This window comes from Natator depressus, chromosome 7, assembly GCF_965152275.1.
Source record: "Natator depressus isolate rNatDep1 chromosome 7, rNatDep2.hap1, whole genome shotgun sequence".
NCBI classification, from domain to species: domain Eukaryota; kingdom Metazoa; phylum Chordata; order Testudines; family Cheloniidae; genus Natator; species Natator depressus.
In genome coordinates, this window is record NC_134240.1 from 59,744,799 (window position 1) to 59,816,009 (window position 71,211).

The 71,211-nt window shown below is 48.5% G+C and overlaps 1 protein-coding gene and 3 long non-coding RNA genes across 4 annotated transcripts; all 4 read left to right on the forward strand.

Annotated features, from left to right (window-relative positions):
* The first annotated feature begins 3,965 nt into the window (after positions 1 to 3,965).
* LOC141991327 (maestro heat-like repeat-containing protein family member 7) lies at positions 3,966 to 8,146 on the forward strand. Its single transcript, XM_074959631.1, has 7 exons — positions 3,966 to 4,090; positions 4,503 to 4,608; positions 4,819 to 4,914; positions 5,612 to 5,716; positions 6,268 to 6,403; positions 6,658 to 6,743; positions 8,054 to 8,146. Exons 2-7 carry the CDS (start codon positions 4,507 to 4,509, stop codon positions 8,144 to 8,146), a joined length of 618 nt encoding a protein of 205 aa, XP_074815732.1. The 5' UTR covers positions 3,966 to 4,090; positions 4,503 to 4,506.
* Positions 8,147 to 8,611: 465 nt separating this feature from the next.
* Positions 8,612 to 12,801, forward strand: LOC141991583 (uncharacterized). The gene is made up of 3 exons (XR_012640390.1): positions 8,612 to 8,758; positions 8,903 to 10,162; positions 12,741 to 12,801. It is a non-coding gene; the product is annotated as an uncharacterized LOC141991583 (long non-coding RNA).
* A 621-nt stretch (positions 12,802 to 13,422) lies between these two features.
* On the forward strand, positions 13,423 to 20,365 carry LOC141991584 (uncharacterized). The gene is made up of 5 exons (XR_012640391.1): positions 13,423 to 13,497; positions 13,891 to 14,048; positions 15,667 to 15,932; positions 16,208 to 16,315; positions 18,551 to 20,365. It is a non-coding gene; the product is annotated as an uncharacterized LOC141991584 (long non-coding RNA).
* An 8,672-nt stretch (positions 20,366 to 29,037) lies between these two features.
* LOC141991585 (uncharacterized) lies at positions 29,038 to 35,171 on the forward strand. The gene is made up of 3 exons (XR_012640392.1): positions 29,038 to 29,644; positions 31,662 to 31,792; positions 32,889 to 35,171. It is a non-coding gene; the product is annotated as an uncharacterized LOC141991585 (long non-coding RNA).
* Positions 35,172 to 71,211: the final 36,040 nt, after the last annotated feature.

Below are 71,211 nucleotides of genomic sequence, written 5' to 3' on the forward strand. Positions count from 1 at the left end.
TTGCGAGCCAATCATGCAATGAACTCCTGCCAGTGTGTGTAGATTGCACTCCCTGCACCCCTGTGTGGGGGAGGAGGAGCTGCTCTGGCTGGGGTAGGGATGGGGAGGGACCAGAAAGGCTGGTTAGTGAGAGGCTGCCTTGACCCCAGACTCACGCCTGCTCCCCGCTTGGTTCCAGGATGGCCAGGCTCCTGAGGATGTTCAGGAAGAAGGCTCTGCAGGTGGTCCCAGAGCCTGAGGGGAAGCAGCTGCCATCTTATCCAGGAGCAGAGCTGTCCCTCCATCCCTGCTGGCGGGGAAGGAGCTCCCGGCCGGGCCAGAAGGTGGAAGCGCCCAGCCTTCTAGCAGAGGAAACCCGCTTCTGGCGCAGGTGCCGAGGTGGGAGAGGCACCAACCAGGCCGAAATGGAGCTGGCCCAGGATGTGGCTGGGCAGGCAGGACCCAGCCCAGGAGAGAAGCCGGGCAGGGTGGCTCTGGGGCTTGTTGTGTGGGAAGCACCGGCCCCAGGAGCCCAGCCCTGATTCCCTGCAGGAGGCATCGCCCTGCCCAGTCACCGAGGACCTTCCAGCCTCCCTAGGGCCGGAGGTGGAGGATCCCTGTCCCAGCACCAGCAGCTCGGCCCGATCCCCGTGGGACAGCAGCAGCACCTGGGACTCGGACAGCAGCAAGGCCGATGGGTGCTGCTGCTTTGTTCCAGGTGAGGAGCCAGGCTGGGCTCAGGGAGGGGTGAGGAGGGGGCTGTGAACACCCTGGGGCCAGGCCCTCGATCAGTGCTGTGGGGCGGGTCCCCAGCCCAGGTGTCTGGCCTGAGCCACATGAACCCCACTTACACTAGATGCTGCCACTTTGGTCCTTGATGCTCCAGTTGAGGGGAGAGGGGGGCAGGTACCTCCGAGGAAGTCCAGGCCAGTGGGGGGGCAGGCGTCTCCTTGCTATGGGCTCCTGAAGGAGTTGGGGGCTGAAGGCATCATTGAGAGGGGGGAGTGTGGGGCCCGATCTGCCCTGGGTCCTGGAGGTGGGAAGGGGGCACGTTGCCCCACCATGCCACTGTCCTTCCCCAGAGTGGCAGCAGGCGTCACCCTGTCCCCTTCTCTCCCTGGTGCAGGGACGCCCAGGGACTCAGAGGAGGAGGAATGTGGGGACGTGGCAACAGAGGAGGTTGTTCTCAAGAACATCCAAGAGCAGCTCCAGGGCCGAGAAAAGGTACAAATGTTCCCCAACTGTGCTGGAACCGAGATTGTCCTGCTCCTTCCCAGCATCCTGACCCCCTGCAGAGGGTCTTGTCTCTGATGATCCACCAGCCCTAATGGGGACCTTTCTCCTCCATGATCTGGGACCCCCAAGATGGGGGAGTTTGTCGCACACCAGCCGGGTTCTCCTTCCCCCACAGGCACTGTCCCAGTTCCTCACCCTGCTTGTGTAGGAGTCGTGGGTGATTTGGACAATGGGCCCCCATTCAGGCCTGAGTCCTGCAGCTGGTGTGTGTGGGGCAGGGAGGTCCCTGGCTAACTGGCTGTCTCTCCCCTAGCTCCACTCCTGGTGGGTGCAGAATGAGGCCCAGCAGCTCATGTTCCTGCACGCCATCCACCCCACGTGTCTCGCTGCACAGCAGAGGGCAGGACACCTTGGAGCCGCACTGCTGCAAGGCGGCTGTGGTGGAGAAGATTGTGGTGAGTGAGACAGGGTGCCCAGCAGCTGGAGGGAGGACAGAGACGGGGGAGGGGCAGGGGTCTCCCCGGGCCAATGGATGGGGGATGGCTGGTGCTGGAGGGGAAGCTGAGGACAGGGATTGTTGGGGCTGAAGATTGGGGAGAAGAGACAGGAGAAATTCTGAGATTGGTCACTAGTGGGCAAGAATCAGAGGAGCGGGAGGCAGGTGGGGTGGCTGTGTAATCTCCTCACTGGGAAGTAAAAAGAAAAGGAGTACTTGTGGCACCTTAGAGACTAACCAATTTATTTGAGCATAAGCTTTCGTGAGCTACAGCTCACTTCATCGGATGCATACTGTGGAAAGTACAGAAGATCTTTTTATACACACAAACCATGAAAAAATGGGTGTTTACCACTACAAAAGGTTTTCTCTCCCCCCCCCCACCCCACTCTCCTGCTGGTAATAGCTTATCTAAAGTGATCACTCTCCTTACATTGTGTATGATAATCAAGTTGGGCCATTTCCAGCACAAATCCAGGGTTTAACAAGAACGTCTTGGGGGGGGGGGGGGTAGGAAAAAACAAGGGGAAATAGGTTACCTTGCATAATGACTTAGCCACTCCCAGTCTCTATTCAAGCCTAAGTTAATTGTATCCAATTTGCAAATGAATTCCAATTCAACAGTCTCTCGCTGGAGTCTGGATTTGAAGTTTTTCTGTTGTAGTATCGCAACTTTCATGTCTGTAATCGCGTGACCAGAGTATGGCCCCACAGTATGCCAACATTTTTATGGCTGACTTAGAACAACGCTTCCTCAGCTCTTGTCCCCTAACGCCCCTACTCTACTTGCGCTATATTGATGACATCTTCATCATCTGGACCCATGGAAAAGAAGCACTTGAGGAATTCCACCATGATTTCAACAGTTTCCATCCCACCATCAACCTCAGCCTGGTCCAGTCCACACAAGAGATCCGCTTCCTGGACACTACAGTGCTAATAAACGATGGTCACATAAACACCACCCTATACCGGAAACCTACTGACCGCTATTCCTACCTACATGCCTCCAGCTTTCACCCTGACCACACCACACGATCCATCGTCTACAGCCAAGCTCTGCGATACAACCGCATTTGCTCCAACCCCTCAGACAGAGACAAACACCTACAAGATCTCTATCAAGCATTCTTACAATTACAATACCCAACTGCGGAAGTGAAGAAACACATTGATAGAGCCAGAAGAGTTCCCACAAGTCACCTACTACAGGACAGGCCTAACAAAGAAAATAACAGAACGCCACTAGCCGTCACCTTCAGCCCCCAACTAAAACCCCTCCAACGCATTATTAAGGATCTACAGCCTATCCTGAAGGATGACCCAACACTCTCACAAATCTTGGGAGTCAGGCCAGTCCTTGCCTACAGACAGCCCCCCGACCTGAAGCAAATACTCACCAGCAACCACATACCACACAACAGAACCACTAACCCAGGAACCTATCCTTGCAACAAAGCCCGTTGCCAACTGTGCCCACATATCTATTCAGGGGACACCATCACAGGGCCTAATAACATCAGCCACACTATCAGAGGCTCATTCACCTGCACATCCACCAATGTGATCTATACCATCATGTGCCAGCAATGCCCCTCTGCCATGTACATTGGTCAAACTGGACAGTCTCTACGTAAAAGAATAAATGGACACACATCAGATGTCAAGAATTATAACATTCATAAACCAGTCGGAGAACACTTCAATCTCTCTGGTCACGCGATTACAGACATGAAAGTTGCGATATTACAACAGAAAAACTTCAAATCCAGACTCCAGCGAGAGACTGTTGAATTGGAATTCATTTGCAAATTGGATACAATTAACTTAGGCTTGAATAGAGACTGGGAGTGGCTAAGTCATTATGCAAGGTAACCTATTTCCCCTTGTTTTTTCCTACCCCCCCCCCCAGACGTTCTTGTTAAACCCTGGATTTGTGCTGGAAATGGCCCACCTTGATTATCATACACATTGTAAGGAGAGTGATCACTTTAGACAAGCTATTACCAGCAGGAGAGTGGGGTGGGGGGAGAGAAAACCTTTTGTAGTGGTAAACACCCATTTTTTCATGGTTTGTGGGTATAAAAAGATCTTCTGTACTTTCCACAGTATGTATCCGACGAAGTGAGCTGTAGCTCACGAAAGCTTATGCTCAAATAAATTGGTTAGTCTCTAAGGTGCCACAAGTACTCCTTTTCTTTTTGCGAATACAGACTAACACGGCTGTTACTCTGAAACCTGTCACTGGGAAGTGAGGCCCGAATCTCTCACGCTCCTTTGTCTCCTTTGGGTCTCACAGGAGCTCATTGAGGAGCTTCCTGATAACTCTCCACCCGGCACCATCCTCGCTAACTCCCTGATTGCTGTGGGCAACCTCAGGTACCGAGACCCTCCCGCCCGGTTCCTCTAACCCCGGTGCTGCTCAGGCCCAGGGCTGGGAGTCACTGCCCCTCCCACTCCCAGGTCACCTCCCAAGGGTGGCTCCTCTGGCAGAGGTCGCAGGAAGGTTCACTCTCTTCTGGCTGGGCTGTTCTTTTCACCCCAGTAACATTGCAATGGCTTTGGGGAGAGGCTCGCTCCCAGGATCAAATACAGCAGGGTCCAGGGAACAGGCGCTATTGCTGCCCTGCCACTGTCTGGAAAACTTTGGCCTTGTCATTCCCTGGCTCGGTGCCTCAGTTTCCATTCTTGCCAGCCTGCACCTATTTCCCTGCAGTTTCGCATCCATGTTGGTGCCAGTCCCACCCCCGCATTGCACAGTCTAATACCGGCTCCTCTCTATTATTGCCAGCACCATGACACCTGCCCTGGAGCCAGAGCTGCAGACCCACCTCCTTCAAGCTGCCCTGCATGCCGTCTTCACCCTGGGAACAGAGAAGGACACCACCCAAGTCCAGGTAGATCATGCTAAAGTCATGGATTGAAGAGCCAGCTGTCATCCTGCCATGACTCCTTGCTAATTGCCTGCAGTGGGATGTGAATGAGAGAGGCCAGGATATGTGTTTGGGGGTCTCACCAGTGCTTCCCAGAGACCCCTCTTCCCATCCTGTGGCAGGTGTAGCCCAAGTTTCCCTAACTGTGACCCATGGCTCTCCCTTGCTGTGCAGGATCTGCATAGGGTCTTGCCAGACCTCCTGGATTCCATGCTGGGGAACCTGCTGGCAGAGTCCCCAGACACCGACAGTCTCAACTACATCTTGGAGGTGAGGCCGATGAGAGGGCTGGGGGCAATTTTACCTGAACTCTTAGATCCATTTTCCGGTCTGTCCTCCTAGCTGGGCCCCCAGTGGGCCATCCTTGGTCAGGGCAGTCAGTGCAATGCAGAGTCAGCCCCTTCCTCCTTGACGGACAGAGGAAGGAGCTGAGACTTCAAGCCAGAGCAATGCCTGGGTCTGCTGAGCACTAACCACAGGGCCCCTGGCTGGCTTGGGGAGTGAGAGTCTGAACCCCTCCTGTGAGATCCAGAAGATGGTCCTCAGAGAAGAGTCACAGGCTCCTTCCTAGAGAAACAGGAGGACCCCAGAGAATCAGCCCTTCTCTCCAACGGGCCCTGAGATTCCTGAGGGGATTGTGCTCACACTCAGTCCCTTCACCCAACCAAGGACTTGAGAGCCGGGGGGAGGGGTCTCTCTCCTTCCTGGTGAGCTGTTCAGGAATCAGGAGTTCAGGGAGGACGGGACCAGCCCGATACCGAACATTGTTCCAATCTAGAGAGACAATGACAAGTTGTGAGGTGCAGGATACAAGCATCGTCCTGGGGGCAACAATCCTCCTTCTAAAGCTCTGCAGTCAGTGAATTAAATATTCCACCCTGCTCACAGCCCCCTGGGTATGGGGGGGGTCTCATTTGCCAACATGTGCACCTGCCCATTGATCCTGAGATGCCTCCTTTCCCCACAGCACATTAACTACTGGATCGTGTCCAGGGTGTCTCAGGAGAGAGCCAGGGCCATTAGGAGCAGCACGGCCCTGCTCAGATTCACCATCACCCTCCCTGAGTTTGATGTAAGTGACCTCTGACCCCAGCTTCCTGACTCCAGGCGTAGGTGGGCTTGCTCCAGCTGGCTGTAGGATCTGCTGCTGCAGGGGCTGTGGGTTAGGAGTGTTCCTCTTGGGTAGGCAGAGTCAGAGCAGAGAATGAGCTTGGCTTGAGTCAAGTTCTTCCTGTCCTGGTCAAGTGGCGACTCTCTGGGCTTTTAAGGGGACCACGCTCCAGTTCATGTCTCCCTGTCATCCTGGAGCAGCTGTGGAAGCAAGTCCTCAAGGAGGGCCCTGCCCACATCCCTGTGCTCCAGGCTCCCTTGGGGGCAGAGGAAATTAAGGGTCTATCTCTAGCTCCTATCCTCTAGTACAGTGGTCCCCAATGCGGTGCCCGTGGACGCCATGGTGCCACCAGTGGCATTTCAGCGGCAGGGTGTCCAGCACAGAAAGGTTGGGGACCACTGCTCTGGCATCTCCTGCAGAGGGGCTGAGGGGAAGGAGTCCTGGCCCAGCAGGGGACTGGGAGCTGACAGGAAAATGCTGATGGAGTCCCCTCTCCCTCTCCCTTCCATTAGAACTCAGCAGAATTCCCCAGGATGGGTCACCATGTGGCACAGCTGGCTCTGTTCATCAGTGACCCAGACAAGGACATCAGCCAGCAGGCCAGGGAGGGGGTTTACCGGCTCTACCAGCTGCTGCTACCCCAGAGGGGTAAGGAACCCAGCTGGGAAATGGCACCCGAGAGAAGAGTGAGACTGGGACTCCAGCCAATTTCTCTCAGACTGACCCCGGCTAGAGGATGAGTCTCTCTCTATCTCTTTCTTTGTTCTACACCACACCCTGCAATTCTGTTGGGCCAGGCACGCCACGAGGACTCTGCCCACTGTGCAGCCACCAATGGGATTGGAAGGACACAAGCACTGCAACCAGAATGCCAAATGTGTGTGTGTGTCTCTCTTTCCCAGGGCTGACCATCCATGAGGCGGAAGACCTGTGGTGTTGGGACTGGCACCAAGACAACAGGCTCCTGGGCTACAGGAACACAGCCAGGGTAGGGGAGGTACAGACACTCTGCCAGGGCATGAGACAACTCAGGGAGTGGGGGTGGCTGGGTCCCCTGCAGTGGCTGCCTCCTGGGGCCACTAGATGGAGATGCCGTTCTAGCCCCAGGATTTGGCACCTGGCTCTGGGCAATCTGCTAATGCCTCACATCTTGTTGGTTTTAGGTCTTTGGAAATTTCTTCAGAGGGGCAGAGAAGATTCTTCGTCTGCACGGCAGTGCTGGCCATCCATGACCCCCTGCTGCGTGTCAGCCAGGCTGGGCTGCTCCTCGCCTACTCCCTCCTGGGGGAAGCCCAGCAGCTGACGGGGGACACGGTAAGCAGCTGCATTAGACTCAGGAGATTGGGGCTGGGCCCAGGCCTCGTTCCCATCCTATCACCATTCGCTGGCCTGGCAGCAAGGAGCCTGGTGGGGAATGAGAGTGAAAGCAGGTGCTACTGGGAAGGGAGATGAATTCACCTCCATGAGCAGGAGGGAACCAGCTTGTCCCCGGAGCAGCTCCAACCCCGCTCTTTAGCAAGGCTAATTAATGACAAGCATTACCTCATCACGGACTTATGTTCTTAGGACATGGTGCTATCGCTCTTGGGAAGGGCAGAAAAGTCCCCTAAGTGCCCTCTGTGAGTCTCTACTGTCCCACAGGGCCGCACCCAGTTCACAGTGGCCTAGCGTCCGTGTCACCCGAGCCACTACCCAGAGTTGCTCCCATCACTGGCAGCCTGGGAGGCCAAGGACTGACTGGTGATGGTGACTGAGCAGGCAGGGCTGAGGCACATGGCGGGGGAAGCTTGTCCTGCTGCTGACAGGGCTGGACCCACTCTAGAGAGAACGGGAGGATTCAGTCAGCAGGGGCTGCTGATCTGCCCCATTCACCAGGGCTGCCATCTTGCGGCTTCAGCGTTAGTGGCTGGGATGACTTGGGGAAAGGTCTCAACCTCCAAGCATCCCACTTCACTGCTGCCAGAATCCCTCCTGCCCCCCATGCTAGAGCCCCATCCCTGCCCAGCCTGGGTGGGGGTGGAGAAGAGGGTTCTGAGAATTTGAGCTGTGGATTGGAGTTGGAACAGCTGTCAGGGGCACTGACGGGGAGGTGGCCGGAGTTCACCCTACAAGGAGGGGGGTTGGCACTGGAGGTCATTAGAAAGGACAACACAACTCCATTCTGGGGGTCAGGAGGATGAATCCATCCCTCAGAGGTGGGCAGGTGCTGCGTGGAAATGCTACTGCTTCCAGGTGCCCTTAATCCCCCCTGATTCCTCGGGGGGCGTCCGAGTCTGACAGGTGCTCGTTTCCTTGCAGCAGGAGGACATCTCGGCCAAAGTGATGAGCCAGCTGCACATCATCCGGCACTTGCGCCAGGTGCCTGAGGGACTGCAGGGGCTGTGCCTCTGAGGCCACCAGCAACTCCCGCTCCCTGCTGCAGGTACTGCTCTGGCTCCCTGTAAATGGAGAGCTAGTGGAAGGGGAAATGGAGCCCCCTGGCACTCACAAAAACTCTCTTCCCCCTCTGTGGAGCAGGGTCCTTCCCTCTGCCCCCCCAAATTCCTTCATCTAGGGCAGGAGCTCTTTCCCTCACACCCATTTCCCTCCCCTGTTTCCTTGGTCTACCTCCATCCCATTCCTCCTGCTCCCAGGCAGAGCTCTCCCTGCCCCATATGGTGCAGAAGGGCCATTGTGTCAGGGCCACAGCCCTTAGCCCCACTGAAGCTTGGAAAGCTCCACTTTTGAGGAGGTGGGGGTGGGACAGAGGCTCAGGCCTAGCTTCACCTCCTGCCCTTTAGTCTCCCCTTGGCTCTTCTACGGGGTCTCTGGGTGTGAAATGAATAGGAGCCTCCTTCCCAGCTTCTCTTCCAGGCCCTGGGATCTGTCACAGCCTCCCAGACAGGCACAGGCTGCAGCTGAGCCACCTCCGGGAGCAGTAGGGACAGGTCACCTCGTCCCGTCAAAGCAAGCAATTCTGGGTCTCCAAGAGGCTTAGATGGAAGACCCCACTCCCCCATGGAGGTAAGAGCCATTTAGTCCTTAGGGCACGTGGGTCTCTTGGGAGAGAAATGGGATCCCCAATGCATAGCCTGGCTGGGAGCTTCCCCGTCCCTGGCTCCTAGCTCTGGCACAGAGACGTCTCCATCACCCTGGTTTTGTTCCTAGGAAGGGGCTCCCCAGAGACGTCCTCTAACCTGGACTCCTGAGAGCATTTCCGGTAGAAGGCCTCAGTCCCTCGGGCATGAAGAGAGCATCGGGTAGTCTCATTCACGTGGCATCTCTGGTCTCCAGCTCCACTTCCCGCAGCAGGGCAAACAAACCCATCAGCTCCCAGAATCCCAACTCTTTGACCTCCTTCTGCTCAACAGTGGGGTTTCTCCAGTTCCCTCACCACACCTGTCAGCCTCTGAATGATGAAAGGCCTGAATGTCAGTGTCACCAGAACAAGCAAACTCCAGTTCCAGGCAGTGGGGCCTGTGGGTACTCCGCCCCTCTGGAAACCAGGTCTGAAATGGGGAGCAAGGACCCCAGCCCAGTAACAGTAGGAGTGGACAGAGCAGGCCTGTAACAGGGTGCTTTCCCCTGGGCTGCACAGCCTGGGGCTTAGCCTAGCAGATTACAGAATGAGCCCTAACTGAGAGGCATCATGTACCTCCCCCTAAAGAGCCAGCTCAGAGCAGCAAGGAAAGCCTAGAGGGGAACTTGAGAAGAGAGGTAGGAAGTGCCCAGGGAAAACTGCAGCAAACAGAAAGGAGCAGACCTAGCTGTTGGGTACGGGGCCCTGGGCTGCTACCAGTGTCAGGGTGGGAGTGGGTTCCCCTACTGGCCCCAAAGAAGGGGGAATACACGCACCCGGAGAGTGTTACCAAGCCCAGCAAGGGGGCTGCAGGCTGAGCAAAAGCCCCAGCGATGGCAGAAGGACTTTATTTCTTTGGAAAGATCTCTTTTTGGACTTTTAGTGTGAGACAAGCTGGGCCCCAAAAGGGTGGACTAAAGGTGGTGACCTGGCCAGAGGGCTGAGTTACCAGGCAGAGAAACTGCCATGGTGCTGGAGCGACCATCGATGGGGGACGCTAGCCAACTGAGAGGGCTGTGATGCCATGCCTGGCTGCCGGGGGGCACGTAACAATGAGTAATTGGTTTATGATGGGCATAGTCAGGAGGATTGACTTCCCCTTGTGATCCGTGAGGGCTGATGGAAATCTTGGTTGCTGAAGGAAGGTCTGTCCTCCCAAGCGGGTGTCTCGAGGGACCGGTTTCCCTGACGGAAAAGGTTTTGGCGTATGCAGCGGCAGTAGCAAAAAGGCTACAGAAGAAGCTAAAGGCTTCAGAACTGGCTCTGCAAACAGCTGTGAAGGAGAATGAGTGGCTGCAGGAAGAGCACTGGGATACTGTAGCAGAGAAGGAATATGCCTCTTAATTCTGGTGAGTGAGCTGGCAGTGGAGCTGGAGACACTGTGCGCGCAGGCCGTACACGCGCGCAGCCGGTGACAGTGATGAGAGGATGAGGGATGAAGCTTCGACAAGAATAGAACTTGCCCCCCTTCTAAGGAGGAGGGTATATAACAGGGGGGCTTGGCCTGTGGGCTATACAGCCTGGAGCTAGGCCAAATGGATTACAGAGTGAGCTCCACCTGAGGAGAAAACCAGGGAAAACCACAGCAAAGGTACAGAAGCAGGCCTAGCTGTTCGGTACAGGGCCTTGGGGCAGAACCTAGAATCCAGGGTAGGACTGGTTCTCCCATGGCCTCTAAGGAAGGGGACGTACAAGGCCATAGAAAGGGCTACCAAGGCCAACAAGGGCAGGCCGAGCCAAAGTCAGGATTAGGAAGAACTCCCAAAGGGACAGAAGACCTTGTTTCTCTTAAAGACATTTTTGGACTTTTAGTTTGGGATGAACGCCACCCAGGAAGGAGTGGACTAAAAGATGATCACCTGGCTAAAGGGCTGAGTTCCCAGCCAAAAAACTGCCAGAGTGCCCTAGTGACTATCGGCGAGGGTGCTAGCCCAGCAGGAAAGCTGACACGAGGCCTTCCCAGAAAGGGGCACCTATCGGTGAGTGAACTCTGTTACAAGCCTGCTTCCATTATGGAAACAGCCTAGTATTGGAGAGTGGTGGGGATGGCCTATGGGAGAGGATGGCTGGAGGGGTCATATAGGAGGGGCAGCAGGGTCCAGAGAGCAGGGAATGGGTTGTACTGCAGCCCTGCCACTGAGTGGTAACGTGATCCTGGCCAGGTCACTCTCCCACCTGGTGCCTCACTTTCTCGATCTTTGAAATGGGGATCGTCCTCACCCACATTAAGAAAGTGTTTGATCCTCTGCTCTTGCTTCCCAAATCCCTGCCCTCCTTGCCCCACACAGGCCTCTGCCCTGTTCCTCAAACTTCCATGCCCAAGTTAGTGCCTGTGTCACTCCCCAACTGCAAGGTCGCGTGTACAGTCTCCTGCCAGCAAACTGAAGCCGCCCCTAGATCCAGAACAGGAATTGCAGTTCCTGTGCGCTGCCCTGAATGGAGTATAGAGCATGGGCATGGGGAAGGCCAACACTCACATCCAGGTAGATCATCAATCTACTCCTCTGTCCCAGGAGCAGGAAGGCCTCTGGTTCTTGCTCTCTTTGGTAGCTGGAGCTGCTGAGTTGGGGTTGTGGTGGGCAGAGATGGGAACAGGCCATAGGATTCACCAAGTGTCAGGGGGAGACTCCCCCTCTGTGGGAGATTGTTGGCCCTCTGTGGGGAATCCCTTCCTGGCAGATGCTGTGCTTTGGTTCCTGGACTCTGCCAGGAAGCCCAGCTCCCATCCCTAGCAGCTTGGCTGTTCCCTATTCTGCTGTGCACCAGGCCCTCTGCAGAGAACTGCTCTGGGCAAGATCTGCAGACACAGCTGTCATCCTGGTAGGTGTAGCCCCAGGTTCCATCACCCTGACCCATGGTCTCTCTCCGCTGATAGGCTCTGAAGAAGGCCTGCCCAGAGACATGGATGTCATGCTGAAGAGCTTGCTGACGGCAAACTCCAGCACATCTTGGAGGTGATCATTATGGGCAGGGGCAGGAGGAATTTTACTGTAGAGACTGGAAATGAGACTGGATGATCCACATTTCCATTGTGTCCTGCTACCTGAGAGCCACTGGGCTACCTGTGGTCAGGGCAGTCAGTGCAGAGCCGTGTTGGGGCCCTTCCTCCTTCAGGGACAGAGGGAAGGTGCTAGTGCTCGACAACAGGGCTCTGCCTGGTTCTGTTGAGCGCTAACTCCAAGGCCCCAGGCAGGCTTGCGGAGTGAGAGCATCAGACCCCTGTGAGGTCCAGGAGAAGGCCCTCAGAGAAGAGCACTGGCTCCTTTCTAGGAAGCTGCTGAGATTCTCAAGGAGGGATTCATCCCTTCTCTCCCATGGACACAGAGGATTGTAAGGAGCAGGGTGTTGTCCTTTGTCCAACAGAGACCTGTCCTAGGTCTCACCCACAAACCTGGGAACTTGACGGGGTCCTACCCCAGCACTTGCCCTGAACACTCTCGTCTCCCCTCCCCTCTTGCCTATTTAGCAATGGCTCTATGAACATGAAACAAACAGGAACTTCTTCTCCATCTCTAAGCCAAACTGGTTTATCAAGTCTGACCCCTCAACACATTTTAGGGGGTGTATTTCCAGTACATGTACAGAACTCATTACCCAAGACCTACTCAGACCTACATCACACAAGAATATTCATGACCAGAGTGTTGTCCGCTTTCCAAAAATAAGAATGGCCATAATGGGTCAGACCCAAGGTCCATCTAGCCCCTTATCCTGTCTTCCAACCGTGGCCAATGCCAGGTGCTCCAGAGGAAATGAACAGAACAGGTAATGATCAAGTGGTCCATCCCCAGTCACCCATTCCCAGCTTCTGTCAAACAGAGGCTAGGGATAGCATTCTTACCCACCCTGGCCAAGGGCCATTGATGGACCTATCCTCTGTTCTCCCCCTGGGATGACAGAACTCTGATTATCACATCTGTCTTCCAGGCTCTATCCCAGTCTCTCACACAGATGTATCCTGTAACCAGCCCAGCTTAGGGAGCAGTGGAGACAGGTGATCTCATCCTCTCAAAACCAAGGAACGTGGGTCTCATTGAGGCTCAGATGGAAGGTCCCATGCATCTCCTGGAGGTAAGAACCATTCACTCTTCCTGCCACTTGGGGCTCTTACAACAAACTGGGGGCTCCTGCTACATATCCTGGTTGGGAGCTTTCCCTATCCCTGGATCCCAGCCCTGGTACCTATTTCTCATCATGACCTATTTCTCATCATGATATCCTCATTTTATTCTCAGAGGATGTGTCCAGGATCCTGGATAATGTTTTCTGCAGGAGGTTTGAGCGGGGAGAGATCATTCACTGTCACGACCGAGGGGTCTTCAACCCAGGTCTGTAGGGTTCATGGGAGCAGCCACACTCCAACCCTCCACCTGGAAGCCTGTTGAACATTGCTTACCTAGGACCCATGAAGTTCAGCCCCAGTTTGAGGCTCCACTCCTGAGGTCCTATTGGAGGAGTCCCAGAGAAGCTAATTGGCCCCCTGGCCCTGCTTAAGGCAGCAGCAGGAACAGGAAGCTGACTGAACACCGGGGCTGCTCCCTGTTCTGGACTGTGTGCTGCCTGTTTCTGCTGCTGATCCCCTGGCTTGATTTCCTGGCATCTGATTTGTGGTTGTGATTGCAAGATTGTCTTTTGCTTCTGATCTTCCAGTCTCCTGACCCAGCTGGCTCTCGACTCCTGTCATGTGAGTGTGGACTCTGGCTCTGACCAGTAGGTCTGGCTGCCCTTGACCCAGCCGTGACATTGACTTTCGTACAATTTCTCCAATGCCCTTTTTTTTGCTGTCCAGCAAGATACAGCAGTACCTTGGCTCCTAAAGTCTAGTTGCCTGCTATTCAAGGGCTGAGGAGTAGTGCTTGTATTTCCCCCACCCCAGCTGCTTTTCCTATGGGAGTCTCCCTAGAGCAGAGGAGAAATCTGCTCTTCTCTTAGGATCAGTCACAGCAGTAATTCCATCCACCCTGGGATCAGGGACCACTTTTGAAGCCCTTAGCATGTGGGGTAGGTGGGGGCAGAGGCTGAGGCTCCAGCAGTTTCCACCGGAGGACCCCACCCTGTCTTTCTATGGTCTGACTAGGGCTCACCATCCATCCTGGAACTGAACACCAGATGTGAGGTGATAGATTGTCCTTGGTGGGCCATGTTCTTGTGTGTGATGGAGCTGTGTGCCAGAGAGGACCAGGAGCAGATGCATCACACGTGGCCAGGAATGGGCTAAACAGCCTGTAATACTAGGTGAGTACAACCATGGCCACATACAGACACCATGGGCATCCATGGGGACTGAATCTGGCCCTTTGCTACCAAGAGCACAACTCACTCCAACTTGAGTCATTATGGTAGTGACCCCTGACAGCCCCTCTGAGGGGGGTAAGTATTAGCTGGGGCACAGGGATGGAAAGTAATTGGCTGCGAGGTCAGACACAACATCACTGACAGAGGCAGGACTGAAGCACTGTACTGATACCAGTCCAGCTCCAACCACTAGACTCCACCCACTTCCAAAGCCAGAGACCCCAGGAGCCCTGACTCTGACAGCTAGGCCTTAAATGACCAGACCAAATTCCCTCCCACTCAAGAAGCCATAGAAGGGACCCAGGTGTGGTGCATCATAGCTAATGATGAATACAGCGGGCTTTGTTGTGTGTGGTGAAGGGTTTAAAATGGGTCTCTTTACTATCACACTAAACTTTAAAATAGCTGGGTATGATGAAAGGGCAGGTCTATAAAGGTAAGAGATCACTCTTGAAGTCTGAGATTCTGTTGCTATTGCATGCTTCTACCAGCTGATCTCAACCCAACAAATCCCTCAGCTGGTAACTGAGCTCTTGTCCTCTTTTTCTGGACCAGCCACCAGAAATACATACATGTACAATATATGTGGCCAAGGAAATACAGAGGCATGGGGGTCACTTGCAGAGTTGCCTGTTAATGCGACTCTTGTGGGGGAGCACGGCAGGGTACTGTGCACTAGGCAGGAGACACATGTCTCCAAGCCTGCACATCCTGAGGATCCAGAGTCCTCTCTCCAGATCCCAGAGTCCTAAGGAGCCAGATGGAATCTGGCCTCTCTCCCCTCGCCTCAGCAGTCCAGAAGAAGCTGTTTGCAGACATGTCACGTGTTCTCTCCTGCCACACTCACCTGTTGGTGACTAATGCAGTCACAGAGTCCAGTCTGGGTGTCCTGTATTCCTCTGGGCTGTGGGAAGCAGGAGGACTTGAGCTGCAATGGAGCCTCCTGTGCATGGGCTGAGTGGACAACCTCTCTATTGCCCTATCTGGCTTCCAGCAGCCGGGGGCTGAGGAGGAGGTGAAGGACTTACCCCAACACACTGCCTCTACCTATGCAGCAGCTCTAACATCACGGGTCCCTGTACCCACTCCAGCTCCTCACAGAGCAGCAGCCCCGCAGTGCATGCCCAGATCACTGGCTGTAGCATATCGCCCCGGCTTAAGTCGCTTTGTAGAGCTAACCTTAATTCCAAGTAGCTTGTAAAATATTGTGAAGTGTTAGTGGGTGCTGGACACTTGCTGAGCTCAAACGCAATCCGGTGATTTCAGTTTGGGCTGGACCAGTACAATGTTTTGAGCCTCAGGCGTGTGCCAAACAATGTTGTAAGAACTAGGAAACTTCACTCCAGTCCTCTTCTTGGGAATCCCTTGACCAAATAACCCCAATGTTGCACCATTAACTCTGCCTTGAACCGAGATGAGCTACAGCAATTTTCTAGATAATCTGTGTCAGCTTGTAGATTTTAGAGCACTAAGGAAATTTAGCTATTAATAAGCTCCTCTCAGCTTTAGCCACAGTGCTTTTGCTGCCCGATTGTAATGGCACTGAACTGGGCCTTAGGTGATGGATCTCTTGGCCACTTCAGCTGGGCTGTACGACCAGTTCAGTGCTGTCCAAGGCAGGCTGCTGCCTTGTCAGCCTGCGACACTTCCCATTGGAGGAATGCACCAGCCAGAGGAGTGAAGAGCGTAGCAGGGATGTGCTTGCAGTGACCAGTCCCTCCGAAGGCCCAGCAGGAATCTGCCCATGACCGCATGGTTGAAAGACTGTATCTTTCCTCATAACCCTATGGACGGGCTAGTTTCATTGGCTCTGACGAGGGGTTGGTGAGTACAAATCCATCACATTCATCACAGATCATGCAGAGGAGGGCAGAGTGGGGCCTCTCCCCCATCCAGCTTAATGCCATCTCCTGGCTGAGTTGGCATGAGAGATGCGACATTATTAATTATTATTATTATTGGAGACAAGGTGGGTGAGGTAATATCTTTTCCTGGGCCAACTTCTGTTGGTGGAAGAGACAAGCTTTTGAGCTTACACAGAGCTCTTCTTCATATTATTATTTATTATTATTATAACCTGTATTATCATGTATCCTCAGAGCTCTGAGTCATGGATCAAGGCCCTGTGTGCTGCACAAACACAGCACCAAAACCAGCCCTGCCCCAAGGAGCTGAAATCAAAGTGCCCCGAGACTGGATCACTGTTGGTACGTAAGTATACAGAGGGCTCCAAGACATGGCTCCTCCGAAGAGCTTGTGTAACCCACACACCTCCTCAGTGTGGTGTTCTGTCCCATTTAGTGGCACTACGACCACTTAGAGAGAGAGATTAATGAGTTTGCTCTACAACCTTACCTAACAGCCAGCTGCCTTTCACTTATGCAGTAGAGGCTCCTGCATCTAGCTCCAGAGGTCCCAGTTCAATCCCGCCCGCTGATGACCGGGGTCTGTCAGTGTTACACTTGGACTCCAAATGCCTAGCTCCCTCCTTGCTTTCTCAACCACAGCTCCACTCTGAGCAAAGTCTCCATTGCGCCGTCTGTCATGGTGATGCCCAGCTCCCTTCCCTGAGCTGATGCAGGGAAGTGCACAAGCAGTTCAAACTCTTCCCACCTCGGCAGGGCTCAGCTAAACCCCCAAAGCTTCCCCTCTCCAGGCCTGGGAGGACTGGGGTAGCTGGCAGGCTCAGAGGATGGGGTCTTTTGTCCTTACAAGGCAGCCACAGGGAGGTGGAGAGCAGACACAAGCCGTGTGCACTCAGGAGGCCACCGTGCTGCAAAGGGAGGACAAGAGTAGGGGCAGGAGTGGGAACGGCTGAGCAGCTGATCCCTGCAGCTGGGGTCCCTCTCAGGCCAGTGGCATTTACAAAGCACCAGGTGCATCCATGTGTTCCTGATGTGCTGGGCAGCCCTGCCAGCCCATTATGGCTTTCAGAGACCATGTCGGGGGGAGGGGGAGGCCAGTCAATGGCAACATGGCTGCCTTTGTAGCCATGCTCCCATTGCTATGGGAATCAGCCGAGGAGGCAGCAGTCCAGGAGAATTTGAGGTGGAGGTGGAATGCACTGCTATGGGGGAAGGTGTGAACTCATCGCACTCTGGCTAGGCTGGTGTGACCTCGGGCAACACTTCTAGTCTGGGGTAAGAGAACCCTTGTGCAGTTTAGCTTGTGTCACTTTGGAAACAGTTTAAGCTAAGCTGGAAAAAGCCTCTCTTATTTCACATGGAGAGTGTCCATACAGGGAGTTCTAGGGCACAGTACAAGTGGGGCAGTGACAATACAGATATCCCAGTATGCAGCCCAGTTGCAGGCCCCAATCCTGCTGCTCCTATGCAAATTGGTGGCAACCTCCCGCGTGGTGTAGAACCAGGTTGTTTGGCTCCAGTATTGTCCTCTCAGCTTGGTGCGTCCCAAGGAGCCGACAAATGGGCTTGGGGACAGATTGCTCCTGTAATCAGGTAATCAAATGACAAGCAGCGGCTCATCCCAGACTGTCAGCTCCAGGCGTCACCTGTCTGTGAGTTGCATTTGCAGGAGATAAAGCAGCAGCCTGCTTAGCTACACAGCTGTGGAATCCTCCACCCCAGAGCCAGCATGGGCGGCAGGACCAGCCGATAACGTCTCATGCTCAGTCCAGCTCAGCTCTTTCAAAACGCAATAAACAAACTTGGAATCCACAATCCTGAGTTCACAAAGCAGCGCTTCACGCTGGGCAGAGCTCTGGGGGCGCTGTTCAAAGTGCCTGGTGGATTAAAAACCTCTCAGTGCTCGGGCCAGAGCCTTTACTTCGAAACGTAAGATAAGGAGGAAACTCAAAACATGCCTGTGGGCTGGTGGCTGTATTTGATCCATGTTAAAATTATTTTGCTCATTTTGATCAGCCTTAAGCTGTGGGAAAAGCGATGAAGGGCATCGCATGCCTGTGGTGAGAGTTATCTTGATGAAGCCTGCACTTTGCAAGATTATATGTAATGAAACCAAAATGAAATTCCTTCTTTTATCTGAAGGTTGCAAAGAAGCATGTCTGGGCGTGCGGTACCTGGGCACCTGTTCCTCATTAAAGAGGGCCGGACGTCTGTGGCCTGCAAAGAGCAGAAAGCATATCCAAGACCTGCAGGCAGGGCAAGCAGGGTCTGACCCCAGCCTCTGTTCTCGTCTAACATGCACGCCGATACCTGGGCTCAGTAGGCTTCCCTGAGTCTGGCGCCAGAGCTGAGAAAATGCCTTTTATACCCTGCCAAGACATGGCCAGCCAAAGCTTGCTTTTTTTTTTTTAAGAGACAGGCTTCTTTTTGGTGGGTGTTTGAAAGCTGGTGTTTAAAGCACTAGGAAAAAGGTGGGAGGATTTAGTTAAATGTTTTTTGAACGTGTCCTCCTTTTATTTGAGTCTGTGAATTGATAAGCTGATACCATGGTTGCCCTACATTATGTGGTTCTCACAGTTCAGGGAGAAGATGGCACAGAGTCACGCTGCAACTGTTACTCGACTGCAAAATGAGATCTGAGCAGGAACAGCCCACGCCAGTTATTGGAGCAGACGTTACACATCTCAAGTACTGCCAGGTGAAAGGGCATTGATTAAGACCAGCTTCTTGCCAGGCCGAGTGTTCTGGTAATGAGCATGGGCTTGCTCTGAGGACTCTGCAGTAACGACCACAGTGACAACTGTTGATGCAACACCATTAACCTGGGCCATGGAACTGCAAAGAACTCCTGAGAATCGCTGCCTTCATTTGGAATATTTCTCATCCGAAGCTCTGGCTGGCAAGGGATGCCTCACAGCCCCACATGCTCTTCCAACACTACTGATATGCAAATTTCAAAGGCTGTCCTGAAGGCATTGACTTCAACCAGCACTGGCCCTCTGTGGTTGCCATGAGAGAAACAATTCTTCTCAATGGTGCTGAAAAGCCCCAGGAATTAGGAATTTCAAAATAAGATTGAAACTGCAGGCAAGGACCTTATGGTTCAGGCCCCAGCCTGACACTTACAAGATCTGGGTTTAGTTCCCTGCTCAGCCAGACTCCCTGAGTGACCTGGGACAAGGCTTTTAATTTTCCTGTGCCCCACTTTCCTAGCTGTGAAATAGACACTATACAGTATCTTGCTTTCTCTCATGCTTTGTCTACTTAGAATTGAAGTTCTTCAGGACAAAGTCTGTTAGACCCAGGCAAATGCTTTCCCATTGAAAAATGGGGTTTTGTTGGGGGGAAAAAAATTCACAGAAAATTCGTTTTCAATTAAAATATTCAGGTTTTTGCTGAAAACTTGAAAAATCATCAATCACCTTTGCATCCTCCGTGCCTGTGAGTGGGTGGGTGCAGATACCTGTTCTGTGGGCAGCTGTGCCAGCCGCAGCTTGTGGCCTCCTTTAAGAGGAAGCACCCATTTATATCCCAGTGTATTTCTCTGGTTCCCCTCCTCAGAGGAAACAGCCGATTCTGCATGCAGAGGCAGAGATTTTCAGCCATTGAAGGGATTTAGAGACAAAGACTATAGCAGAATTGGAACATCCAGCCTCCATAAGCAGCTCTGGAAATCTCAGCCAAAGGCAGGAGGCAAACTCACCCATAGGTGGTGCCGTTGGGACTGAAGTGTGAGGCATAAGTATGGAAATTTCCGAGAAAGGAATTCTGGGAGGTACTTTCATGTCTCCATGGCCCATTCCAAACACCATGTATTGCTTATCACATCTCTCCATAGCACTAATGGGTAGGGTACTGGAGGAGTTTTGCATCAGTTTAAACCAAATAACTGAAACCAGCTCACTCACCATAACAGAGTTTTAATATTAAACTCAACTGTTACTGGCCCAGTGTTACCCAGCTTCTCACTGCTTCTACAATGAGTGCAGGAACATAGGTAGCCATGTATTTAAATATAAGTGGGGCTGTGGTGCTGCTTGGGTAATCGATGGCCTGTTGTTATATTATTGCACCCAGTAAATTATGCATTAAATCAAGTTGTTTGAGCAAATAAGCTCTAATATACCTGTTGTGTACATAATTTCTAGTAAGCATTAGTCATTGACATTAATGCTAAGTCCACAGGGTTGTCGAGACTAAGGGCTGTTCCGGGACATGCCCATTAATGTCAAGGGGTGGCTCTGCTTTCTCTCAGAGCAGAGTTTAGCCTGTACGTGCTGCGCCACCCGATTTTCATAGATTCACAGATTCCAAGGCCAGAAGGGACCATTTTGATAATTTATTCTGACCTCCTGCATAACACAGGCCACAGAACTGCCCCAAAATAATTCCCAGAGCAGATCTTGTAGAAAAACATCCAATCTTGATTTAAAAGTTGCCACTGATGGAGAATCCACCATGGCTCTTGCTAAATTGTTCTAATTATTCTCACAGTTAAAAATGTGTGCCTTATTTCCAGTCTGTCTGTCTATTTTCCAGTCTATTTGTCTAACTTCAACCTCCAGCCATTGGATTGTGTTTGACCTTTCTCTGGTAAGAAGAGCCCCTTCCCAATGTAGACAAATATAAACTGTAATCAGGTTACCTCTTAACCTTCTCTTTGTAGAGCTCTTTGAGTCAACCACTATAAGGCATGCTTTCTAACCCTTTAATCATTCTCAGGGCTCTTCTCTGAATCCTCCCCAATTTATCAACATCGTTCTTGAATTGTGGGCACCGAACTGGACACCGTATTCCAGCAGTGGTCACACCTGTGTCAAATACAGAGGTAAGAATCACCTCTCTACTCTTACTCTAGATTCCTGTTAATGCATCCCAGAATCCCATTAGCCCTTTTGTCCACAGCATCACACTGGGAGCTCATGATCAGCTGATTCCACACCATGATCCCCAAATCTTTTTCAGAATCACTGCTTCCTAGGACAGAGTCTCCCATCCTGTAAATATGGCCTACTGTGACACAGTATATAAACCCCACACTGAGCAAACAGGAGTTAACCAATCACTTTTGGCCAAAGAGGCCATGCCCCCTTGCCCCTGCTATGCATGCTTCCCATGAGGGGAACAGATAAAAGGCAACTGGTCATCTCAGTCTGGGGTGGCTGAGGAGGAGGAAGGACATGTGTTGTGGGCTCCTGCAGAAGAACCACTGACTCTTCAGACCACCAAGGCTATGGACCCAGACTCCACTGTGGAGAACCAGCCAACTTGCAATCAGTAGCAGTCTAGTCACTATGGAAAGCTCTGGAGAGTTGTTGGGAGAGTCCAAGTGGTTCTCGTTGGTGGCACGTGAGCTAGACTGGCTGTTCACTTGCCCTGTATGTCAAGCCACCTCAAGGCCTTTCACCTAAAGCCAGCCAGAAAGCTAGGATGCTTTTTCATGAACTGCAGTTATGAGTTCCCTTTCCACTTCTGTACTGTGGACACACCCACACTGCTGTGACTCTGACATATGCATTCTCTCCCATCTGAAAAGTGATATGTCAAATTTCCCCCATGCATGTTTTAATTCCCAGATGCTATAGGCCAAATCCCCAGCTGACCTAAGAAGATGTAGCTCCAAATTTTCTAAAAAAATTCAACCTGGGGCAGATGTCTGGCATGGAAAATTTCAGTCCCACAGCTAAAGTTTGGCAAAGATATACACAACTGAAAACAGGTGCTGATAATGGGACGTGTTGGGTAACCTCACTAATAGGCAGCACTACCAGCCTCGCCTATAATTATATCAAAATAAAAACTATGTAAAAAGAACATTGACTTTGCAAAGTCAACCACTCCAAAAATTAGTAAATGCCAGAATTAAAGTTACTTGTGCTACCTTAATTCCACCCCCAGTGCATTGTGATACAATGTTTAATGACATGATCATATATGGGGTTTTTTTACAGATCCCCCTGCCTCATTCAATGCACAGGATGGAAGTTGCATGGAAGCTGGGGTGAAACATTTTTAAATCATCAGGCCCAGGTAACTTGCACCCAAAAGTCCTAAAAGAGTTGGCTGATGAGAGCTCTGGCCCGCTGATGTTCATTTTCAATAAATCTTGGGATCCTGGGGGGAATTCCAGAGGACTGGAGGAGGTACTTGTGATGGGTTTGGTCACAGAGACCCCCCCCGGGGACCGTCACCTGACGTGCTGGAATCACCTCTGAGATGGTTTTCCCTGCCAGCTTGGAACTCCAGAACCCTTTCTTGTTGAGCCAGACATGGTAGCCTGCTGCAACGCAGACCCAGGTCGGGTCCATGCCCCCAAAGCTGTAGACTTTAACCAAAAACTGCTCAGCAGGTCACCTATCTCCAGCACCTAGACACCCAGTTCCCAATGGGATCCAAACCCCAAATAAATCCATTTTACTCTGTATAAAGCTTATACAGGGTAAACTCATAAATTGTTCACCCTCTATATCACTGACCGAGAGATATGCTCAGCTGTTTGCTCCCCTGGTATTAATCACTTACTCTGGGTTCATTCATAAACAAACATGATTTTATTAAGAATAAAAAGTAGGATTTAAGTGGTTTCAAGTAATAACAGACAGAACAAAGTAAGTCACCAAGCAAAACAAAGCAAAAACACACAAGCCTAAGTCTAATACATTAAGAAACTGTTTATAGGTAAAATCTCACCCTCAGATGTTCCAATAAGCTTCTTTCACAGACTAGACTCCTTCCTAATCTAGGCCCAATCCTTTCCCCTGGTACAGTCCTTGTTAGTTCCAGCAGACATCTTAGGTGGAAAGCAGGGGTGTTCTCATGACTGGAAGCCCCCTTTGTCCTGTTCCACCCCCTTTTATAGCTTTGGCACAAGGCGGGAGTCTTTTGTCTCTCTAGGTCCCCACCCCTCCTTCTAAATGGAAAAATACCAGATTTAAGATGGATTCCAGTATCCTGTGACATGGTCACATGTCCTGTGAGACATTATCCTTCATTACCCATGGGCTGGCCAGCACGTACACAGGAAGGCTTGCAGGTAAATAAACCCATTCACAACCAATTGTTCTAGTCAATGGGAGCCATCAAGATGCTAAGCCACCATTAATTGCCCACACTTTGCATAATTACAATAGGACCTCAGAGTTATACTTCATATTTCTAGCTTCAGATACAAGAATGATACAAATAGAATACATGCATGCAAATAGGATGAACACACTCAGTAGATTATAAGCTTTATAATGTGTGGCAAATTGCCGGAACTACTATAATGGGTCTCGCGCTTTCTCTTCTTGAATGGGGGTTCAGGGCACTGTTTCTTGCCCCTGAACTGGGGTATTAACTGCCCCACTAGTGTCCTAGAGGAGGGGAGTGGAGAGGGAGGGACCCGGCCCCACCCTCTACTCTGGATCCCAGCCCAGGGGACCTAGGGATAGCGGTTCCTTCCCCTGGGCTACTTCCCTCTCCTGCCCTTCAGCTTGTGGGGCTTCCTGCCCTCCCTCTGCACAAACCAGGTGTCCCTTTACCTAGGGTCTTGGTCTTCTTAGCCCACCGCAGCACTTATCCAAACTCTCCTCTGCTTCCCTCCAAACTGCTCTCTGCTCCAGCACCAATCCACTCTGCTTCAATTCCTCCTCTTGTCTGATTGAAGCAGGGGGCTTTTATCATGTGACTGGCTTCAAGTGCTTTAATTAATTTATAGCAAACTTTCTTCCCTCTACAGGGAATAAGGCTCCCTTCTAACACTCTCCTGCTGCCCTCTGGCCATGCTGTATCACAAATGATACCTTACAAGAGACCTTTTGCATAAAGCATATTCCAGTTACATCATATTCACGTTCGTATTTCCATAAAACATATGGAGTGCAACGTCACAATGCTAATGTTGTGCCAATACTCCAAAAGGGCAAGTGAGATGGCCCAGGTAACAGCCTGGAATGTGATGACACCCAGACATCAGTTTGCCCTCTAAAAAACAGATGTTATGAGGTTGGTGAAACCTTGCTCGGTGTTGAGTTAAAACCTTGTTCAAGCTGATGTGTGAATGTGCCCTTCACTTAAGATAGCGCTAAGAAACATTTCAGGGGCCACACCTAAAACAGGATCTCATAGAACAGAGGTTCTCAAACTTTTTTTGTTGACCCCTTTTCAATGCAATGTTAATCATGGACCACCAACTGAGAAACTGATTGACAAAAGTGTGTACTTCATATAAACACATACTGTTAGTAAAATGCTTTAAGAAAAAGAGTAGAATGGTACTTACAAATATCAGTGCGATGGGTGGCCTGCTTCTTACGGCAGAGTCTATCTATCCTTTGTGTGATGGTTGACAAGCAAACTCGTAAATCACTCTCCACTTCCAGTCGAGACTGAACTTTGTCTTCATAGCTGGCCTGGCAGAGAATGATGCTTAACATATATATGTTTTTGGGAAAGGTAGCCACACTTATCATTGCTTCTGTAACTAAAACTTGGTACTCTGTAGCATCAGTTGGCCAAAACTGACAAGGTCTCTGGTCCTGAAACTTAATTTTCAGTGTGCGGGCACAGGTAGTTCGAGCAGCTCCTGTTCTGCTTTTCCACTCAAATGGCAAGATGCCACAGCAGAAGTTGAGAACAGATCCTGGAACCAATCATATTTCTCCATGTTGATATTTGTAAAGTAAACCGTGAAGTGCTCGGTCAAAGGTGAGCAACGATCCCGTCTCTCTCACAGTCAATTTTCATGCTGTTCATATCCAGAAATTCTGTTCATAGTGGAAACAGATCTGAGGTTCCACTGCTCAGCCTAGTTTTCCAAATCTCTACTTTCTTCTGAAAAGCTGCACGCTTGTCATTCACCTACAGTATGGTTGTACTGCCGCCTTGTGTGGACAGGTTCAGCGCATTCAACAAGTTAATGTCTGTGAGATATCAGGTCAGAAAAGTGTGTGGTGATCTTGGGATTGTGCACAGAAAGAAAACTCAGCAGCTCTTTGAAAAGCTCAAAAACTCTTTCCAACACGCTGTTGTGAGATAGCTAATGCACTTCCATATGAAACAATAATTTGTCATGTCTTGCACCCATTTCTAAACACAGCCTTGCAAAAAGGTAGGAATTCAAAGGCCAGGACTTTACAAAATTCACAATTAGCACATCATGTAATTCGTGTTCCAGTCTCTTTGATGCAAGGGCTTGGTGACCCAGCGTACAGTGTGTTACCACGTTGGTTTATGGTTCATATTCTTGCTCCACCACCAATCCTATTGCCTGTCATAGTGACAACACCGTCCGTGCAAACAGCAACATGCTTCTCCCAATTCAGAGATTCAGCTTTCATGAAATCATCCAATAATCTGAATATTTCCTAATCTGGTGTCTGTTCTGGTAACTCCTAACAAAGAAAATCTTCCAAAATTCCCCCGCAGCCAAACATAATGAACAAAAACTAACAATTGTGCTGCATTACCGACATCACTTGTCTCAGCAAGCTGAACTGCAAACTGTTCACACGTACACTAGTAGGAGAATTGAAGAGCTTTCAAATTATGTAAAAATGGCAACAAATTGTGTCTTTAGAAAGTGGTATGGCCTTAAGTTTCTTCACTGCCATCTTCCCTTACCATCACTTCACACATTTCTACAGCAGCCGGAAGAATCAGTTCTTCTCCAGTGGTGTGGGATTTTTTTACTTTTTGCAAGCTGAAGATATTGTTTGTCATTTGAGTTTTCTGTTGATTGTATTCTTTCTTTCGCTGAAAAAAGTATCTGGATTTATCTTTATACTCCAGGTGGCTTTGTTGTGAAGTGTCGTTTCAACTTTGCAGGTTAGATTGCTTCGTTTGATAGGATTTGTAAGCATACAAAGCATTGTGGTCGTCCATTACTAAATCCCATAAAACCAAAATCAATATAACTTTCATCAAACTTTCTGATCTTCATTTGTTTCTCATGGTTTGACTCTGCATTGTCCATGGCTTCAGCACAATTAGCAGTACTAGTATGAGGACATTTTAAAAACATATCCATTTTCGATATAATTTGCTCACACACTGTAAAAATATATTCCATTTCCATCTGCCAAAGACAGTCATCAAAAAAGCGTACATCACTTCTGATTTGTCACAAAGCAGTGAGGTTTTTTTACATTCATGCTTATGCAATGTGAGTATTATGGCGTTGTTCATGCATCATGGAACATGTTGTATAAACAGAAATAGTAATTTTGTCAGCTTTAATTGTGAGGCAATGAAATGTGCGGCGAGATTTCTAAAAAATTTATTTCGTAATATTTTGAAGACCCTTTGTGCAATTTCGAAGGACCCCCTGAAGTCTGCAGACCCTAGTTTGAGAACTACTGTCATAGAATCGGTCCAGAATCTAGCATCATGTGGGTGAGGAGGTTCCACTGAGTATTATGACCAGGTGGGCGTGGGCGAGAACACACAGAAACTGGAAACAGACAAGAACAGAAAGAGAGAGAGAGAGAGACAGAGGCAAAAAAAAGCAAGAAGGCACCTGTAACCAGAGTGTGATCCTGGAAAAAGCTAGAGAGAGAGTTTTGTGTTGGCTGGACTATAAACTAAGACACTGCTCCCTTTGTTCTGGGTGCTGCCTGCATTCAGAGAAGCAGGACTTTGTGCATTCCTCGTAAATCAACAAGGATGCATCAAACAAAACAACAGAGTCCATCAATTTCTATTTCCAGCTGGAACATCACCAGGGCTCAGAAATTTGTCTAGCCAGTTGGGTTGACAAAAGGCAACCCAGTTCCAAACAGTTTCCTCCCTCCCAGGGCTGCTGTGGGGTTAACGAGCAAACATTTCTAAAGCACCCACAAACAGAAGGCACCAATGTTACATTCCTTACTGTAGTGTGTGTGTAGTAAAACCAAGGCACAGACATGGGAACGTGAGTGCGGTGAGGGTCTGGGCTTGCTCCAGCTGACATCAATGGCAAAGTTCCTTTAAATACCGGTGGTGCCGGATCTGTCCCCATGGGGGTGACCAGGCTGTGAAAGATAAGCAGCTTGGCTTTTTAGAGGGTAAATGGTCCTGATCCTGGAGAGTCTTGGGTTTGCTAGCCAACACCCCATTCTCTCACTTATTACTGGTACTTAAAGTCCAGGCTAGCCTTTGATGTAGCCAGTGCTGGCTGCAGTTGCAATTACTGCATTTACTGTGTGAGTGGCAACCCCTGTTGGATTTTCCACCCCACTAACCTTCCAGTTTTGATGATTCACTAGGGACTCCAGCCAAGACCTTTGTGTGGAGGCCCAAAGAATGAGCACCAGGGACCTTGCTGGGCGGGACACAATTCTCTTCCCCAACCTAGAACCAGATCCTGGGACCCCCTATGTTGCTGCTCTGTGGGCTGTCATGGCAGCTGCTGACCATGCTTTCGCTGCTAAGAAGTATTGGCTATGGGATTACCATCAGTGTAATCTGTTGGACATGGCCCTGCCTTCTCTGTGCACTGTCAGAGGCAGACCTTCTGTGGGTTACACAACTCCTGGGGCCCCTGGTCCTCAACAGCCCAGAGGAAGGTCAACCTAGATCTGAGCAAAAACTGGAGTTTCTGTCTTGCAAGAAATTCTGGTCTTTCCACATTTGATTGGTTGGGTACAGAGCAAAAGACACAACACTTTCCCTTCTAGGTCACTGGCTGCTATTCAGCTCAGGTCAGTAAAGAGTGCAAGCCACTGTAGGATGACTGTATAAGTTGGTGGGGGGCGATGCTCTATCAGAAAGCCGGCTCCAGCACTAACAAACTAGCCTTGACAAAGTCCTCATTCATTTCTCTTCATTTAGTTGACTCTATTCCAAGCTGTGAGTGAACCAGAGGAACAGATAAAAGCACTGTGATCACAAATGGTTTATTTCTCATGTTAGCACGCATGGTTTCATGTGGTTTTTTGGTGACATGGTGCTGCTAATACACCACATACAGACACCTGATGAAAGCAGCCTCTTTAAATACAATAATTAACTTCAAAATACATCCTTATCTGTGACTCCTTGTATAATTTATTTGAACCATCACAAAGGCTATTAACTTCCCTCCCCTTCACTGGTATTTACTAGGTTTTTAACTCAAAACAGGCAAAGCTCAAAGTCCAATAGGAGTAATCTACATGACTTAGAGCATATGCATGTTGAGTAAATTTTATACTATCCAAAAATGCCATAAAACTTTTATAGCAGGAAGGGTCAAGCTAGATACACAGATTTTTATTTCATGCTGTAATTTCTTGTTCAGGAAAGACTTGAAACCACAAGACATTTGACCCTTCCACATTAGGCTTCTCCAGATCCGATCGGGGGAAACTAGATGCACTAAGACTTGCTACTCCATGAGGAGGATTCAGGGAACTGAGCGTGGTTTTAAAGACACTTGCTTTTGTAAATAGCAAGAGAAGGTGACTACAAACAAAAGACTTAGGTTTAAGGGCACTTTTAGCAATACACTTTTAACTGACAGAAAAGCATCTGCAGAAGCTAATATTAAAGCAGACAAACCTGCAGAAAGGAGTCTACAGATTGACCGAAAAGCAATCTGATCTTACAACAGCATGAGCTCTGTCTGTCTTTATTTAGTTATAAAGACACTCTTGTCTTGAACTAGACAAAATAAGAGCAGACGTCTGATAGGAGCCCAAATCGCTATTGCCTTGACCCTTGCATATCAAAATGAAAAGTTGAACCCTTGAAAATTTTCATGAGCCAGAAATCCAAACAAATTTTCAGTTGGGGGAATCAATCAAAAGGTTTTGTGCAGATAATTTTGAAAGGTTCCATTCAGCTTTTTTTTTAGTCTAAATTTACTAAAATGTCATTTTTGACTCACAACATTGAAACCTGCCATTTCAAAAATGTTGAACCAGGACGGCTTGACAATTTCAACATTTTTTTCCCCAAAAAAACTTTTTCAAGGCAGGAGATTCATCAAAAGTCACCCTCTTTTTGGAACAGTTTCATTTTTGATGAATCAGCATTTTTGCAGGTGAAAAAACAGTTTGTCACAAAATTTCCCACCAGCTTTAAAATACACTTTGTTTACCTCTGTGTCCCGCACCATTGGGCTCTGTGGCACTTTGCAGGGCACTTTTTAGGTACAATCCTGCACCGGGCAGATGCCAGTGTAAGAACTTGATCCTGTAAACATTGTTGTTGATGTGTCACCCTGGGTGCAGTGGGATTGTCTCTGTGGGTGACCAAAGCACGTAAGCAAGTGCTGGCAGGTTTGGAGCCTCAGACAGACAAATGGAGGGGATCGATGACATCAGGTGATAAGGGGAGAGAGAGGTAAGTCTTGCAAGGTGCCAGGCTATTATAGGGTGCCACATACCACAGAGCAGCTCCCTTCTCCCACTGTTTTGTCTGGTGGAAGAAATGTATAAGTGGCTGGCTAGGGTCAGGTTGGTCATAACAACAGGACATCTCCCTCTTCACGGTCTGTGACTGAAGATGAGGCCCAGTTCTGCCGTCAGTGGAGCAGGAGCAGGCCCAGTGAGTGCCATGTGGCAGAGATCAGCGAGGTGGGGAAGGAGAATTCTGCATGGTTTTATTATTTCTCTCCTCTGTGCACAGATCAGCCCTGACCCTGCCTACACTTGGTTGATTGATCGGGGACAGTTTGGGGCATGCTGGTGCCAGTTCAGGGCAGCATTTCCACACTCGTTGGGGGCACAGGTGAGAGCTAATAAACTGTCAGAGAGTGATTTCTATGGAGTGCCTAAGACCTTTCCCATTGCTTTATTAAGCCCAGGATTAGAGGCCTGAACTGCCAGAGCTTACCCCTGCTTTTAATTCAAGTAATTAGGAGCAGGGTGTAGGAAATGCTTCAGGTCTAGCTGGTGGCTTCTCCCTGGATCCTTGAGATAAGTGTGTTGGCCATGCGTATAACTGCACAGAGGCGGTTTATCATCCTAAGAGCACATCACTAAAACGCCAGCCAGAGAGTATGAAAAGCAGGATGCTAAGTGCAGTCAAAGGGGTGCCACGCCCAGGCTGCCCCTGCAGAACCAGCCCAAGAGGCCACCCTCTTTGTGCGGTCAGCGGGCAGCTTCTCTCCCTGGAGATTCCCTGAGGGCACAGTTATACTGACAGGGACCTGTCAGACGGGCAAGAGGGATTGGGGTGGAGGTGCTCTGCACAGCACTACTCCTCTGCAGTGCCTGACCTTTGCAGCCAGATGGGGGTGTGGGGCAGCCAAGGATGAAGAAGGGGCTAGGGCAGATGACCAGAGGACACTATGTGGCCTGCACTGCAACTCAGGAGGTCTGGTGCTAATCCCAGCTCTGCCATTGACCTGCTGGGTAAACTTGGGGCAACCATTTCCTCTCACCTTAGTCTGAATGTGAGCTCTTTGGGGAAGGACACGCCTCAAGGCATGCTGCGTGGGTGCCGTGTCTGGCCCAATGGGGCCCTCAGCTCATCCAAAGCCTTTAAGTGCTCATGAAAATGAAAATAGTAAAGAACCACAGAGCAGCTCCCTGGGAGTACAGGAGACAGGTGGGATTCTGGGATGGGTAGATGGCCCCTGTAGATCTGTGATGACTGGTGTCCCTTTGCACACCCACACCTGTGTGTGGGCTGAACAAGGAGGAGGTGAGTTAAGCTAGCACCAAATGAATCATGTCATTTCACCAGCTTTTCACACTTTCTAGCAGAGCTGGTCAAAAATGGCAATTATTGTCCAGCAAAAATGCCAATGCCACTTTCATTTTATTTGACATTTTTCATGGATTTTTCATTTCAATAACGTTGTTTCTTTGGCTTAGTTACTAAATGAGAAGTGGCATTAGACTGGATTTGACTCATATTCAAATGTTTTCAGTTTTGGGCTTTATGTGGGGCTCTTCTCTGCTTTCTCTCTCCTTTGTCACTACCAAAAAAAGAACTTTTTTCTTTTTGAATCAAATCAAATTGCATAGAGAGTATTTTTAAAAAATGGAATGAAATTAGAATGAAAATTTTCCTTTTGACAAAAAAAATCAGAAAGTTTCAAATGCTCCTGATGTTTTTTGGCAAACTTTGATATTGTTCGTCAAGCCGTTTTCTGTCAAAAGTCTTTTCAACCAAAACAATTTGACCAGCTGATGTAGGCTACACTTGAAAGCATTCAGTTGTGATTAAGTGCAGTGATTAGCACTGTGATTGTTATGACTATAAACACTAGACGGGGCTAGGTCAATATGTCACATTATTCTTATGTAGTGCTATTATGACCTCAAAGGTAACTTAACCAAACATAACCCTTCCATTCTGGCTAATTTGCAAGCTGCAATTCTATTGGTTGAAATGAGTTAATGGTGTGCAAGGGACTCTCTGCGTGACCACTCTCTGTTCCTTTTGGTGTATGACATGGCCCCAGCTGTCACTGCTCTCCGGGGTCCATGGCCGCATGCTGCTCCTGCAAACGGATGCTGCCCCATTGCTTTCTGTGTAATTTATCCAGGAGCTGCCGCTAGCCAGAGCGCTCCCTGAAAATCCACTGTGTGCAGTAGGCATTAATACACTTGAGAGCTTGTTTCACATCTGAGCACCTATTTTCAGTGTCTTAAATTACAGTGTCAGTGTCATTTCATTGTAGCTGGAAGGAACACGTCAACATATGGTATTCCAGCCAGCTGACTTTCCAGGGACCTCACCACACCCCGTGAGCTAATGCTTGGTGTTTACTTTGTCTCTCTGTGTTTCTAAACAGAAGTGGCGGAATGCTGCTCTCCCCGTGAATGTCTGACCTATTCCCAAGCAAGGACGCTAGGCTAGCCTCACTTGTTAAACTCTTCTTCTGACAAATCGTTTTGGAGCTGGGCCTGACAAGCTGCCTGGGCTGTAAGTACTGCTGGATTGGTTCCCAAAGCCTTCTGGTGTAAATGGGAAACAGTGGCAGACATGCACACCAATCACTGCCTTTTACTTTATAAAGGATGGCTCCAGATCGTCTGCAGCTATCAGGGCTGACTTCCCAATATCAAAGCCATATGGGAATAGGAAACCGCTGGCAGCTGCTGTTTGCTCTCTGGCCTGCCACCTAGGGGACACAGGCTAACCTGCAGCAACAGCTCCTACCCGCAGGGTCTCTGGTTTCTCGGCTCTCGCTCCTCTTGGCCTAGGAATGTTTTCTACCAACAGAGAATGGGAATGAATAATTCAAAGAAAGAAATGCAGCCAGCATGATACAAACAGTCTTGTAGGTTTGCTCTGCATTTGGAGAGCAGTGAACTCCAACCTCCAAGGGAATGATTCCCAACAGCTGTCCCCTTCCTCAGTGTCCAGGGGCTTGCATTTTACCAGGGTGGGGAGTATCTAGTGGCCAGTCTCTCGGACATGTCTTGCTGCTAGGGATCACCTCCCCACGTCCTCAGAGGAACCAGGCAGCTGGGGTGAGTTTGGCAGCTGTGTACATCCCTCATCTCAGACGTCACACTATGGCTGGCTGGGAATTTTTTGACAAAACTTCTATCAGTTGGAAATGACTGAGTCATTGAAACCAAAACTCTTTGCAGGAAAAGGTCGCTATTGATACATGTCCCTGTCAAAAACAATTAGATAAAAACAAGCTTTGAAATTGTTGAAATTTCCCAAACGGGTTCTGTTTTTTGTTTTGAAACAAAATTTTCCCTTTGGAAACGTACGTTCTTAGTAAAAAAGAGAAGTAAAAATGAAGGTCAAAACTGAAACAAAATGTTTTTAAATGATCGAAATGAAACGTTTTAATTGGCCTAATGTGATTTTTTATTTTTATTTTTATTTATTTATTTTTGGATTGTCAGTTCATACTTTTCTCCCCATTTTGGGCAATTTGGGAACCACTTTCAAAATTTTAACAGTCTACATGGCCTGTGAAAAGAGTTTCCCGCCCAACTCCTCATTACATGCAGGCTCTGGGTTGAGTGGGTCTGTGGTTTAATTCAAATGTTTTGCATAGCATCAGCTCTGATGGCAGCTGGGGAGCGAGCAGCAGAGTGCGTGAGACACTGAGCAGCACAGACCCTGCAGGAAGCAAGCAGCCTGATGATGGTTAGTGACCAGTGCCGGCATTCAAACAAGCTGGATTCTCAGCCCAGCTCCCCCACTGATTCATGGTGTGATTGTCCCCTCTGTCTGCATCGCTTTCCCTTGTAAATGGGGATAAAACACTCATCTCCCTCACAGGGTTGCTATGAAGCTACGGTCATTACTGCTGAAAAAGCACGTTGGATGAATTAGTCTACGGAAGGGGGGGAATATTCTTGTTGTTGGAATGTCCCCAGCAATGAAATACAGAGGAGGACAAAAAGAATTTCTCGTTCAAAAAGGAATTATTTGGGGGAGTTCTATGGCCTATATTATACTGGAGGTCAGACTAGATGACCACAGTGGGTCCTTTCTGGTCTTAACATCTATGAATCTACAAAAACTGAACCGCTGGGTCTGATTCAGAGTCTCTTGACTCACATGAGTCATCCATGGACCTTCAAAGGTATTTGGGCTCCTAATTTTCACTGAAATCGGATCCTTGAGGATCTGGGCCTGGACTACACCCATGTTCGGGCTCAGCCTGCAAACAGAGTATGTGCTGGGTTTTCCAGTGACAGGGTTTTAAACTTCAGACCTGAAAAAGAAAAAAAGCCAGCAGGAACGTTAAATGAGTCTGTTTTCTAGTGAGCGGAGTAAACAACCTTTTATGTCCAGCTCAGCCCTGTGGCAAACGGCCCCCCTTGTGTGCACCTTTGAACTTGGAGCTCAACAAGCGTGCAGCAATCCATGGACATATGGAATCTCCCCCCAAGGCCACGTTCCTGCCACTCTGCCAGACACTCACCACAACGTGTTGCAGCTTGGCCCATCGCCCTAGGTTGTATTGGGCTATGTGCACTTTCCACTAGGGGACCCCAAAGCAGCAGGACTTCCCTGGACAGCTTGGAGTTCCTCACCACGCATGGAAATGACCACTCAGGTGTACAGGGAAAGTGTGTTCCGGGCTGCCCCGAAGATCTGCACAAGAAGCATTGATGGAAGGGGCAGGGAAGGCCTGTCCCTCCACAGGCTGTCTCCAGTGTGCCCCAGCAGCTGAGTGATGGGTAGAGCTCTGTGAAAAGAAATTGTACTGATGGGAAAATATCCAGCATTTGCAGGTTGGCAGGGAGGGGGAAATGGACAGGCAGTTGGCTTTGAGCCAAGAGGAGCAGGCGCCGAGGGAGGGGTCTGACACCCTGGTCATGGAAAGTTGTGTTTGCAGCAACAAGGGAGATTTTCCCACCCAGAAAAACATCCAGCAAACTCCTTCACAGTGTCAGCACCAGGGCGGCGTCTCCCCCCATTCCCCAAAGCTGTGTCTGCCCACGGGAGCTGCAGTGCCTTGGCCTGGCTAAAACAGATGAGGCTTTGTCAAGTGAAAGGGATCCGTTTGCCTGGCTCTGCGCTGGGATTACTACAGGGTCTCCAGACCCAAATGTTCACAAGCTGCAAGTTGGACCCCAGAAAAATCATGGAGACGTTCTAAAATAATACTGTTTGAAAATGAGTGGTCTTCTGGATTTTGTGCCTTTGGGCTGCACTCAGGTTGTGATTTCAAGCTTTTCTATGAACCAGGACTCTTTCTTTCTAAAAAAATAAAGCCGCAACCCTCACGTAACAATATGACTCCAGGAGCTGGGGCTTTAAAACACCAAAGAGTGCAAGACCCACAATAAAATTGCAAGGGTTGGCAGCACGGGTACCAGTTTGGAGAGGGAAGCGCTGGCCTCAGCATCCCAGGGCTGGTGCTAGACGGCATCCCCTCAGCCAGCCCTGCACCTCCTCATAGTTGCCTTGGACTGGCAGGATAGGACACATCACCTCAGGAAAGCCCTCTCCTTAGAGAGCACTGCATGGCAGGCACTGGCCTAGGGCTGAACACTGGGCAAATCGAGAATCGTATTTGTGGTGGCTAGTGATTCAAGGCTGGAGGGCAGGCTTAGCCCCCCAGCAAAGTTCCAGCTGTGTCAGCCATTCCCTAGGTACTGTATCAGCGCCTGGTTGTCAATGGTGCTGTCCCAGTTCATCCCACCAGGGCAGCTGGCCCCACATGTGGTGTGTGCTTCCATCTGCTGCTGCCTAGGGACCCTGGTGGCATTGACCTACCAGTGTTTGGAGGTTCCAGTGGCTGTTATACCCCATACTGCCACATGGGGGAGCCCAGTGGCACTTAAAGCTGTTTGGAAACAATTGTTTTGTTTGTTCAAACTTTTGAGCTGGAAAATAATGGTTTTTTGTAGGAAATTTTCCCAGTGAAATGGGAAAAAGTTTCGGTTTCCTTTCAGTCCAAATAGAATTTTTTGTTTCGGAAATAAACATACATAAATAAACATTCAAATTTCAACCCCCCCCCCCCCTTGCCCCTTCAGTTGATTTTTTGCCATGGGATGGACTAGAATGAACGGCTTCTAGGAGGGATTTCTTTCCTTTTTCTTGTTTCTCCTTTTGTTGCTCTGTGACTTTTCCAATGGGTGAGAAGTTACAAAGCATCAAAAGAAAAATGGAAACAAAGAAAAATCAAAAAATGGAAAATAAAAAAAACCTTTCCTTGTCCAGTCTGTCATGGTCAGGAAACAAAACGGAGACAGAGAGAAGGAGCATGCTGAGGGACCCAATCAACTACGCCCAGTTCAGTCTAGCGCTTACCTCAGGCAGGGCCCTGTTTATTCTCCAACCCGCACAAAATGGAACGTGTAATCATAACATAAAGCAACAGTTCAGTTCCCAGCCTAGATCGTGGGGTCCTGCGGCCTCTGTCAGGTTAATGATTAGGACCTTCCCAAGACCAGAGGGATCTGTGGAGTGGGTGGCTGCTGGGTAGGTAGATGTAGTCACAGGAGAGGGCACTCCCAGCCCTCTCCTGGTCCCAGGTCCCCTCAGAGCTGGGACCCTCCTTTATAACCCCCAGCTAGGACCCATCCGACCCAATCAGTAACTGCTGTCCCTCTGGGTCACATGATTCCCAGCTCCTGCCTGCCAGGCTCCTCCGCAGAAGGTCCACCTCGGCCTACGCAGGGCCCAGTGACAGATGGAAAAACTGCTGAAATTCTGACATTTCAAGCTTGGTTTTGGTTTTTGAAAACTAAAACTAAATTGTATTTTATGCTCTTTTTCCTTTGGTTTTGTTTCACTTCAACATTCTCCAAACTGCTTGGTGAAAGCGACATGTTTTCGAGGGAAATGTTTGAACATTTCTGACCAGCTGTCGTGGGGCTGTCCACAGCTGGCTCAAGTGCCTTGGCAGGAATCATGGGCTGGGTGGTCGCCGCCGCTCTGGGTGACAGGGGAGGAGGGGGAGGTAGTTAAGGGCGGGGGAAGGGGGGAAAAAGACCCTGGCTAAATGCAAGGAGTTGCGACCTCCACTGAGACCCGAAAAAAGCATCGATGAACTCAGAGTGGCTCGAAACACGGACAGAACGGTGCAAACAGAGGTTCCTAGGAAACGCTGCCCATGCCTCTGGGGGAAGTAATCCCATACACACATGCTCTGGGGGACGGAGGAACCTGGGTAGTGGGCATGGCGAGAGACGAGGTGAGATGTGGGGCAGCAAGGGGGATGCGAGTTTGACGTGAAATCCAGCTGCACAAACTACCAGTGTGATTCCGGGCTGCGTGCTGTGACAGGCTCCCATACGGCCTGCTGGGCGCGGGTGGTCAATGGAGGAGGAGCTGTGCGGCCAGGTACAGGTAAGCGAGGTTCCAGGCAGAAAGCTGTGTTCTGAGGATGCAGAGTGTTGGTTCTATCCCTGTTGGTGGCAGTGTGGTCTGGTGTTTGCTGCACCCTGATTTGTCATGCTCAGGGGCAGGAGAATGGTGGAGCCCCCCTGGACTACGGCACAACATCCTGTCAACCTCCATGCCCTGGAGAAAGGTTAGAGCAGAGAAATGAGAAGTGGGGGCTTCTGATTATAGGCAAGAGCAAGGGTTGGATTTCTGAAAGCACCTAGAAGATTTAGGCACACAAGTACCACTGGAGGTCAGTGGGAACTGCAGGAAGTGGCATGGGGCCACAGGGACCATTGACCAGGACCGGCAAACCGTGGCCACTGGGAGGTGCGGGCAGCCATGCCTGTGGACGGTCAGTGTAAAGAAACTGTCTCACAGCCTGCCAGCAGATTACCCTGATGGGCCATGCGTGGCCCGCAGGCCGCAGGTTGCCCACCACTGCTCTACATAATGGAGGGCAGGCAAGAATCCCATGCGTGGTGAGGAAGCGTTCAGGGCAGTGCCCAGGTCTAAAGCTTGGAGCTGTGATATCTAACTAAGCTTGGGCATTTGGGTCCAGTGTTGGACAGCAGCTCCTGAGGGCTCAGGGTGTGAAGCTGTGGGAGGCCTCTGCCCACAGGAGTGGGGCCACCCTCCCTAGCCTGCGGCATGTGCAACCAGACAGGACACAACCCTTGTGAGAGTGGAGGATGGAGCAATGCCCCCTGGCACGGGGGGATACCCAGCCCAGCCACCCTCCCACCCCAGGCATGTGCTTTCTCCAACTTCTGGGGCACTGGGTGGCTTTTGTCACATGAATTCACCTCCTCCCTGGCTGACTTGTACCACACGATGTTGTGGTGGAGTTGGTTGGCTGCTGTCACATGACTTCACACTCTGGCAAGCCAAACACAGCCACAAAAGAAGCATCTGCTTCACCTAAACACCTAGCCCTTGACATCTGACTCTGTGCCTGCATCTCTCATGGCCTATATGCACCTCTATGGCCTTTACTGAGATGACACACTCAACCCAGCCACGCAGGGAGACAGCATCCTATCCAGCACTCCCTCCAGCATTGGCCTGAGTTTGCTTTTGGACGAAAGCTGAGACGGTCTCTCCATGGAGCTGGGAACAGCCCCAGGCGGGTCTGAGGCAGAAATTGCTCAAACTACAGATCCAAACATTGCAACCACAAGGACCAGAAAAATAATGATGTGGGGACTCAATGTTTATAAAACAAGAAAATTACAGAGTAATGATCACCGAGCGGCTTGAATCGTGCGCAGACCTTCAAACTGCGTATTACAGCTGTTGTGCCAGTAACAGTGACGAGCATTCAGGCTGCTAAAACTTTCCATCATAACCACCAGTCAGCACACGCTCATCTCTTCTCAAACATTCCCAGCTGGGGTGAAATTCCCAAGCTTGGTCACTTCCCATAAGTAGCCTTTTTCTCCCTTAACTTTCAGCAAACTCCCACCAGCCACTTTTGAGCCACTAGAGGGAAAATACACATTTCCTAGCGGAAACAGCAGCTAAGCCCAGTTTTTAAAATCGAGACTACAGCAAAAATGTTCCCAGTGGAATAGCTAAGTCTTGAGAGGACACAGGCCACCCAGAGTAGCTGGGCCACTACTCCATTGGGGGAAAACAATGTATTTTAGCTATGAGGATTTGAAAATAGCATCCTGTAAACACAGGTACGGACTGGAGAAGAGCTGGGCTGTACACGGGAGCCCAACTGAGCAGTGCCAAAGGGAGCGTCGTCACCCCCTGTTCTGGCGCTGGCTCCAGGAACCGTCAGGAGGTACGGTCCTCCTGCCCAGATCTCACTGAGTCCTCACTGCTCTTGTAATGACCTTGCTCATAGTATTTCTGCACAGCCTGAAATTAAACAGGGTCTATATATGTGCAAGGGGCACTTTGTTAAATTCCTGCTCAGCTACACAGTTCCTCTCCGTGCCAAATATAAAACAACTAATTCCCCCAAGTGCCAGTCTCACAACCCCCGATCAGATTATGCATGTATTACGCACACCGCACACTCCGTCACAACCCTCGCCTGCCACAAGAGCATGTCCCCTGCCCGCCTGTTCCCATGCAGAACTTGTAACCTACGCCACCACACTCCTTCCTGGGATGCACCCAGCATTTCAAAAGGCCACTCTTTATTTCGTGGGCCGTGAACATGGCAAGGATATAAACAAAGAGGACAGAGTGAGCCAAGCCATGGTGCAGGGCTCTCTCACCTCTTTTATTTGGGCCTTGGAAAAATCTTGTCTCCCTCTCCCTTTCCTCACTGAGCTACAATCTTTTTTAGGCTGCTCAGAAGTTTTCTTGACTCATTTCCCAGTCTAACAAGCCAGGCACAAGCAGCCAAGTGACCCCATGGCTTGGGAACAGTGCCGGAGGCCAGCAGCTGTAGGAAGCCAGGCCAGCCGAGAGGAGTCAGGCTGGGCCTGCAGCAGGAGTTCAAGCCTCAGAAGATCCTGAGGAGGGGGCTCAGAGAGACCCCACCGACCTCTCAGCCTTTCAGAAGAGAGCTGGGAGCAAAACGGATTTTCCATCTCTCAAAACATTGTGAGATTTTGAATGTTTATTTATCCCAAATCGGGAGGAAAACAACAAAATTTGGAATTTTTTCAGAAAACAAAAATTCCATTTTTCCCCATATGGGATCAATGGAAGTGTTGCATTTCCATTTTGACCATTTACATTGTTAAAATAGAAAATAAAGTAAATTTCAAAGTGAAAAATTGAACCTTTCCATTCCAAAAATGCCAAACTGGGTCATGCGGACATTTCTGAAACGCTGCGTGTGGAAGTCATGTCCCCTGGCCTTCCTCCCTGCCTCCTGCTCTTGCAGGCCATGTTCTTTTCTTAAACTATACTGCCGGCTTGCTGGGGCAGGGATTGATTCTCGGGGGTGTTTAAGCAGTGCCCAGCTCAATGGAGCGTGATCCTGATTGGGTGATCTGGGCACTGCCACAATAACAGTAATGAATCATCGGATCTAACTTTCCATGATGCTTCCAGGGCAAATACATTAAAACCAAACCATACACCCACAAGCCTGAGACCTCACCTTGCCATCACCAGAATGCATCTCCTGCCCAGCTGGAGAGCGACTGAAACTTTCTTAGCATGTTCTGGAGGGGCTGGAGCCAGCTCCAGAGTCCAGGCTGACCCAGATTGATTTGGTCCCCTACCCCACCCTCTGCAGTTATCACTTTCATGAAGGAGCTGTAGTTTTCAGTAGTTGTGGGATTGAATTTCCCCCAAAGAGTTCAGAGCTGCAGGGATAGAAGCAATTGCTTTGCACTTACTCTGTGGTTTTCATGATGCCCAGTTCCTCATCTCTGAGGGTAGGTTTACGCCAGATCATGTAGTGGGTTGTGAGTGGATGAACCCCTGTGGGGTGTCACTGACTTCCGGGGATGCTTCCTGCATGCAGCAAAACTGCAGCTGTAATGCTGATTTTTGGAAATTCCTACATGTGCATTTGAATGCGCTGGGCCAGATCCCAGCCCCTGCCCCAGCTCTGACCCTTTGGTACCACTCTGCACAGGGCATGTGGAGTGACCTACGGCAGCCCAGGATTCCCCCGATGCTCAGAAGTGAAAAAAAATGTAATTTTTTCCAAAATTCTGAACGCCACCAACTCCAGAATTCTGCAGTCACAAATGGCAGCAGAGCATCCCAAGGCACTTCCGCAGGGCGTTTCAGATTTCTTTACCAAGCCAGTGTTGTTGCAGCCGTGCCCTACATATCATAAATACATTGCTTTTGTGGGGGAAATGGTCCATTTTGGGAGTATAGACCTTACAAAGAACGCAGAGCCTGCACTTCTGAAAACCATTTAGCAGTTCCTCTGCCCGCTCCTGTTCACCCTGGAATGATGGAGGCCAGTAGCTCCTCCTGCAAAACACGGCAAAGCCAATGTCCGCTTCATAACAGACTATTCCTCTGTGACCGTGCAATTTTTCCCCCCCGATTTTTTTTTGTTCATATATGCCCTTTTCTAAGACAATTTTTAATAAAATTTTATTGACAACGTATAGGAAAATATTATCCTGATCTTTATCCCCCTTCCAGTCTGATAATCTCCGTGTTGATAATGACTGCAATAAAGCTTTTGATAAAAAAATATCGATTAACAAAAGTCTTGATCAATTTTGAAAAAAAAAAGGAGCAATGAGTCTATTCTGACCTTTGTGTGATGGAAACAACTTGGAAACTTCCCACACGTCTCACCCAGCTTTTGACTGGTTATTTCAATAATTGCAGCAAGAGCTGGTCCATGCACTGAACCTTCAGACAGACATCGACCCCTGCCGGGAGAATAGACTCATGTCTGTGAATGGAATCTCCTTGCTCTTGGGGTAACAAGTCTATTCACACCTCTGCCATACTCCTTCCTGCACAGAAGCGCGTACTCACTAGCATAGCGATTCCCGCTCCAACAGGTTTCTCTGAGATCTCCCAGGTGCTTCAGGGATGTGACACATACAAACCTGGAACATTTCAATCCAGCTGTGCCCCATCCTCCCACGTGGGTCTGGATTCGGGCAAGTGCTGGGCCACAGTGAGACCAACGGGGCCAGGATCAGACACTGCATCTGATAACGTTGTACCAGACAGGCTCCGTGGCACAGTTCCACTAACACAACGTGGATTTGTCCCAGTTTTGATTGTCACAGCCACATCTTCCCATGAGCTTCAGGCCAGCTCCATATAGGCTGAGATCTGTGCGTGGAGCAAAGCCCTGGGTCGCCCTCGGGCAGGTCTGTGAATGCGGCAGAGCCCTAGGGAGCCCTGCTGCAAACGCTCTTCCATGCAGCTTTCTCATTTGCTCTGTGGGACCATCCGGGACAGTCAGCTGTTAGCAGAAGTGCATACAAGATAGGTGTGAGCATGGCCAGTGCCTCAGACAGACAGTGCTTCCAGCATCCTGGCACGGTCCGTAAGTCACCAGGAACATGAAGATGCCGAATGCCTATTACCTGTGATCACAATGGCAACAGCCACCCTTCCAGAGTTGTTCCGTTCTGAGAGAGGCTCCCATGCCCAGCAGAATTCCCCAGGCTACAGTTCAGGAATAGCACAGGAAACAGGAGCACCCACAGTCTAATGACCAGGTTATTCTGCTCCCCCACTCTCTGGACTGGCCAAGCCCTGATCTGAAAGCAGCATTTTGCCCTTTGTTCTTCTCATGAACACACTTCTCCCTCATGCAGATCAATAGCCAGAAACAGTTCACATTCAAACTTCCACAGGGAACCCCCCCAACCCCCACCCCACCCTCCCAAGGGCTGGTATGGTTCCTTTTCTCTTTACAGCCTGCATTGAGGAGATTCCTGAAACGCTTTTTATTACCACAGCACAGACATAAGTAACGAGATGAAAGAGCTCCCCCTACAAAAGTCATCTGCTTGTTTCGCTTTGATTTCTATTGACCAGACTGCCTGTCTCCTGCCACAAACGGACTCACATTCCCCATCAGCTGGGGACCTTCTTTAATATCAATGAAAACAGACGCTTTCCTGAGACCTGACAGCACTGACACCCGCCCAGAACTTTACTGCCCTTTGTTCCCCCAGCCTGCACTGGCTGTGGTTTCTGCAGCTCAGCAAATTCTTTCACATGAAACTGATCCCATTAAATACTTGGAGAAGCATCCTCCTTGTCCCTTGGTCTGGCTTACTCTGCTATGACTCTTTCACTGGGCCCGGTCTGTGCTCCAGCCTCAGGCAGGACTCCCAGTCTGGATGCATTACATAAACTGCTTCCTTGGTTTCAATTCCCCTCTGTTAGAACACAGGGACATAAGAACGGCCATAATGGGTCAGACCAATGGTCCATCAAGCCCAGCATCCTGTCTTCCAAAAGTGGCCAATGCCAGGTGCTTCCAAGGGAATGAATAGAACAGGGCAATTGTCAAGTGATCCATCCCATCGGCCACTCCCAGCGTTTCGTAGTCAGAGGCCTAGGGACATGCAGAGCATAGGGTTGCATCCCTAACCATGTTGGCTAATAGCCATTGAGGGACTGATCCTCCATGAACTTATCAAATTCTTTTTTGAACCCAGTTATAGTTTTGGCCTTCACAACTTCCCCTGGCAATGAGTTCCACAGGTTGATTGTGCATTGTGTGAAGAAGTACTTCCTTGTGTTTCTTTTAAACCTGCTCCCTATTAATTTCATTGGGTGACCCCCTGGTTCCTGTGTTACGTGCAGGGGTAAATAACACTTCTTTATTCTCTTTCTCCACACCAGTCATGATTTCATATCCTCCCCTTAGTCATCTCTTTTCCAAGCTGAACAGTCCCACTCCTTTTAATGTCACCTCATATGGAACCTGTTCCATACCCCTCATCATGGTTGTTGCCCTTCCCTGCACCTTTTCCATTTCTAATGTATCTTGGGGCAACCAGAGCTGCACGCAATATTCCAGGGCTCTTCAATCCAGGACAGAAAGGCAGATCAAGAACCAATGGCTGAAGCTGAAGCCAGACACATGCAAATTAGAAAGAAGCTCAAATGTTTACTAGTGAGGGTGATTAACCACTGGAATGAACACCCTTGTAACTAGTGGATTCTCCATCTCTTGATGGCTTCAGATCCAGACTGGAGTCTTTCTGGAAGATGCTTTAGCCAAACACAAGTTATTGGGCTCAATACAGGGGGAACTGGGTGAAATCCTCTGACCTGTGTTATACCAGTGATCTAATGATACGGGGAGAGGGATAGCTCAGTGGTTTGAGCATCGGCCTGCTATAAACCCAGGGTTGTGAGTTCAATCCTTGAGGGGGCCATTTAGGGATCAGGGCAAAAATTGGGGATTGGCCCTGCTTTGAGCAGGGGGTTGGACTAGATGATCTCCTGAGGTCCCTTCCAACCGTGATATTCTATGATTCTACCCTCTGGCCTTATAGATTCAAAGAGTTAACTCCCTAGCTGTCTGGTTATAGACAGGTACCCTTGAGTCTGCCCCTCAATGAACTCTTGTTGGCCTAAAGTTCTGGAATGATCAGGAAGATGTGTCTCTTTCTTGAACCCTCATTCTGCCCTCACACCCTGATGTAAATCGGTCTAGTTAAAGTAGTGGGAACCCCCTCCCCACACAGAATGGACATAGTTGTAAGAGTGCTCTACACCGGGATAGCTATTACCGTACCGGAAGAGGGAAAGCTAAGCAATTTAAGGCACCTTTATCCCAGTATAATTGCATCCACACTAGGGGTTGTAAAAAGAACAGGAGTACTTGTGGCACTTTAGAGACTAACAAATTTATTAGAGCATAAGCTTTCATGGGCTACAGCCCACTTAATCGGATGCATAGAATGGAACATATAGTAAGATAGATTATGTATGTGTGTGTATAATATATATATATATATATAAAAAAAAATCTACACACACACACACACACACACACACACACACACACACACACACACACACACACAGATAAGTTGGAAGTTACCATACAAACTGTGAGAGGCTAATTAGTTAAGATGAGCGATTATCAGCAGGAGAAAAAAAAAAACCTTTTGTAGTGATAATCAAGATGGCTCATTTAGACAGTTGACAAGAAGGTGTGAGGATACTTAACATGGGGAAATAGATTCAATATGTGTAATGACCCAGCCACTCCCAGTCTCTATTCAAACCCAAGTTAATGGTATCTAGTTTGCATATTAATTCAAGCTCAGCAGTTTCTCGTTGGAGTCTGTTTTTGAAGCTTTTCTGTTGCAAAATTGCCACCCTTAAATCTTTTACTGAGTGGCCAGAGAGGTTGAAGTGTTCTCCTACCGGTTTTTGAATGTTATGATTCCTGTTTTCAGATTTGTGTCCATTTATTCTTTTGCATAGAGACTAGCCAGTTTGACCAAATGTACATGGCAGAGGGGCATTGCTGGCACATGATGGCATACATCCCATTGGTAGATGTGCAGGTGAACGAGCCCCTGATCGTGTGGCTAATGTGATTAGGTCCTATGATGGTATCACTTGAATAAATATGTGGACAGAGTTGGCATCGGGCTTTGTTGCAAGGATAGGTTCCTGGGTTAGTGTTTTTGTTGTGTGGTGTGTGGTTGCTAGTGAGTATTTGCTTCAGGTTGGGGGGCTGTCTGTAAGCGAGGACTGGTCTGTCTCCCAAGATCTGTGGGAGTGAGGGATCATTTTTCAGGATAGGTTGTAAATCTTTGATGATGCACTGCAGAGGTTTTAGTTGGGGGCTGAAGGTGACGGCTAGTGGCGTTCTGTTATTTTCTTTGTTGGGCCTTTCCTTTAGTAGGTGACTTCTGGGTACTTCTGGGGTTGTACTGGGTGTAACTACATAAAGCACAATATCACCCCCAGCATTGAATAGTTACCAAGCCTGTGCTTAGACCAGTTTTTTTAACCTTTCCTCATGGGTCAGGTTTTCTAAACCTTTCATCATTTTTGTTGCTCTCCTCTGGACTCTCTCCAATTTGTCCTATCTTTCTTAAAGTGTGGCACCCAGAATTGGACACAGTACTCCAGCTGAGTCCTCACAAAAGTACAACTGGACAATTACATATCATGACTTACATATCACATTCCTGCTCATACACCCCAGAATGATATTAGCCCTTTCTGCAACTGAATCACTCTTTTGACAGATATTCAGTCTGTGATGCACTATAGCCACCAGATCCTTTTCAGCAGTGCTACCACCTAGCCCATTATTCCCCATTTTGTAGCCGTGCATTTGATTTTTCTTTCCTACGTGAAATACTTTGCATTTGTCTTTACTGAATTTCATCTTGTTGATTTCAGACCAATTCTCCAATTTGTCAAGGTCGTTTTGAATTCTAATCCTGTCCTCCAAAATTCTTCAACCCCTCCCAGCTTGGTGTCATCTGCACATTTTATACATATACTCTCCACTCCATTATCCAAATTATTAGTGAAAATATTGAATAGTAGAGGACCCAGGACTGAACCCTGTGGGACCCTACTCAATACACCCTCCCAGTGTGACAGCGAACCACTGCTAACTACTCTGTGAGTATGGTCTTTCAGCCAGTTGCACCCCCACCTTATAGTAATTCCATTTAGACCACATTTCCTTAGTTTGCTTCCTCCTCCCAAGTAAGAGTCTAACTGTCAACCTGGAAACAACAGGAGCTGCAACAGCACCTTTCACAACCTGCATCTTTCATCTTTTTTTCACTTTTTGGTTTCCTGGCCAAGCACCCTACTCCAGGAGCTGCTGTATATTCTTATCACAACAGGCCCAAAATTATTTGCAGTTGAATATGAATGATCCCCCAGGAAAAGGCTGGCCTCAACACTCAAATCCTCCTTTGTCAGAGACAAGACAACTTTCTCAGCATAAGACTTAATAATCATTCTCCAGGAGCCATGCTGTTGGGCCCGGAGCCTGTAGGATAAGTCATTCACTGTAACTGTCTCCTATTTAAACTCTGTAACTCGTAGCCATTGTGTTCCACAGAATTGCTATGGCCCATCTGTCATTTTGAATTGCTGACATGGCAGAACCTGTCTGGGTCACAGAGTCACCAGGCACCAGAGGTAATAACTGGTTTTGTATGAAGCTGCGGCCGCGTATTATTGAAAGTAATGGAGCTGAAATACATACGGAATGATGACAGCTCAATCCGCCGGTGACAATTGAGCATGATTTGTACAGACCTTAGTGTGAGAGCAGAGGTGGGTAATTAAGAAACTGGTAAAGACACCGGAGACGCTTGATGACAGGCATCAGGTGAGCGGAACCCAGGCTGGGCAGTGCTTCCACTTCTCTCCTGGGGAGCGGGAAGCTGGCCAGAGACGAGAAGAGGGTTTCCAGGGGATTCCAGCCTCCTGCTGTTGGAAACCAAGGGAGATGAAATCAGGGCAGATGAGAAAGGTGCTTGCAAATTCTCTGTCCAGTTCCCAGGCAATGGGTTGATATCACCAGGTTTGTTCCAGTCACTCCTGGTGACTTTTGGCCCCGTGCTGGGCTCCTGTCTCAGACTGCAGGGTTATTTTCAGAACAGCAGCAATTTCCCTGTTTCTCATGATCTGATAACATCAGGCTGCCCTAATGCTGGATGGTCTTCTTTCTTTCTGTTGGAATTATGCTTTCAGTTAGTTATCGTCCTTCTTCAGAAGCAAAGTGAAGAAACATTCTGATCTGCTTATCCCCCTTACGGTCCTCCGCTTGTGCTCAGGGGTGCAGCACTCGCGGGCAGCAGGGTGGGTACCAGGACGCCTGTTTAGAAAGCTGGCATCAAAGGCATGCAGCGACACAGGGAATGTTGTGTGTGCATCCTATGGTCAATGCAACCAGGAGTCAGTGTCCTCCAATAGATCTTGGATAGGCTGAAACCAAGTATGTTATGTATAACCAACTACATGTCACACTAAGTGCTCTTGGGATGATCAGAACAGTGCAAAGAGGAGACAGCCCCTGCCTCCAGTAGCTTTCAGTCTGAATTAGACACAGGGTCCCCAACTCTGCTCTCTGTCACACTGGTGTATGTCCAGAGCAACCCCTCTGACTTCAATAGAGCTCCTGTGGCTTTACACCAGGAAAACAGAAAAATGATATTAGATTTGTGTAAAAAGACTAATGAATTGAAAAAAAAATGAAAACTGAAAAAGTTTGTCCAAAAACTGCCAAAACGTGAATATTTCTGGCCCTCGATGAAACATTTTCAGCCAAACACTCCCATTAAACCCCAAAAATGTTAGTTTTGCCTTCTCTGATGAAAAGCCAAAAGGAGAGACTTTAAACAATAAGTTTGGGGAATCAAAAACCCAGTTTTACATTTAAAAAAAAAAAAGAAGTTTTGAGAGAAAATTTTCAAGCATCCCTAGTGCCCTCTATTCCCTCCTTCAGGCTTTACCCTTCAGTCTGCCCCTGCCCATCAGCTAGTGAGTGATGCATATACTGAAGCATGGGAGTTAAGGGCAGCATTAAGGAAGGCAGCATGGGCAGTTTGCAAGCAGCTGGACAGGATAAAAGGAAATAAGGGGGAGAATTCTGGCAGGGCTAGAGCTGAGCAGAGACATCTGGAACGGACACAGATGAGTCCCCGGGGCATTCAAAGCATGATGTGTTCCCTGCAGGGGCCCAGGTGATGAGCCACAGGTCAATGGCATAATGGTACGGGCAGCGGCATCAGTGCCTTGTATTCAGCACCCAATCCCAAATGACTTTTCCAAGGGTAGACCTGCTTTACCGGAGATTGTTTACTGTATCATGATCAGTTTTGTTGCCACCGAGCATTTGGGCCCCAAGCCTGCACATACTCATACTCATGTTGAATTTTTCCCACTGCACAGCCCCATTGGCTCCCTGTGTATAGTGCAGCATGTGGGGAAGTATTTGCGGCATCAGAACCCAGCTCCACAACATCATTAACTTCACTGGTAGTTTGTAAAGAACAGATTCCTAGATCCCAAAGCCGGAAGGGATGACTGTGATCATCTAGTCTGACCTCCTGTGTAACACAGCCCAGAGACCTGCCCCACAAGAATTCCTAGAGCAGATATTTTAGGGAAAACATACACTCTTGATTTAAAATTTGCCAGTAATGGAGAATCCACCACAACCTTTGGTCAGTTGTTCCAATGGTTAACGACCCTCAGTGTTAAAAGATGAGGTTCTTCACTTTGAAGGAGGTGCCAACCCACGTGCTGTGACTGGCCTCCACAGAACAAGAATAATCTTGACAGAGCTGAGCCCCCAGATCCCTGCTGACAGAGGTGAGAAAGGGACAGAGAAGGCATTGCGAGAATCTATAGCAGAATCATGGCAGACTCTGGCACCAGCCAGGGTACCAAATCCACTATCAGCCTGGAGTGAGAGGTGCCTTAGAAAACTAGCCAAATACACATATGACTTGAATAAGCTAGGCCTGGCTGACCGAGTGACTGTGGAAAGTGTTAGCCACCCACATGTTATGCTATTGCCAAGTCAAAACTGTCTCCCTACAAAAATTAAAGTAGCTTAAAAGGTGGGGATGCAAAGAGAGCAATCAAGTGACTGCAAATGAGATGGTGTCATGCCTGTATGGAGATGATGTAATGTCACACTGACTTCAGTGGACTTAACCTGTGTTTACAGTCAGCAGTGCCCCTCTGCCATGTACATTGGTCAAACTGGACAGTCTCTACGTAAAAGAATAAATGGACACAAATCAGATGTTAAGAATTATAACATTCATAAACCAGTCGGAGAACACTTCAATCTCTCTGGTCACGCAATCACAGACATGAGGGTCGCTATCTTAAAGCAAAAAAACTTCAAATCCAGACTCCAGCGAGAAACTGCTGAATTGGAATTCATTTGCAAATTGGATACTATTAATTTGGGCTTGAATAGAGACTGGGAGTGGCTAAGTCATTATGCAAGGTAGCCTATCTCCCCTTGTTTTTTTCCTACAAACCCCCCCCAAGACGTTCTGGTTAAACTTGGATTATTGCTGTGCACATTGTAAGATGAGCTATTGCCAGCAGGAGAGTGAGTTTGTGTGTGTGGTTTTTGGAGGGGGGTGTGGGGGGGGGGGTGAGAAAACCTGGATTAGTGCTGGAAATGACCCACCTTGATTATCATGCGCATTATAAAGAGAGGTTTCAAAGAGGGATGGGCTATTACCAGCAGGAGAGTGAGTTTGTATGTGTATGTGTGGGGGGGGGGGGGGGAAGGGTGAGAAAACCTGGATTTGTGCTGGAAATGGCCCTACTTGATGATCACTTTAGATAAGCTGTTACCAGCAGGAGAGTGGGGTGGGAGGAAGTTTTGTTTCATGGTCTCTGTGTGTATATAATGTCTTCTGCAGTTTCCACGATATGCTATGCATCCGATGAAGTGAGCTGTAGCTCACGAAAGCTCATGCTCAAATAAACTGGTTAGTCTCTAAGGTGCCACAAGTACTCCTTTTCTTTTTTCTTTTTACAAATACAGACTAACACGGCTGTTACTCTGAAACCAACAGTTAGGAATGTGGTTAGGTGCTTTGCTGAACTGGGGGCTAAGCTGTCAAGTAACAAAACCAAAACAAGAAACAGGCAGAGTGGGGCATTTTTATTTCTGATTTCTTGGTTTTCTCTCAGTGGAACCTGTGATTCATCAGGAGGATACTGGATCAAAGCAATGCCAAACAAGATGTCAGCAGCATCCACCCATATCAAAAAAACCCTTAAGTCGCTGACGCTGGGACACTGGGATGGAATTGTAAAACCGTATTATAATGTTCAGCCACTAGGTGGTGCCGTGAGTCACACACCTTGCCTGAGAGGGTAACAGCCATACCTGGCAGTGCATTGAAGTATCTTATAGAGCAGAGGTTCTCAAATTGTGGTCCGTGGACCAGCAGTGGTCCACGAGCTCCATTCAGGAGGTCTGCAGATAGTTTCCTCTAAGGGGCACACCTGGACGGCCGCACACGAGAGAATGAAGGGCCACCCACCTAATTAGCAGAGCTGCGCAGGCCTGGCTCCACTAATTAGGTGCCTGGACCCTGGAGAAGATGTACATGTAAGGTGAGGTGGTAGCCTTGGGGGGGGAATAGGAGGTAGGGGGAAGTGGGGTGAGAAGAGAGGGTGGGGGGAATTTGGGACATGCAGGGCTGCAGTGGCCAGAGAAAGAGGTGACTTTCCCCAGCTCCAGGGCTCTGGCTACTGGGGAGAGACAGCCATCCTTCCCAGCCTCAGCTCTGGCTGCTGTGGCAGGAGAGAGATCCCCACTTCCCAGTCCCAGCTCGGGGGCTGCTGCAGCAGGGGAGAGAGGGCACATCCATCACATTAGAAAGGTAAGGCTACTGACATTAAAATATGAGTTGTGTGCTTTTATTTGTAGAACAAAAAAAGTTTATTATTACTACTTTTTTTTAAATATAGCGCTTTTATCCAAAGCGCTTTACAATAGTTAGCTAACAGTACAAACAACATTTGGAAAGATCATTAAGTGGTCCACCAAGACGCTCAGCAATTATCAAGTCGTCCACGAAAAAAAGTTTGAGAACCACTGTTGAGAGCTAGCTAGCTAGCGCGCGCGCGCTCTCTCTCTCTCCCTCCCTCTCTCTCCCCCTCCCTCTCCCTCCCTCCCTCAAAATCTATAGCCAGTCCAAAGCTGGTACAAAAGCCTGACCTGCTAGTAGCAGCCCTGCGGTGTACCATGTACAAGGAATATGTGACACGGTGTCAGAAGCAAAAGGTAGCCTAACTGGTGCCAGAGGAGAGCAGAAACAGAAGGAAAACAGCAACACAAGTTGCAGGAGCGATCTCATCACCACCCCACTCTTCAATGCCCCAGGGAACTTCAGCTTTGACAGATCCTCAGAATGGACAGACTGGAAGCAGCACTTTGGTAGCAATGCAGAATCTTGCAAACTCCACCAGGAAGAGGAAGACATCCAGGTCTCAGCTGTGATTGATACTCTGGGGAAGCAGGCAGAATGCATCTTTTAAATCCTTTGCCTTTACTGATGACAGTCACAATGATGACTATGAAAGGGTTCTGGCAATGTTTGATTTGTACTTTATATCTCAGAGAAATGTGGTTGGTGAAAACATGGCCTTTCATAAAAGAATTCAAGAACTAAGGGAATCTGTTGGATCTTTTATAAGAGCTTTTAATGCCTTAGCTGAAAACTGTGATTTTGGGGTCTCCAGTACAAGAAAAGATGAGAGACAGACAGGTTATTGGGTTAACAGACAAAAGCCTCTTACAGCAACTACCGTTAATGAGAGATTTAACGCTATAATACAGCTATCCAGAAAGTAAAGCAAACTGAACTAATGAAGTAGCAAAACAAAAGGTAGGAGCAACATGAAAAATCAGAAACTAGCATAGAAGCTGTAAAGAAATACACATGACTGCTAAAAGTAGTTATCATATGATCCCTGAGGCAAAGAGGCACTAATCCTGGGCTAACTACAAAACCTTTCACACCAACTGCACAAAATGTGGAAAATTTCATAACCCAAAGATGTGTGTCCAGCCAAATGTGTAAGATGTAGTAAGTGCACAAAATATGGACATTCTGCAGCTGTTTGCCTCACAAAGAGGGTCAGGAAACTGATTACTACACAGTCAAGAGCCATTGTTTCTGGAATCTATCATGAGTGATGACTAAAAGCCTTTCTAGAGAGTGAAACTGAACATTCATGACGAGACTATTAACTTTAACATTGATTCAGAAGCAGATTGATAGTCATATCAGAAGGGACATATAATCACCTTCAACCCCTCCAGAGCTGAAAGTACCTGACGTAGCCCTAAAGGTACTCTGAACTGCATGGGCCATTCAGAGTATATGTGATCAAACAACAACCTTCTCAACTGCAGCAAAGAAGCTGTGATGGGCCTAGTGAGAAAGGTGGAAGAACTTGACAGAGTATTTGATGATACTGGAACTTTGATCTAGTACAAATAACTTTAAGAGATGATGCTGAACCATATAATGTACAAACACCTCACAGGATTCCCATCCTGTTGCTTCATAAAGTGGAAACTGAGTTAAAGGGAATGGAAGAGATTGGCATACTAGAGAAAATCTCTGAGCCAACAGCAGGGTGTACCCCAATGGTACTGGTTATAAAGAAAAATGGAAATATACAAATGTCTGGCTCTTAAAAGACTTAATGAAGCAGATGTGAGAAAAATATATACTCCCAACACTGGATGACCTCCTCCCAAAGTGAAAAAAGAAAAGGAGGACTTGTGGCACCTTAGAGACTAACAAATTTATTTGAGCATAAGCTTTCTTGAGCCACAGCTCACTTCATCAGATGCATTCAGTGGAAAATACAGTGTGGAGATTTATATACACAGAGAAAATGAAACAATGGGTGTTGTTCCACCTTGGTTATCACTACAAAAGGTTCCCCACCCCCCCTCTCCTGCTAGTAATAGCTCACCTTACCTGATCACTCTCGTTACAGTGTGTATGGTAACACCCATTGTTTCATGTTCTCTGTGTATATAAATCTCCCCACTGTATTTTCCAATGAATGCATCCGATGAAGTGAGCTGTAGCTCACGAAAGCTTATGCTCAAATAAATTTGTTAGTCTCTAAGGTGCCACAAGTCCTCCTTTTCTTTTTTTGTGGATACAGACTAACACAGCTGCTACTCTGAAACCTCCCAAAGTGAAAGGAGCTACATTATTCTTCAAGCTGGATGCCTCAAATGAAATGCCTTTGTGCATTTGTATATAAGCACTTGAGATAACCTGTTGATCGCCCCTCATTCCCAGTATGAGGCAGGAGCCCTCCCCTCAGACATTCCTGCCTCATACTGGGAATGAGGGGCGATCAACAGGTTATCTCAAGTGCTTATATACAAATGCACAAAGCCTTGGAAACAAGCAGGGAGAACTGGAGATCCTGGTGATGTCAAGGAACTATGACGTGATTGGAATAACAGAGACTTGGTGGGATAACTCACATGACTGGAGTACAGTCATGGATGGTTATAAACTGTTCAGGAAGGACAGGCAGGGCAGAAAAGGTGGGGGAGTAGCACTGTATGTAAGGGAGCAGTATGACTGCTCAGAGCTCCGGTACGAAACTGTGGAAAAACCTGAGTGTCTCTGGATTAAGTTTAGAAGTGTGTGCAACAAGAGTGATGTAGTGGTGGGAGTCTGCTATAGACCACCAGACCAGGGGGATGAGGTGGATGAGGCTTTCTTCCGGCAACTCACGGAAGCTACTAGATCGCATGCCCTGATTCTCATGGGTGACTTTAATTTTCCTGATATCTGCTGGGAGAGCAATACAGCGGTGCATAGACAATCCAGGAAGTTTTTGGAAAGCGTAGGGGACAATTTCCTGGCGCAAGTGCTAGGGGAGCCAACTAGGGGGGGCGCTTTTCTTGACCTGCTGCTCACAAACTGGGTAGAATTAGTGGGGGAAGCAAAAGTGGATGGGAATCTGGGAGGCAGTGACCATGAGTTGGTTGAGTTCAGGATCCTGACGCAGGGAAGAAAGGTAAGCAGCAGGATACGGACCCTGGACTTCAGGAAAGCAGACTTCGACTCCCTCAGGGAACGGATGGCCAGGATCCCCTGGGGGACTAACATGAAGGGGAAGGGAGTCCAGGAGAGCTGGCTGTATTTCAAGGAATCCCTGTTGAGGTTACAGGGACAAACCATCCCGATGAGTCGAAAGAATAGTAAATATGGCAGGCGACCAGCTTGGCTTAATGGTGAAATCCTAGCGGATCTTAAACATAAAAAAGAAGCTTACAAGAAGTGGAAGGTTGGACATATGACCAGGGAAGAGTATAAAAATATTGCTCGGGCATGTAGGAAAGATATCAGGAGGGCCAAATCGCACCTGGAGCTGCAGCTAGCAAGAGATGTCAAGAGTAACAAGAAGGGTTTCTTCAGGTATGTTGGCAACAAGAAGAAAGCCAAGGAAAGTGTGGGCCCCTTACTGAATGAGGGAGGCAACCTAGTGACAGAGGATGTGGAAAAAGCTAATGTACTCAATGCTTTTTTTGCCTCTGTTTTCACTAACAAGGTCAGCTCCCAGACTGCTGCGCTGGGCATCACAGAATGGGGAAGAGATGGCCAGCCCTCTGTGGAGACAGAGGTGGTTAGGGACTATTTAGAAAAGCTGGACGTGCACAAGTCCATGGGGCCGGACGAGTTGCATCCGAGAGTGCTGAAGGAATTGGCGGCTGTGATTGCAGAGCCCTTGGCCATTATCTTTGAAAACTCGTGGCGAACGGGGGAAGTCCCGGATGACTGGAAAAAGGCTAATGTAGTGCCAATCTTTAAAAAAGGGAAGAAGGAGGATCCTGGGAACTACAGGCCAGTCAGCCTCACCTCAGTCCCTGGAAAAATCATGGAGCAGGTCCTCAAAGAATCAATCCTGAAGCACTTACATGAGAGGAAAGTGATCAGGAACAGTCAGCATGGATTCACCAAGGGAAGGTCATGCCTGACTAATCTAATCACCTTTTATGATGAGATTACTGGTTCTGTGGATGAAGGGAAAGCAGTGGATGTATTGTTTCTTGACTTTAGCAAAGCTTTTGACACGGTCTCCCACAGTATTCTTGTCAGCAAGTTAAGGAAGTATGGGCTGGATGAATGCACTATAAGGTGGGTAGAAAGCTGGCTAGATTGTCGGGCTCAACGGGTAGTGATCAATGGCTCCATGTCTAGTTGGCAGCCGGTGTCAAGTGGAGTGCCCCAGGGGTCGGTCCTGGGGCCGGTTTTGTTCAATATCTTCATAAATGATCTGGAGGATGGTGTGGATTGCACTCTCAGCAAATTTGCGGATGATACTAAACTGGGAGGAGTGGTAGATACGCTGGAGGGGAGGGATAGGATACAGAAGGACCTAGACAAATTGGAGAATTGGGCCAAAAGAAATCTGATGAGGTTCAATAAGGATAAGTGCAGGGTCCTGCACTTAGGATGGAAGAATCCAATGCACCGCTACAGACTAGGGACCGAATGGCTAGGCAGCAGTTCTGCGGAAAAGGACCTAGGGGTGACAGTGGACGAGAAGCTGGATATGAGTCAGCAGTGTGCCCTTGTTGCCAAGAAGGCCAATGGCATTTTGGGATGTATAAGTAGGGGCATAGCGAGCAGATCGAGGGACGTGATCGTTCCCCTCTATTCGACACTGGTGAGGCCTCATCTGGAGTACTGTGTCCAGTTTTGGGCCCCACGCTACAAGAAGGATGTGGATAAATTGGAGAGAGTCCAGCGAAGGGCAACAAAAATGATTAGGGGTCTAGAGCACATGACTTATGAGGAGAGGCTGAGGGAGCTGGGATTGTTTAGTCTGCAGAAGAGAAGAATGAGGGGGGATTTGATAGCTGCTTTCCACTACCTGAAAGGGGGTTCCAAAGAGGATGGCTCTAGACTGTTCTCAATGGTAGCAGATGACAGAACGAGGAGTAATGGTCTCAAGTTGCAATGGGGGAGGTTTAGATTGGATATTAGGAAAAACTTTTTCACTAAGAGGGTGGTGAAACACTGGAATGCGTTACCTAGGGAGGTGGTAGAATCTCCTTCCTTAGAGGTTTTTAAGGTCAGGCTTGACAAAGCCCTGGCTGGGATGATTTAACTGGGAATTGGTCCTGCTTCGAGCAGGGGGTTGGACTAGATGACCTTCTGGGGTCCCTTCCAACCCTGATATTCTATGATTCTATGAATTCTGGCAAATTTCTTTAGCCAAAGAGAGTGCTAAACTGACTACATTTATCACATCATTTGAGAGATTTTGCATTTGATGATTATCTTTTGGGATTACCTGTGCACTTGAAATTTTCCAACGAAAGGTGGCAGAACTGTTAACCAACACAAATGGAGTTGTAGTTTTCATGGACAATATTTTCATACATGAGTCATTGATGGAAGAACACAACAAAATCCTCCATGAGGTTGTAAGCTTAATCAGTCAGTGTGGACTGAAGCTAAACAAGGAAAAATTAGGTTTTTGCCTACAAAAAATTGAGGTTTTGGGATAGACAATAAACAAAGATGGAATCAGTCCTAGCCCTGAAAAAAGTAAAAGCAATTTCATAATTGAATGCATATATATAGAAATAATGCCCTTGAAAGACATAATATATCAGAAGGTTATTGAGAAACATGAAATGTACTTTTGCTACTTTCAGTATTCCAGAACAACTAGTGACAGACAACAGACCACAATTTACTGCAGTGGAAGTTAAATCATTCTAAGCGAAATATGATTTTGATCATATAACTAGCAGCCCACATTACCCACAAGTGAATGGAGAGGCTGACAAAGGTGTGCAGACAGCCGAGAAAATCCAACAGCAGGAAGATCCATTCCTTGCTCTTCTGAGCTACAGATCAACACTGATAGCAACTACTGGATATAGTCCAGCACAACTCCTGATGGAAAGACAACTCAGAAATAATCTCCAAAGTGGCCAGACATGAAGAAAGTAGCCAAATCAGATAAAAAGGCAAAAAGAAATTATGAACACTTTTACAATAGATGTCACTCAGATAAATGCTGGGTCTAGAACCTGGTGACTATGTTTGTGTCAAAGTGGACAGAGAAAAAAAGATGGATGATTCCAGCAGTCATAAAGAAAAAGTATTCAGCACCCAGATCGTATGTGAACAAGACTGACAGTGGAGCATTCAACAGAAACTGTCCACATCTTCAGTTTGTTCCTCAGATGGAACACTCAGACCAAAATCAACCAACAGTGGACACAGAACAGAAAGAAGACTCAAAGATCCCAAACTGACCGCAGCCAGTTGTTGCAACCAACGGGCAGCCAGATGACCAAGCTGTTACATGTTTGGCTTGTGTTATTAGAAAAGCACTACGATTCAGAGACACTTAACAGACTGATCCACACTGAACTTCAAAGACTGTGATAGTGTAAATGTTGTTAATGGTAGGAATGTAAAACTAAAAGGGGGGAAGTGATGGAATGCTAAAACTGTATTCTAATATTCAGCCATCTGGTGGCTTTTGAAGCCAGGTATGTGTGAAACACACCTTGTCTGAGCTGATAACAGCTATAGAGGGCAGTGTGTTAAAGTATCATAAAAAGAACTCATCTCTTGTATCTCTCCATGTTGGAAGCACTGTAGCCAGTCCAAATCTGCAACCTGCTGTGTGCAAGGCGTACATGACAGACAGCACCAGGAAAAACAGAGATATGAACAGAGACCCTGGAGTCAAATTACTGAGCCCTGTCTGATAGGTCACATTGTCCTGAGCCTGGAGAATGGGGAAGCACAGCCTGCCAGGAATGGTAACAAGCTAGAGTCCTTCTGGGGAGAAGGGAGGTGGTTTGAATCTCTTTTCTGGAAACTCTTCTCCTGTCAGTGTTGAAACTAAATGGAGCTGAGAGGTCAATACACTGTGCATTGAAAACTCCTGCCCCATCCCCTGAGGAATTCCAGTCTGAGAGCACCACGCTGCCTGCCCAGGAGAGGGCTGGGGAGCAGAACCTTCAGGCTGTGTACATTCTAAAGAGCACGTAGCGAATGTCCTGCATGCATCCTTCACACACCTGTGCACGGGACACTGACAACCAGAGCCAGGCCCTTTAATGTTTGGAGGGATGGTGCAGTACCTCTCACTTACCACACAAGCCCCAAGCTTATTCTCACTGGTTTACTGGCAAATCTAGTTCACACTGAGCATGCTCAGATGCTTAGCACAGTCACTCCCATACTAGCAGGATGTTGTTCCTTGATATAACAATAGCTGTTGCCCTTCCAGGCATGCTGCAAAGCTCCCCCACCCCCTCTGGCTGGGCACTGTCACAGGGCTGAGGTGGCTGCGGGAGGATTTCTCTGGTGGGACAGTGTGCTAGGTTGGAAGCTGTGCTGGTCCATGACTGGTGATTGGAAGGTAGGCAGTAGTGGGGAGGGAGGAATTGCCACTGCTGTTTGGGTGAAGTTTTACCTTCTAACTCCCAATCTCTCATGTTTTTTAAATTTCTGCCCAGGATGCTCAGAGCTTTGCCTGGAAGCCCTTAGGGGGAGTTTGTACAAGGCCAAAATTTAAATAAATAAAAGAGCCATGCCCACATACTAGCATCCCATCAACTCACTAGCACAGTCACACCCACAAAATAGCCATTCACCTTTTCATGAGCATAGTCACACACCCATAAAAGCATCACAACATCATTGTTAGCATAGGCATGCCCATGCTAGTAACAGATACCCTCTGGTCCTTGGGAAGGGGTTTGGGCCAGGACTCACTCCTCATCTCATCCAGTGACTTCAGATATTGAGGTATTGAGTCCACAGGACCATGTTAAGAGTCTGATCTTCTCACATTTCTGTCTCAGTGGGTCCAGCATTTTGTCCCATTGGATGAAGAAGTCACTCAACGTGTCATGAGAGCAGAATGGGCTATACCCCAACTGCAGGGTCATCAGCAAATCATCCAGCAGGAGAGAAAGGGGAATGTGCTCTGACAGCCAGAGGAGGAAGAATGCGCTAGCCTGCCAGAATCCACAGCATCAGGAAGCTGCGTGGCCCTGGGGCCCGCATGTCACGCTCCCCAAGTGAGTCCACAGCAGCCGCCTGCACACATGGGGATCTCTGTCCTAAATAGTTCTGTAATTAGGGGTGTACGAATTCCAGCCCACAACAACTGGATGCTTGTGCAGTCCCAGAGAGAGTCACAAAGAGTCGAGATTTCCTGTGAACATTTGTTTTGCAAATAGCTGGTGTAACCTTGCAGCGCAGCTCCAGAGAAATGAGCCTTTTCCATAGAATGCGAGGGTTGGTTTCTGTGCAGTCATTTCACAGAAGCCTTTGACCAGCCAGTAAGTGGTAGTAACAATAGCTGCACGGCTTGACTTGATGGTCTTGGTGCAGGCCCACCACCAGTAACAACTTTTCATCATGTCTAACCTGGGCTGTGTTTGAACCAGTGATCTAATGGGAACCTGCTTGCCCTGGAGTGGTTTGGGATCCAGACCAGCTCAAAAAGTAACTGTCTCACTATGCAAAGCATTCAATTCCAGAGCTCCAGAATGGAGGCGGTAAGAGGTCCGACCCCTGGCTTGTCTATACAAGTTTGCACCAACTCTACCCGCGCTAGCCTGCCACGCACTACCCGTCCATATGGACTCTTCTGCCTCATGCTATATGTTCCCTGTTGCACTTTGAAAAGGGAGTACCTTAAAGCATGCTGGGGAACTTTTACTGTGCAGCACAGAGTCCACATGGACATGAAGGGTGTGTCTACACTTCAAGCTGGGGCTATGATTCCCAGCTCGAGGAGACATATTCATGCTAGCTCTGGTGGAGCAAGCCCGCCGAACGGAGAGTATGGATGTTGTGGTGTGAGTGGCGGGAAGGGCTAGCCACCTTGAATGCATGCTCATCTGAGATGCTGGGCAGCTTTTTGGGCAACTACTCCCCCACAACTGCTCACACCACAGGCTAGTGCAGGGTCGATTTACACCCCAGCTTGCTGCAAACTAAGTGCTCACATAGACAAGCCCTCACAGACACAGAGAGGGACTTTAAAAAAGCAGTTGCCCAGTGATACACATAAAGAGCATTGGCAAAGGGGTTTGCATAGCCATCTCCGTAGGAGCTATTTGGAACACTTGGTCCCAGGGGGACCTGCATAGAATCATAGGGTCAGAAGGGACAACAAGGGTCATCTCGTCTAACCCCCTGCCAAGATGCAGGATTTCTTGTGTCTCAACCATCCAAGACAGATGGCTCTCATGTAGCATATAGTGCTACAAATCTCAGATATAAGTTAATTATCCTATCTTACCTCCCCCATTTCTAAGAAAAAGCCCCAAATCAAAACAACAACCAGCTCAGTGTGAGTGGCTATGTGAGGGGTTTTCCTGGGTAAATTATGTTAGCGGGTTAGAAAATTGTACTTTGAATTCACAGCCCTTTCCCAGGGCACATAATGCACAGTGCAATCTAGCAGCACTTTTCTCAAGTCTAAGTGGACAAGCACAAAGCTGACGACCATGAAGGAAAAAGAAAGATGTTTATGGGCAGAAAAAGACATACAAAAAGAAACATCAAAGAAAAGGAAATAGGAAACTTAGACAGCTGTGCAAACATATTGGAATTCATCTGTTGGGAGGCCAAGGAGGGTCTTACCTGTTCAGTTCATGTCCACCTGCTCCATGTACTTCCCTATGAAAGAAACATGCACCCACCCATCCAGTCCCTTCAATCAAAATGTGTGCAAGGAACAAAAATGACACTTAAATGTCACAAACAAAAATTATCAGTGTAACTGTGACGGGGTGGTCCCCCTCTCCATGCCTTGAAGGGCTTAAAACAGCCCTGGGAGAGGGAAAAAGCTGGGCTGTGTGGAAAAACAGCCACAGCTGTAGCCGATGTAATTAGGGTGCAGCTGGCCCTTATAAGAGGGCAGTGGGCCAGAAGGAGAGAGATATTCTCTCTAGCTACATGAAGAGAGGAGGACCTGGCTGCCTGGGAAGCTGAGGAGGGTACAAAGGGCAGGGGGAGCTCCAGCCTAGCAGAGCCCCAGGCTGAGGTAAAGGCCCACAAAAGGGTACTAAGGCTGCAGAGGAGCAGCCCAGACCTAGACAGAGGCAGCTGGTCTGACCCCCCTTGCCAATGATGAGTAGTACAGACAACAGTCTGCCCCAGGGAGTGGGGGCTAGACGATGACTGACAGTAGCTACTGAGGCAAGGGAGGGCTAGGGGGTTCCCCTGGGGAGGGGAGACCTAGACTGAGTGGGTACTGCCAGGGGACAGAACCCTAAGCTAGAAGGGCACCGGGGTGCGGGAGGGGCATGGGGCCAGTGGCAGGTGAGACACTGACTGGCAGAGGGTGCTCCTGGCTGAAAAGAGGTAATTCCCTGGACAACCAGCAGGCAGCGGTGAGTCGTTGCCCCACAACAGTAACGTTTCTAGGAAATGCCACTGTTAAGCATGGAAATGCTTGAGGCTATTGTAGCTGAAGATCAATGGCAACGTGGACACACAAGCATGCCCGCATGCACACTAACACACATGGAGATGCACACACATCCTTTCACACATTAATAGGTTCACAGAGTTTAAGGCTGGAAGGGATACCTAGACCATCTAGTCTGACTTCCTGCATAGAACAGGCCAGAGAATTTTACCCAGTTACTCTTTTATGGAACCCAATAACTTGAGTTTGACTGAAGCATCTTCCAGGAGGGCATCCGGCCTGGATTTGAAAACATCCAGAGATGGAGAATCCACCACACCCATTGGGAGTTTGTTCCAGGGGTTAATCACCCTCACTGTTTTATAAAAAAAAAAAAAAAAAATTGTCTTGTTTCTAATTTGAATGCGTCTGGCTTTGGCTTCAGCCATTGGCTCTAGTTCCGCCTTTCTCTGCTAGATTAAAGAGTTCTTTAGTTTACGCAGTATCTTTGTTCTCCCTGTAATGGTAGTTATGCCCAGATCCACAAAGGTATTTAGGCTCCTAATGTCCACTGAAATCAATCCACCTTTGTGGATCTGTGCCCCATACACCATAATCACAAGAACCAGGAGTCACCCAATGAAATTAATAGGGAGCAGGTTTAAAACAAACCAAAGGTAGTACTTCACCCAGCACACAGTCAGACTGGGGATGGTTTAAAGGCCAAAAGTATAACTGGGTTAAAAAAAGAGTTAGATACATTCATGGAGGATAGGTCCATCAATGGCTATTAGCCAAGATGGTCAGGGGTATAATCCCATGGTCTGGTGTCCCTAAACCTCCAACTGCCAGAAACTGGAGACAGGTCCCTTGAAATTGTCCCGTTCTGTTCACTCTCTCTGAAGCATCTAGCACTGACCACTGTCAGAGACAGGATACTGAGCTAGATAGACCAGTGCTCTGATCCATTCTTATATTCTTAATCAAGTTACCTCTCAATTTGCTTTTTGATATACTAAACAGGTTGAGCTCTTTCAGTCTCTTGCTGTAAGGTATTTCCTCCAGCTGTTGAATTAGTTTCATGGCTGTTCTGAGCTCCCTCTTCAATTATTCAACATCCTGTTTCCAGTATTGGTCTCACCATTGCCATGTGCAGAGGGAACATCACCTCCTTACTGTTTCAGAGTCACTGCTTTCCAGGTGACAATAACCATTCTGTGGTGATTGCGTTCCTTGCCCCTTGCATTTGGCTGTATTAAAACGCGTTTTGTTGGGGTGGCCCCAGCTCCCCAAGTGATCCAGATCGCTGTGTGGGATTGCCCTGTCCTCACGTGTATTTTCCACATTATTTTCTGCCAATCTTTGTGTCATCTACAAATGTTATCTGTAATGATTTTATATTTACTTCCAATGAAAGTGTTGAATAGCCACAGGTCTCGTATGGATCCCTGTGGAGCCCCTCTAGAAACATCCCCATTCAGTAATGAGTCCCCACTGAAGAGTACTTTTTGAGCTCTGTCATTCAGCCAGTTCTTAATCCATTTAAAATGTGCTCTACTGATGTCAGTATCGCGTAACATTCTGATTGCAAAATTAGTGCTATATAAATCAGACACCTTATAGAAGTCTAAGTACATTACATCTGTGCAGTTACCTGTATCAACCAAACCTGTAATCTCATCAAAGAATGAATCAAATGAGTGTGACAAGACCTATTTTCCATGAAGCCATGCTGACTGGCATTAATTATATTCCCATCTTTTAATTCTCGGTCAATTAAATCCCATATCAGGTCTATGTTCACTTGTTTCGCACAGGACTGATGTCAGGCTAACCGGCTTATACCTACCTGGGGCACCCAGCTTGCCCTTTTTAACTATTGGCACATGAGCAATTTCTCAGCCTTTTTTGAATTTCCCTGGTATTCCAAGATTTATTAGCAGTCAACAGCAGCAGGCCAGAGATCTCCTCCGCCAGTTCATTTAGCTCTCTTGGGTGCCAGTTATCTGAGCCGGCTGATTTAAAAATGTTTAGTCCCAGTAGATGTTGTCCAACATCCTCCTCAGTTAATAATGGATTGGAAAGTACTTCCTCATGCTCATGTGGTATGAATATAGCATCCTGCTTCTTTCCAAATTCAGGCCATATTTACTGAACACTTCTGCCTTTTCTGCATCATTGTTAACAATTTTACCATATCCATGTAGAAACTGCCCCATACATTGCTAAGATTTCTTTTGCTGCTCCCAGCCATGGCTATTCCCCTGATAGCTTTCTTATCTATTTTCTACACTTCATCACTTTTCATTTACATTGGTTGCTATCTACTTCCCCTTTTTGTCATGTATTCTATATTGGCCTTTTTTTTTTTTGTCTAATTGCGGCCTTCATGTCCCCACTGAACTAGGAAGGGGTTTTCCCCAAAGTTGTCCACTTTTTTGGACAGAGGAACTGTGTCTTTTTGGCTTTCTAATAAACTAGTCTTAAACAACTCCCAATTTTCATTCAAAATTTTCTGCCAAATTTTCCTCCCCATCAGTTTCACTCAATTTTTTTCAGCCTTGGGAAATTAGCCCTTTTGAAGAGCCAAATTTATGTAATTACAGATTAGGACAGTTCTTTAGTTGCCCAGAATGAGTGTAATCATGCCAAAATCACCGTAACCACCACTGTCCAGCCCAATGATCAGTTCATTTTTATCCGGCACAATGAAGTCCAGTATAGGTTACCTCTGGGTGGGCGTAATACCGACAGTGTCAGAAAGTTACCTATAATATTTAGAAACTCTAATGATCTTTTACTTGCTCTCTGCAGCAGACCTCTGGCACACCTGCCAGAGCAACACAATTGTTCTTCCCACCAATCACAGACATTAATGTCCACCCTATACATGGACTCACACATACACACGTGAATTTACACATGCACCCTTACACATTGACACACACACACACGGACTTATTTAACTTTTGCAATACTATTCGCAAAAATTAAAGGTAGTTCTCAGGATGCACATACACACTGCCATTTCCTGGAGAGGTTTAGCTTGGAATGGCCCTTAGATAACACAAACTCTTAGCAGTTGGGCATTTTTGCAGCCTGGATTATATTTCTGGTCTTGCTGTTAAAAAAAATCCCCCTGCAAAGTTCTGATGACAGCTGTGCAGAGCTGGTTCACCCTGTACCGCGACCCAGCCCGCAGCTGTGCAGAGCTGGTGGGCCCCACACCGCGACCCAGCCTGCAGCTGTGCAGAGCTGGTGTGCCCTGTACTGTGAACCAACCCACAGCTGTGCAGAGCTAGTGTGCCCCACACAGCAAACCAGCCCACAGCTGTACAGAGCTGGTGTGCCCCACACAGCAAACCAGCCCACAGCTGGGCAGAGCTGGTGTGCCCCATACCAAGAACCAGCCCACAGCTGTACAGAGAATACCCTGACACTGAACTTGAGGGGGAGGTTGTGTGATGGGGATGTATAAACCCCACGCTAGTACTGAAGGGGTTAAAGAACTCTCCTTCCAGCCCCCCTCTGCAATAAGAAGGAATGGACCCTCCCCCCCCGCAACCACCAGGCCACACTTCCAACACATACCAACCTTCACAGGCAGGTTTCCCTCTCCCGCTGCCCCCTGGGAGCGGACAGCTGCCTGGCCACATGCTGCCCCTTTGCCCAGAGGGACTGTTCTGGGGAGAAGTCTGATTGGCCTCTTTCCAGGCAGGCAGTGGCTGTCACATGCAGCCAGCCCTGCCCGGCAAGTCCATGGCTGATCTGAGCTCCAAGGGCTGCGTGAGGTCTGGGAATTCCTGTGCACACGACCGCCCATGTCCATTGGCTATGCTCATGTTGCTCGGCACAGAATAAGGCTGCTCTTGGAAGGAGGCTTTGTTCAGGGAGCCCAGTAAATCTGCAAGCCAGCTCCAGCTCCCACAGGGGCTCACCCACACCCGGGCACCATCTACTGGCAGGGGGCTGTGAGCAGGCTGGGGGGCAGTTGATGTAAACCCTGCCTGAGCTATGGGACTGAGATGGCCAGGTCTGTCCGTGGCTTCGCGTATGGCTGCTCCATCACGCAGCTGAGAAAATGCAGCCCTTCACCAGAGAATGTTGTGCCTGGACCGCTCTCTCCCTGCGTCTTGCTAGTCTTCAGACTCCCAGCTTTGGATTCTGGCTGTGGATTGGTGGGTGAGGAAATGGGATCTGACAGAGGAGAGATCCCTCATGCAGGCCCCAGCCTGTCTCTGGGCTCTCAGGGAAGTCCTGATGTGTCTGGGGTCAGAGGCTGAATGTACAAGGCCGACACTATGGCACCAGGGTCTCTTGGAGAGAACAAACCCTACACAACAGTAACACAATGCCCAGTGTGGCCTGAGACATGGCGACCATTGCTTTAATGACTTGAGTGATGTCGGTTTAGCCCTCCCTCAATTCTCTGTGAGCAGCCAAAGAAATCCCTTGATTAGGTAACACTGAGCAGAGAGCAGCCAGCGCCGTGTTTGCGTCCTGTGGCTGTGCTAAGAAGCTGGGTTTCTTCCACTGATGGGAAGCTACCTTGTTCTTTGGCAGAACCAGCCACCAGCAGCCTATGAGTTGAATTTGATCTGACATTTTGAGGTTGAGCCTTGGTTTTATTGCTGATTTTAATACCATTGGGTGGCCAGAGCAAATGAGCCTGGCCAGCACATATGGCTGGGCTGTGCCTGCTCCGAGCCCTGGAGTCAAAACATGCGAGCATTTGCTGAAGGTTTTGATGGGAGACTCCAGAGCCGTAACCGCAGCCGTGTTTGCTCACTTAGCAATGGACTGCCTTTGGAACTGCTCCACGGACTTGAGTAAATTTGACTGATGCTATTGTCCAGGTTTCCATTTGTGCAGTTTTCTGCACTGATTTAACTCTGATAATGTTGTGCTTTCATTGTGGGAAGCTGTTTCTAAGCAGCCAAAACATACCTAGCTGAGAATAGTAATCATACAGGAGCCTGCTCCTCAGCCGCGGAGAGCCAGGCATCTGGGCACAGCAGGGCGCTGCTCTGGGAGCCAGACTCTGGTAGTCTGCTTCCCAAATGGGACATCGGTGTGTGTCACGGCACCAGCAACGGGCTCTTGTGTGCAAACTGGACAGGAGAGCTTTGAATGGCTCTCTCTGAAGAATGCCAAATACAGTTTCGGGGAGAACTTCTAACTGGTGGATCCTTTACAGCCTGAAACTGACATTTATTTATGACCACATGCTGAAAGTGCTTGTCCTAGGGACTCTAGGTGCTTGTACAGAATGTATTAAAACTTACGACCTCAGGGAAATTCTCCAGTGCTTTTATAGATCAATCAATCTCTTACCCCAGAACAGACAGCTCCAGTGTATCACCATTTGCACACTAAACTACCAGCCCAAAGACAACGGGCTAAATCCACCCTATGCTGCGGCTCCAGGCAGAGCATTCCTGGCAGGGGACGTTTGCCAGGGAGGAGACTGTAGCAGTAGGAAACAGCCAACAGCTCTGAATCTGTCTCTGGACAAGAAGGATCACCCCAGACATGTCCCCTGCATTGTGCCCCACCCCAGTCATATGCCCCACAGTGTGCACTGCCCCAGCCACATGCCTTGTGTTGTGCACTTCACCAGCCCCATGTAGTGCACTGCCCCAGCCATGTGCCCTGCACTGTGCACTGTCACAGCCACATCCCTTACATTTCACACTGCCTCTGCCATGTGGTTCTTCCAAGGTGAAGAGAAATGGGGAGTGTTCTTGCAGTGGCCCCTTCAGCCTGTACTTGATCTTCTCTGAGCATGGCAGGTGCAGTGAAATTTCACTGGCACCAGATGCACCGCCAGGGGTGAAGCAGTGGAATTCCTGGAACACCTCCACAGGGCAACTCTGCGAGCAGCACAAGTCCATCCAGAATTTCTGCCTGCAGGACTCCATGCCACCCCAGAGAGACAGCAGCCTGTGCTATGCACCATGGACTGGCCCCTGGTGACCGTGGGCGTCTCTGCTGCCCCTGCTAATACAGAACCTTCCTGGCGTGGCAGCTCAGGAGGGAGGGGTGCCAGACATTGTGTTTGTGTCTGCCTGGCACAGGCTACCCCCCTGCAGTGTTTATGCACTGTGGCCCCAGCAAGTGCCCTTCCATCAACCTGGCATTGTCTATGCCAGAGGTGAGGTTGGCATAGCTCCATCTCTCCGTGGTATGGATTTTTCACCCCCGTGAGAGATGTAGCTATGCAGATGTAAGTTCCCAGCGTAGACCAGCCCTCACTCTGATTCAAGGCCTTGATTCAAATAGCAAACCTCGACTGCCATAAAAATGAGCCATTGGTGAAGCTTTGTTTGGTGCTTTAATGACAGCTTTGTTCATATAATCCCTCCCATGAATGCCCAGTAGCACAGTCTGGCTTTTTATAGTCAGCCCAAAACAAGAGTTAAAAGGTTAGCTTGCAAAAGGAAGCAGATATAAAGGATGGTTTATATCAATTTGTAAACTTTCCTAAGTGTTATTCTAGTTAATAAAGTGCTAGATACTGCCAGAATATTTGCAGGGGCCCAGAAATTCCAGGGAACAGTGCTGCATTATGAACTTCAGTGTTCCGCAATAGCTTCTTAGAAGCTGCTTAGGAAAGATGATTTGACTCTATGATTTAAAACACTGCAACTGCTTTCGCATTCTCAAGCCATTGCACATCCCCAAGCCGCCACTGATACCGGAAGTGTACTCTGTGGAGCACCAAAGATCAATGAAAAGATGAAGGTTCCCTGCATGATATCAGTGCTATCAGATTCAAATTGCATGATTTTTATTTTCTAAATTAATGTCGTATCCTGGCAGTTGTCCTGGGTAAACACCAAATTTCGTTCACTTCAGCTGGATAATTTATGGGAGATAAAGTGAGAATGAGGCATACTTTCTCAAGCTCTTACCTCCCTTAAATAATGTTGGAAGTCCCCTAGCTGTTTTAAGCACACAAACGTTTTATTCTCATGCCCACATATGGCTTTTATAACTCACAGCAACATACCACCACTTGTGGTTAGCAAAGAGTTTATACTATGGGATAGTCGCAACCCATCCATCTCCTTTTTAAGGGACCCATCATCATTTACCCTTTTCCTCTGCTTGTCTTCAAAACAGAGTTCAGGTTAATAATTGGAAGTACCTGGGCTCATCTCAGCCTGGGCTGGGGAAGCTGCATTTCCTCACCAGTCTCTGATACTGGGTCATTTATGAATCGCACTAGAGGAATCAGAATCACAATGGATGTGATACCCTAGAACAGGTTAATTTGGAGCTTGCAGGGGCTGCCAAAAATCATCGTCTGGCAGTACAATCCGCCAAGGGGATTGTGTCCTGCACGTGTAACGGGCCCCAGCTTGAGTGTCATCTCCAACTGGGCAGTGGTATGGGATCTCCGAGAATATTTTTCCCTAATGGGCCATTCATCTTTGTTTAAAGTCAGTTGTTTTTTGTATGACTCACTTCTAGACTCAGAGGGACACTGTAAACACGACATTTTCCTACTGAACAGGTTTCTTCTCTGAGGCATCTGCTTTCTTTTCTGAGGGCTGGTCTACACTTAAAAAGGTACAATGGCACAGCTATAGCACTTCAGTGTAGATACTACTTATGCCAATGGGAGGGGTTCTTCTGTCGGCCTAGGTAATCCACCTCCCCATGAGGCAGTAGCTAGGTTGCCAGAATAATTCTTCCATCAACCTAGTACTGCCTACAAGAGCATTTAGGGCGGCTTAACTACATTGCTCAGGGGTGTGGCTTTTTCACACCTCTGACCCATATAGTTAAACTGACCTAAATTTCTAGTGTAGACCAGGCCTGAGAAAAATCTGTTTGCAGACTGCCAAGGCAATGCAGCTGTCAGAGAGGGAGAGGAGTTCTACTGTGGTAGATGCCCCAGCAGTGGACTCGAGACCTAAGGGCCAGTTGCAAAACCTTTTATGATAGGTGAAAATACCTAAGCCAGAAAGGACCCAGCTTCATTCTCAGAGCCCAGGGGCAGTTTACGGGACAGGAGGTAGAACAAACAGCTTGTCTTGTAACATGACCACCTTTGCTCTGGTCTCAGAGACATACTAACCACAGATCTCCCTGGACCATTTCCACAGACCCTATTCAAAGCAGAATGGCTCGTGGACTGAACCTCTGCAAGTCCTGAGGGCCCCTTTACTGTGTCCTGTCAGATTCATTTCTTCTCAGCCTGAGTTTAGACCCTTCTCTTTGCTCATTCACAGGTGATAGCCATTTAATGAGCAGAGTGATCTGCAATAGGAGATGCCTATCAAACTGAAAAGTAAGCTCCAGAAGACAGTAATTAGGCCAGCCCTTTTGCATAGCTCCAAATGCTGGACACTGAGGAAGAAACAGGAGCAGAACTTGAATACAGTGGAAAAGAAAATGTTAAGATGGGTACCTGGAGTTACAGGGAGGGCCCATGTTCGGAACAAATGAAGTAGGGGAATTGTGAAGGTGGCACCAATTATAAATAAGCGGAGGGAATCCAAGGTTAGATGGTTTGGGCACGTAAAAAGAAGATTGGAAGAATATACAGGAAACAGGATGTTAAACTTAGAAGTGGAGGGTGAGAGAAGGGTTGCAAGACCCAAAACTAGATGGATGGATGTCATACAAAACAGTTTAATTAGCTGTGGAGTTTCTGAGGAACGGCTTCAAGACAGATTGGAATGGAGAAGAAGGTCTCCAAGAGCTGACCTCATATAGAAGAAGATGACAATGACAATGACGACAATAGCCTTTAGTATATTCCAGCACAGCATAAGCTCTGTAAGCACTCCATTTACAGCTCTAGAGACCAAGGCCGGATACAGTCCCTAGAATGATGTACCTGCATATACACCAGTTCGAGCCCTGCACTTATTGTCTTTGTATCTTAAAGCAAGATGGAGAAACTGTGGCACAAAGCAGTGAAGTGACTAGCCAAAGGCACACAGCAAGTCAGGAGCAGAGCTAGAGCGAGAATCTGGGGAAGACATTCTGCCCTCATTTAAGTCAATGGGAGTTTTACCACTGGAATTCACCCAGATCTCCCATTGGACCTTACTGCCCCTATGGCATGTCAGCACCACTTGGCTAGCTTCACTCTGCTCTCCTGCTCACCCCAGTGTAGCGTGCGTGACTGCAAGCTACTGCCCTGACACCAAGAGAATGGGAATGTCACGTGCAGGGAGTGATATCAGGCCGCTGCTGCATTACAGACAGAACCCTCTGAAACATGGCTGGGCTCTGACAGCCTCACCGGACATGGGTACAGGGTCAGCGTGTCCACACAGCAATTTTCCCAACCGAATTTTGTCAGCCACGATGGCTTGTCTACATTTATTGTGCTGCACAGTCATGTTTGTACTAGTGCATTGTGGGAAACCTGGCAGCTATCCCATGCTGCCTAAGCCGCTGGTGGAGAATTGTGGATGTTTCTCACATAGTGCAATGGATTGTGGGAATCCTGCACAGACACCTGGGCACTAGGACAGACTAAGCTGACATGCATAGAGGGGTCCCATCTAAGAAGAACCTGCATGGAACTTGGTTACAGCCTGACACTGAATAGATGGCACCCACCATGGGCAGATCCTCAGCTAGTGTACATTGGCATAGCACCATGGAGGCTGAGAGGAAGATTCTCTTTGCGTGGAGTAATACGGCCTCAGCACAGGCTTGGAGGGATTCGGTATGTTTAGGCTTGGCAGAATTCCATTTTGATGGATAATATCAAGGTTTATTTTTAACCATTTCTCAGTTGCAATTGATTTACATTTTCACAGTGGTGGGAAATCACAGGCAGCCCGACAATAATTCTTTAAAGAGAGTAGACACTTGAGATTCCAAAAGTTATAAAGCTTTGTTGTCGCTAAAACACAAATTGTTACCATCAGATTCAAAATCTACTATGCAAATATCCTGACATCCAACTGCAATAAGTTCTCAAGCTGGAGTTTCCATACTTTGCCTCTCTGCACATTTTGATTATTATCAATAGAAATTGTTTGTGTGTGTTCAGGGACACCAGCACTTACCAATACAAATCAAATCCTTCCAAGCCTAGGTGTATTTCATCCTGTCTGTATCAGCCTTGTTTTTCCCCATCCAGACCCGAGTTTCCACCCGCCCCTCTTCATCCAGTGCAGAATGACAGGAAACCAGAAAGATCTGTG

What these genes read in the sequence shown, in the direction of transcription:
- LOC141991327 (XM_074959631.1), top strand. Translation starts at nt 4,507, where the DNA reads ATGACACCTGCCCTGGAGCCAGAGCTGCAGACCCACCTCCTTCAAGCT. An exon ending in GTCTCAACTACATCTTGGAG is followed by an intron (nt 4,915 to 5,611) that starts GTGAGGCCGATG and finishes CTTTCCCCACAG; the next exon opens with CACATTAACTACTGGATCGT. An exon ending in GCTACAGGAACACAGCCAGG is followed by an intron (nt 6,744 to 8,053) that starts GTAGGGGAGGTA and finishes GTTTCCTTGCAG; the next exon opens with CAGGAGGACATCTCGGCCAA.